General features: G+C 40.4%; 1 protein-coding gene and 2 long non-coding RNA genes across 4 annotated transcripts; all 3 read left to right on the top strand.

Annotated features, from left to right (window-relative positions):
- Window positions 1–34346: 34346 nt before the first annotated feature.
- LOC123733286 (uncharacterized) lies at window positions 34347–38251 on the top strand. Its single transcript, XR_006763721.2, has 3 exons — window positions 34347–35709; window positions 37177–37410; window positions 38135–38251. It is a non-coding gene; the product is annotated as an uncharacterized LOC123733286 (long non-coding RNA).
- A 1397-nt stretch (window positions 38252–39648) lies between these two features.
- LOC145876353 (NLR family CARD domain-containing protein 3-like) lies at window positions 39649–43056 on the top strand. Of its 2 annotated transcripts, none has more exons than XM_082972144.1 (2): window positions 39649–40465; window positions 40854–43056. In XM_082972144.1, the coding sequence occupies exons 1-2, from the start codon at window positions 40429–40431 to the stop codon at window positions 42626–42628; spliced, it is 1812 nt and encodes a 603-aa protein (XP_082828270.1). In that variant the 5' UTR covers window positions 39649–40428; the 3' UTR covers window positions 42629–43056. The 2 variants fall into 2 exon arrangements, with proteins under 2 accessions (XP_082828270.1, XP_082828271.1); XM_082972145.1 differs by having other exon boundaries at window positions 40860–43056.
- A 1259-nt stretch (window positions 43057–44315) lies between these two features.
- On the top strand, window positions 44316–47574 carry LOC145876358 (uncharacterized). Its single transcript, XR_014391510.1, has 3 exons — window positions 44316–44465; window positions 44704–44750; window positions 45142–47574. It is a non-coding gene; the product is annotated as an uncharacterized LOC145876358 (long non-coding RNA).
- The last annotated feature ends 13374 nt before the right edge of the window (window positions 47575–60948 follow it).

Below are 60948 nucleotides of genomic sequence, written 5' to 3' on the forward strand. Positions count from 1 at the left end.
CCAGATTCCCTTGCTGCTCTGGAGAAATAATGACATGGTTGTCATGGTGATTTAAACAGGGACCTGGTTACCTCCCAACTCTGATGTCATTTGTTACATTTCACCCTGTTGATAAAGGCGGCTACAAGGATGAACCCAGAAGACAACTCTAAATCAACACTCCCTGATATTATCCTAAAATCCTTTCACTCATATTATTGTGTCTCTTCGTTTAACAGGTAGTCTATGATATTAATATTGTAGCAAACAGCAGGGCAGAGCAGTGAACCCAGGTCGCTAGTGAACAAGGAAAACACCCTATGCATCACAGCGATAGGGTTAACCCAGTATCAGCATCAATAGGGTTAACCCAGTATCAATATCAATAGTGTTAACCCAGTATCAGCATCAATAGGGTTAACCCAGTATCAGTATCAATAGGGTTAACCCAGTATCAGTATCAATAGGGTTAACCCAGTATCAGTATCAATAGTGTTAACCCAGTATCAGTATAAATAGGTTAACCCAGTATCAGTATAGATAGTGTTAACCCAGTATCAGTATAAACAGGGTTAACCCAGTATCAGTATAAACAGGGTTAACCCAGTATCAGTATAAATAGTGTTAACCCAGTATCAGTATCAATAGGGTTAACCCAGTATCAGTATTAATAGGGTTAACCCAGTATCAGTATCAATAGTGTTAACCCAGTATCAGTATCAATAGTGTTAACCCAGTATCAGTATCAATATTGTTAACCCAGTATCAGTATTAATAGGGTTAACCCAGTATCAGTATAAACAGGGTTAACCCAGTATCAGTATAAATAGTGTTAACCCAGTATCAGTATAAATACTGTTAACCCAGTATCAGTATAAATACTGTTAACCCAGTATCAGTATAAACAGGGTTAACCCAGTATCAGTATAAATAGGGTTAACCCAGTATCAGTATCAATAGGGTTAACCCAGTATCAGTATCAATAGGGTTAACCCAGTATCAGTATCAATAGGGTTAACCCAGTATCAGTATAAACAGGGTTAACCCAGTATCAGTATCAATAGGGTTAACCCAGTATCAGTATCAATAGGGTTAACCCAGTATCAGTATCAATAGGGTTAACCCAGTATCAGTATCAATAGTGTTAACCCAGTATCAGTATAAACAGGGTTAACCCAGTATCAGTATAAATAGTGTTGACCCAGTATCAGTATAAATAGTATTAACCCAGTATCAGTATAAACAGGGTTAACCCAGTATCAGTATAAATAATGTTGACCCAGTATCAGTATAAATAGTGTTAACCCAGTATCAGTATCAATAGGGTTAACCCAGTATCAGTATAAATAGGGTTAACCCAGTATCAGTATAAACAGGGTTAACCCAGTATCAGTATTAATAGTGTTAACCCAGTGTCAGTATCAACAGGGTTAACCCAGTATCAGTATTAATAGTGTTAACCCAGTATCAGTATCAACAGGGTTAACCCAGTATCAGTATCAACAGGGTTAACCCAGTATCAGTATCAACAGGGTTAACCCAGTATCAGTATAAATAGTGTTAACCCAGTATCAGTATAAATAGTGTTGACCCAGTATCAGTATTAATAGTGTTAACCCAGTATCAGTATCAACAGGGTTAACCCAGTATCAGTATCAACAGGGTTAACCCAGTATCAGTATCAACAGGGTTAACCCAGCATCAGTATAAATAGTGTTAACCCAGTATCAGTATCAATAGGGTTAACCCAGTATCAGTATAAATACTGTTAACCCAGTATCAGTATCAACAGGGTTAACCCAGTATCAGTATCAATAGGGTTAACCCAGTATCAGTATAAATACTGTTAACCCAGTATCAGTATCAACAGGGTTAACCCAGTATCAGTATAAATACTGTTAACCCAGTATCAGTATCAATAGTGTTAACCCAGTATCAGTATCAATAGTGTTAATCCAGTATCAGTATAAATAGGGTTAACCCAGTATCAGTATCAACAGGGTTAACCCAGTATCAGTATTAATAGTGTTAATCCAGTATCAGTATAAATAGGGTTAACCCAGTATCAGTATAAACAGGGTTAACCCAGTATCAGTATAAACAGGGTTAACCCAGTATCAGTATCAATAGGGTTAACCCAGAATCAGTATTAATAGTGTTAATCCAGTATCAGTATAAACAGGGTTAACCCAGTATCAGTATTAATAGTGTTAATCCAGTATCAGTATAAATATGGTTAACCCAGTATCAGTATAAACAGGGTTAACCCAGTATCAGTATAAACAGGGTTAACCCAGTATCAGTATAAACAGGGTTAACCCAGTATCAGTATCAATAGGGTTAACCCAGTATCAGTATTAATAGTGTTAATCCAGTATCAGTATAAACAGGGTTAACCCAGTATCAGTATTAATAGTGTTAATCCAGTATCAGTATAAACAGGGTTAACCCAGTATCAGTATAAACAGGGTTAACCCAGTATCAGTATAAATACTGTTAACCCAGTATCAGTATAAACAGGGTTAACCCAGTATCAGTATAAATACTGTTAACCCAGTATCAGTATAAACAGGGTTAACCCAGTATCAGTATAAACAGGGTTAACCCAGTATCAGTATAAACAGGGTTAACCCAGTATCAGTATCAATAGGGTTAACCCAGTATCAGTATTAATAGTGTTAACCCAGTATCAGTATAAACAGTGTTAACCCAGTATCAGTATCAATAGGGTTAAACCAGTATCAGTATAAACAGTGTTAACCCAGTATCAGTATCAATAGGGTTAAACCAGTATCAGTATAAACAGGGTTAACCCAGTATCAGTATTAATAGTGTTAACCCAGTATCAGTATAAACAGGGTTAACCCAGTGTCAGTATAAATAGGGTTAAACCAGTATCAGTATAAATAGGGTTAACCCAGTATCAGTATAAACAGGGTTAACCCAGTATCAGTATAAACAGGGTTAACCCAGTATCAGTATAAATAGGGTTAAACCAGTATCAGTATAAACAGGGTTAACCCAGTATCAGTATCAATAGGGTTAACCCAGTATCAGTATCAATAGGGTTAACCCAGTATCAGTATCAATAGGGTTAACCCAGTATCAGTATAAATAGTGTTAACCCAGTATCAGTATAAACAGGGTTAACCCAGTATCAGTATAAACAGGGTTAACCCAGTATCAGTATTAATAGGGTTAACCCAGTATCAGTATAAACAGGGTTAACCCAGTATCAGTATCAATAGGGTTAACCCAGTATCAGTATCAATAGTGTTAACCCAGTATCAGTATAAATAGGGTTAACCCAGTATCAGTATTAATAGTGTTAACCCAGTATCAGTATCAATAGGGTTAACCCAGTGTCAGTATTAATAGGGTTAACCCAGTATCAGTGTTAATTAGTCCCGTGCTTCGACTACTCAGACCCCTCACACATCCGGTCCATTCTGATGTTCTCACAGACACCATACCACTTCTGACACCAATGTAGCAAACAGCTGGGCAGGGAAGCAAACCCAGGTTGCACGTGTAAAAGGCCAACAACCTACGCATCGCGACATTGGCACCAATTGGGTCACTTAGTTGGAATTGTGATGTGGCTCATATAGCGAGGATCACTACACTATAGTGGAACTATGATACAATTACATTATCATATGAAATGTAGAGGATCACTACACTATAGTGGAACTATGATACAATTACATTATCATATGAAATGTAGAGGATCACTACACTATAGTGGAACTATGATACAATTACATTATCATATGAAATGTAGAGGATCACTACACTATAGTGGAACTATGATACAATTACATTATCATATGAAATGTAGAGGATCACTACACTATAGAGGAACTATGATACAATTACATTATCATATGAAATGTAGAGGATCACTACACTATAGAGGAACTATGATACAATTACATTATCATATGAAATGTAGAGAATCACTACACTATAGTGGAACTATGATACAATTACATTATCATATGAAATGTAGAGGATCACTGCACTTTAGAGGAACTATGATACAATTACATTATCATATGAAATGTAGAGGATCACTACACTATAGAGGCACTATGATACAATTACATTATCATATGAAATGTAGAGGATCACTACATTATAGAGGAACTATGATACAATTACATTATCATATGAAATGTAGAGGATAACTACACTATAGTGGAACTATGATACAATTACATTATCATATGAAATGTAGAGGATCACTGCACTTTAGAGGAACTATGATACAATTACATTATCATATGAAATGTAGAGGATCACTACATTATAGAGGAACTATGATACAATTACATTATCATATGAAATGTAGAGGATAACTACACTATAGTGGAACTATGATACCATTACATTATCATATGACATGTTAAATGTAGAACTATAATATCTGAATATTGATATATTGAATTTGACTTGACCACGTCCAGTCAGCTCCATTTATATGATTAAACTGACACCAACCTGTCTCAGTAGTAGTAGACTGTTAGGAGTGTTTTACTGTCATTCACTATACTAACATTACACCAACCTGTCTCAGTAGTAGTAGACTGTTAGGAGTGTTTTACTGTCATTCACTATACTAACATTACACCATACATTTAAGTTATCTACACACTTGTCGTGTCTTTGGGGTACCATTAAACTGAAAACGTGTTTATCAATTAACTCCCTGTAATTATTATCACGCGATTAAACTGATTAATCGTTTAATTGTAATTAACTAGGAGATCGGGGCACCAAGGAGAATATTCAGATTACAAAGCTATAATTTTCCTAATATAACTTTCCTATATTATAATATTCTATTCTATTATAGTATAGGCCGATTATAGGCCGATTATCTTCTGGTTTCCTAATATAACTTTCCTATATTATAATATTCTATTCTATTATAGTATAGGCCGATTATCTTCTGGTTTAAATGGTGTATTTTACCTCGAGTCCAGTCTCATTCCAAATGTCGTAAATTGTTGTATCTGCACGAACCCAGTCTTTACTAAAATCATCCATACATCAATTGTCTTAAAATCATTTATTTATTACACTAAGTAATTGACAGAAAACATACAAACAGTAATTATCGTCACAAAGGATTGGTATAGTAATGTGCCCTAATGGCTAACAGGCATGGCTGGTCTGTTAGACAATGGGTCATAAACGGTCAGCTGAGAAGGTACACAGAGTTCATTAATATTAACAATTGACAATTGAAGGCTCGCTCATTCGGGAACAATTGCAATCAATATATATTTACGCTCATGTGTCGTAGGGATCCTTGTTCGAGCGTCGTTCTGATGGAGAGTTCTCTCTCTCTCTCTCTCTCTCTCTCTCTCTCTCTCTCTCTCTCTCTCTCTCTCTCTCTCTCTCTCTCTCTCTCTCTCTCTCTCTCTCTCTCTCGGTTAGAATGGATCTTTCAAAGCGACATTCATTAATGTCGTTATAGAATGGATGTTTCGTTGGTCTTCGCGTTCGATGATATAATTTACTTAGCTGCAGACTAATAATTAATATCAAAGACTTGTTCTTATTCTGTCGGTATCAATAGTCTAAAAGTTAACCACGTGGTATAGTTCACTTTCAGTAGAGGAATTGGATGGTAAAACCTATTGGCCATGGAGTGGAGGCCTGGTCTAGAAAAATGTAGCTCAGGGTATAGTTTTATAGTGACCCTTGAACAGGCTTGTCAAATGACGCCTGGTCCTGTCTGTGTCCCTTGGGGGCGTGCCGATGGCTGAGTGAAGCTTGGTACAGAAATCCAATTCTATCACATTAACCTGTTAGGGCTAGGGGGCAGCATTGACACGGCTGGATAAAAAACATACCCGATTTAATCTGGTTACCACTCCTACTCAGTAACTAGAATATGCATATACTTATTACATATGGATAGAAAACACCCTAAATTTTCTAAAACTGGAACTTCTTTGCCATCTCTATCATTTACTAAGGATCTCTGCTCTAACGTGACACTTCCCACGTCGTCCATAGGCTCTCATAGCCCGGGAAAAAAGAGAATGTCGTCATTCCAGCCCCAGGCTGAAACACATTATCGCCTTTCTCAAGTGGCCCATCAAGAGACACTAGCTTATGCGCGTGACCCCGACCGCCCCCGCCTTTGGGATTTTTTCCTCTGTTTGCCGAAAAGGAGATTCCCTGTCGGAATTTTATCGCTTTTCTACGAGAAAAATTATGTAAAAATTGATTTTAAACAGTGGTTGACATGCTTCGACGTACGGCAATGGAATACTTTGAATTTTATTGTCAGGAATTGCGCCAAGCGCGCGACACTTCTTTACTATTTCGGATAGTGTCTGGAACGCACGAACAAAACGCCGCTATTCGGATATAACGATGGATTATTTTGGACCAAACCAACATTTGTTATTGAAGTAGACGTCCTGGGTGTGCATTCTGACGAAGACAACAAAAGGTAATGACATTTTTATAATAGTAAATATGATTATGGTGAGTGCTAAACTTGCCGGGTGTCTAAATAGCGAGCCCGTGATGCCTGGGCTATCTACTGAGAATATTGCAAAATGTGCTTTCACCAAAAAGCTATTTTAAAATCGGACATATCGAGTGCATAGAGGAGGTCTGTATCTATAATTCTTAAAATAATTGTTATGCTTTTTGTGAACGTTTATCGTGAGTAATTTAGTAAAATGTTAGCGAATTCCCCGTAAGTTTGCGGGGGGTATGCTAGTTCTGAACGTCACATGCTAATGTAAAAAGCTGGTTTTTGATATAAATATGAACTTGATTGAACAAAACATGCATGTATTGTATAACATAATGTCCTAGGGTTGTCATCTGATGAAGATCATCAAAGGTGAGTGCTGCATTTAGCTGTCTTCTGGGTTTTGGTGACATTATATGCTGGCTTGAAAAATGGGTGTCTGATTATTTCTGGCTTGGTACTCTGCTGACATAATCTAATGTTTTGCTTTCGTTGTAAAGCCTTTTTGAAATCGGACAGTGTGGTTAGATTAACGAGAGTCTTATCTTTAAATGGCTGTAAAATAGTCATATGTTTGAGAAATTGAAGTAATATGATTTTGAAGATTTTGAAAATCGCGCCACAGGATGGCAGTGGCTGTTACGTAGGTGGGACGAATTCGTCCCGCCGGTCCCATAGAGGTTAACATCAGTACAATAGCATCTCAATGTATTACAAATAGCTTTATCCTTATTAATACATTTTATACAACCATTATGATGAAAGTCTCAAGCTGAGGCTATTATATAAACAGTTTTATGGTAATATGGCTATATTGTCTCTTCTGAGTATCACAAAATTGTACCAAGCGGACCAGTTCGTAGCTGGATTCTTCACCAATCTTCCATACCTTCTCCAGAACACAAATGTCACTTGGCTCCCCAATTCTGTGAGTTGGAAGAATTTCCTGTGTCTCTCTATGGGCCATGTGGCCAGAGACTCTCCTGGAATTTTACCACTCCTTCACACAGGGACTGGGTGGGGGAAGGTAGGTTGGGGGATGGTGCAAAAGGGGGGGGAGGGGGTCAACTGTCCTCCCTGTACTCAAAGAGGCCAACGTCATGACATACCCCCCTGGTGGTTTGGATCCTGTTTATCCTGCAAGTTACAAATCAACATAAAATCATGACCACGTGATGTCCCGTTGGTAGATCATTGTTGCAGTCCCCTCTGGTGGTTGAACTGTTATAGGCTCTCTGGAAGCGGAGCAGTCCACCACAAGGATGGGCAGTTGATGTCCGGTTGGTGATCGCCGTTGCGGTCTCCTCTAGTGGTGTACCTTGGTAGGTTCCCTGGAAGCTGCAAAATACCCCAGGAAGGGCCAGGGGATGTCCTGGTTGGTGATCGCCGTTGCGGTCCCCCCCTCTGGTGGTTTACCTTGGTAGGCTCTCTGACAGCGGGCATGCCGCCACAAGGATAGGCAGTGGGTGTCCGGATTTGGGGTTGCCGTTCTGGACCCGTCGTCCAGACTGGAAGATCTGGGCAGTAACTTAGGCAGATGTTAACAACGCACACAAACTCATGAAATATATATAATTACATTCATTCCCCAATGAGCGGCGTTGTGGCACTAAGTGATGGTTGTATGGGGACTTTGTTTATGGCTCTATCACTTCCTAAGTGTCAAAGGAACTGAACCGAAAAGGAATGAAAGCATAAACAAAACAAAAATATACAAAATATAGTTCTCACACAAAAAATCATCTAATTGAACTGTATTCTATATACGTCCAATGTTCTGGCAAAATGATTATCATGGCATTGTCTCTAATGCCATATCTAGAATTTTTCCTACTGGGTTTGTTGCTTAGGCGCTATCCTAAGTTTAACTATATGATAAATCTACAGCTGTAATGCACTAGTTTTGGGCAGTCTACAGGGATGACCTATGGACTTCTGGGAAGAAAACTGGTGAGTGCTGTAGAGTCAAAGGCCTAGAAGTAAATGTTCAACTTTACTAAGGCTGGTATATTGCTTGGGCCCTTAACCTCTTGGGGCTAGGTGGGACGCTAGCGTGCCACCCGTGGTGCACTCCATCAACAGCAGGTGCATTTCAAGAGCGGCAAATTTGAATCCAAATAAATGTCAAAATTCAAATTTTTCAAAAATACAACTATGTTACACCATTTGAAAGATAAACATCTCCTTAATCTAACCACGTTTTACGATTTCAAAAAGGTTTTACGGCGAAAGCATAAATTTAGAGTATGTTAGGACAGTACATTTACAAGAGTTGTGTGTAATGTTTTGTCAAGTCAAAGACAGGGTCACCAAAACCATAAAACCAGCTAAAATGATGCACTAACCTTTTACAATCTCCATCAGATGACACTCCTAGGACATTATGTTAGACAATGCATGCATTTTTAGTTCTATCAAGTTCATATTTATATACAAAAACAGCGTTTTACTATGGCATTGATGTTGAGGAAATCGTTTCCCTCCAATAACCGGCAGTCAAGTCAGCGTCACAAATTAAATAATTAAAATTAGAAAACATTGGTAAAATATTATATTGTCATTTAAAGAATTATAGATTTACATCTCTTGAACGCAATCAACTTGCCAGATTTAAAAATAACCTTACTGGGAAATCACACTTTGCAATAATCTGAGCACTGCGCCCAGAAAAATACGCGTTGCGATACAGACTAGACGTCATGTTGGGGAGATCTAAAATCGAAAATACTATGTAAATAATCCATTACCTTTGATTCTCTTCATCAGATGTCACTTCCAGGTATCACAGGTCCATAACGAATGTAGTTTTGTTCAAAAAAGCTCATCATTTATGTCCAAAAATCTCCGTCTCGTTAGCACATGATGTAAGCCAGCCGGACTTCTCGTCATGAACGAGGGGAAAAAATATATTTCCGTTCGTTCAAACATGTCAAACGTTGTATAGCATAAATCATTAGGGCCTTTTTTAACCAGAACATGAATAATATTCAAGGTGGACGAATGCATACTCTTTTATAACGTATTGGAACGAGGGTACCCAACATGAACTAGCGCGCCAGGTGTCTAATGGGACATCACCGTTCCATGGCTCTTGTTCGGTCAGATCTCCCTCCAGAAGACTCAAAACACTTTGTAAAGGCTGGTGACATCTAGTGGAAGCAATAGGAAGTGCCAAAATATTCCTAAACCCCTGTGTTTTTCAATGGGATAGGTTTAAAGTCAATACAACACATCAGGTATCCACTTCCTGTCAGAAAATGTCTCAGGGTTTTGCCTGCCAAATGAGTTCTGTTATACTCACAGACACCATTCAAACAGTTTTGGAAACTTTAGAGTGTTTTCTATCCATATATAATAAGTATATGCATATTCTAGTTACTGGGTAGGATTAGTAACCAGATTAAATCGGGTACATTTTTTTTATCCAGACGTGCAAATGCTGCCCCCTAGACCCAACAGGTTAAGTGATCCTAGCATAAATCCTAATTGGATGTTCCGTTGTGCATGTGCGCTTATGCTTACACAAGCGCGCATGTCAAGGGAAGAAAACCAAGTATCCGGGCAGATTACAACTTGTTCAGAATGAGTCTGACGTAGTCAGGTAATTTTCAGGTCAATGCCTGGAGGTCAGTCAGAATTGGTGTCAAGGGAGTCTGTAGTAGTTTTTCTACAAGTCACTGTTTCTTCCACTTTTGTAGTGGCGATAGGTTTGAAGTCTATTTCATAGCTATGTTATCCACGGAGGAGCTAACCTCACGACGGAAGTACTCTTTAAGTATTAGACCAGTCATACGTGGTGTGATCATTGTTCATGACTTCTAATAATTTTACTCCTGAATGGAGGGTCCTATTTATTAGTGACATGTGTGTTAACCATTGGAAGAGTGCACTGGAGATTCCCCTCCACGTGTTGCACTCTGAGTGACTCCTATGTCGCTGTTGTCAATGGTAATTTGATTGGTTAGGTCTCTAACCTTCTTACTGATTGACTGTTGCTAGTATTGGTACTGGCACTCGAGGGGACCAGTTATCCTACCGATTTATTCTGAAATATTATCTACCGGAACACATGATTGGAGCATTTTACTAGTTGTATTGTAGTTGAACCTACACATGGCAAAGAATGATTATTGTTGCCATTTGTTTTGGAGGTGGACAAGTCCACTGGACTTCCTTTACGACCAGTGTGGTACACCTCAGTACTATCTTAGATGTCTTCTAAGATAATCCCCGTCTAGGGGCCTGTCTGCTCCTCACTGTTCTCATAGGAGAGTTTACAACTAGATTTGATTTATGCTCTGGCGGCCTCGTACGGTGTTGTCCGTAGTCTTGACCCCCCCACCGGCCTCGATGAGGCTCATCATGGGTCTGGGCTACTATTCCCCCCCTTTGTGCCTCGGGACCCCCCCACCAGCGGGTGGTGTTGGTGTCCGATGCGCAAATGAAAAGATCGGACCCTATGTACGAGTTGTCAGCGGCCGCATTGTTATGAGAATGGCTGTAACCTTTCAACCAAATCTCCTGGTGATTGTGCTTCAAAACGCTCAGTGGCTGTCGAGGCATGTTAGTCCCCACCGCGTCCGCGTGTGGCAACCTCTTCAGTACCTGCAAACTGAGACGAGGATATCGGTCTGTGATATCGCAAAGTGTTTCACCAGTGGGAGTCATCGGGTCAGTTGCTGGAGTGATGCCATTAGTGTCATTGTAAGGGGTGACAGTCCCCAACAAAGCGGAAGGTGTATCATCGGAAGCAGAGTATACTCTGCGCATCAATGTTTTTCTTGCTGGGACGGCCGCAGTGCTTGCGGAAGTGTCCAAAGGGCAAGAGAAGTTCATCTCAACTATCGTATTGCACGACTGCAAGGAGGAGGGAAGTTGCTTATTCACAGAGACAGCTGGCTCGAAATCATGAAAAGAATGGTCAATCAGGTTGGCTGATGGAATGTGTCGAGATATCGTACTATCTCCGTGGATCGGATTTTGTACCAAGAGGTTTCTAAACGTCTTTTTCCCAAGGGGTGCTTTCGACAGATACCCCTCGTGAAGGACTGCGTTGCAGCTGGCGTTAGGGGAAGACAGTGTGGTCAGTGGAGAAGGCACTGTGGCCTGTGACCATACCTGGTTGGTTTTCCAATCCATCAATGGGAGTAACCGATCCATCAAGTCTGCTCCAAGTAGCAGGGTTACAGTTTTGAGGCTGGTAACATACACAGCGTGAACGAGCGATACGTCCTGGAAGTGTAGTTTCAGCATGACTCTCAATGTGAGAGGCGAGGTAGTCTGAGTGACCCCTCGAAGTTTAGTGTCGCATCGTTCCACTTTTAACCTGTTATGGCTAGGGGGCAGTATTTTCACATCCGGATAAAAAACATACCCGATTTAATCTGATTATTACTCCTGCCCAGAAACTAGAATATGCATATAATTATTAGCTTTGGATAGAAAACACTCCAAAGTTTCTAAAACTGTTTGAATGATGTCTGTGAGTATAACATAACTCATTTGGCAGGCCAAAACCTGAGAAGATTCCAAACAGGAAGCGCCCTCTCTGACCATTTCTTGGCCTTCTTGATCATCTCTAACCAAAACAGGGGATCTCTGCTGTAACGTGACATTTTCTAACGCTCCCATAGGCTCTCAGAAGGCGCCAGAACGTTGAATGATGACTTTGCAGGCCATGGCTGAAGAACAGTAGCGCATTTGGTAAGTGGTCGATCTGAGAACAATGAGACTGGGGGGCGCGTGCACGAGACGACTCCATGTTTACATTTTCTGTCTTTGAACGAAAACAACGACTCCCGGTCGGAATATTATCGATTTTTTTATGAGAAAAAACACATAAAAATTTATTTTAAACAGCGTTTGACATGCTTCGAAGTACAGTAATGGAATATTTTGAATTTATTTGTCACGAAACGCACCGGGCGCGTCACCCTTCGTTACCCTTCTGATAGTGTCTTGAACGCACAACAAAACGCCGCTATTGGGATATAACTATGGATTATTTGGAACCAAACCAACATTTGTTATTGAAGTAGAAATCCTGGGAGTGCATTCTGACGAAGAACAGCAAAGGTAATCACATTTTTCTTATAGTAAATCTGAGTTTGGTGAGTACCAAACTTGGTGGGTGTCAAAATAGCTAGCCCGTGATGGCGAGCTATCAACTCAGAATATTGCAAAATGTGCTTTCACCGAAAATATATTTTAAAATCGGACACCGCGATTGCATAAAGGAGTTCTGTATCTATAATTCTTAAAATAATTGTTATGTTTTTTGTGAACGTTTATCGTGAGTAATTTAGTAAATTCACCGGAAGTTTGCGGGGGGTATGCTAGTTCTGAACGTCACATGCTAATGTAAAAAGCTGTTTTTTGATATAAATATGAACTTCATTGAACAAAACATGCATGCATTGTATAACATAATGTCCTAGGAGTGTCATCTGATGAAGATCATCAAAGATTAGTGCTGCATTTAGCTGTGGTTTTGTTTTTTGTGACATTATATGCTAGCTTGAAAAATGGGTGTCTGATTATTTCTGTCTGGGTACTCTGCTGACATAATCTAATGTTTTGCTTTCGCTGTAAAACCTTTTTGAAATCGGACAGTGTGGTTAGATAAAGGAGAGTCTTGTCTTTAAAATGCTGTAAAATAGTCATATGTTTGAAAAATTGAAGTTTTCGGATTTTCGAGGACGCCCATCATTGGATATTGGAGCAGGTGTTCCGCTAGCGAAACGTCTAGATGTAAGAGTTAACTACAAGCTACAAACATGGCAGTAGAATCCTCCTTCGTGGCCTGACCCAACAACAGAAGGTCACAAGGTCCCGTTAGCGGGATCATTTTCGTTAGAAATCAGAGCGCCGTATTCAAAAACCACAAATCTAATAATTTATACTTCTCAAACATAGGACTATTTTACACCGTTTTATAGATACACCTCTCCTGAATCAAACCACGTTGTCCGATTTCAAAAAGGCTTTACAGCGAAAGCAAAACAATACATTATGTTAGGAGAGTACATCGAAAAAATAGCCAAAAAATAGCCACACCGCCATTTTCCGGACAACCACATGCATTACGAATATCCACGACACAGCGAAATGAGGCACTAACCTTTGACAATCTCCATCAGATGACACTCCTAGGACATCATGTTACACAATACATGCATTCTTTTGTTCGATAAAGTTCATATTTATATATAAAACCAGCATTTTACAGTGGCGCATGATGTAGAGAAAATATTTTCACAAGATTACTTCCGGTGAAGCAGCTATACAATTTAGTAAATTACCATTAGAAAACATTTCTAAAATATTATATTGTCATTCAAAGATTTATAGATTAACATCTTGTGAATGCAACCGCGTTGCCAGATTTAAAAATAACATTACTGGGAAATCACACTTCTCAATAAACGACGTGCTATACTCAGCAAAATATGCTAGGCGATACACGTTAGCGCGATGTTATAGTCATCTAAAATTATATATAGTATTTTAAATTTACCTTTGATAATCTTCATCAGAAGATTATCAACAAATGTACAACAAATGTACTTTTGTTCGAAAAAGTTAATAATTTATGTCCCAATAGCTCCTTATGTTTCGCGCGTTCTGTCCCTGGCTTTCACAAAAAGTTTTTTTTTTTTAATTTAGGTTCGTTCAAACATGTCAAACGTTGTAAAGAATAAATCTTTAGGGCCTTCTTCAATCAGAACTTCAATAATATTCCTACCGCACGATTGCGTTGTCTTACAAAACATTTCGGAATATAGAGTACACCCATGGCCAGACATGGCGTCATAGACTCAATGGACTTCCGACTATGACCAACTTTCAAAGCCTCTTGTTCGGTCAGTTTCAACCAGAGAACATTCAAACCACTTTGTAAAGACTGTTGACATCTAGTGGAAGCCATAGAAAGTGCTCAATGATTAATAAGTCCCTGTGTGTTTCAATGGCATAGCTTTCAAAGTCAGATTTCCACTTCCTGTTTGAGTTTCGCTCAGGGTTTTGACTGCCATATGAGTTCTGTTATACTTACAGACACCATTCAAACAGTTTTAGAAACTTTAGGGTGTTTTCTATCCAAAGATAATAATAATATGCATATCCTAGCTTCTGGGTTTGTGTAGGACGCCGTTTAAAAAGGGCACATATTTTCTTCGGAATTCTCAATACTGCCCCCTAGCCCGAAGTAGTTGTAAGAGGTTAAAAAGTGCATGGTGACAGTTTTGGAGGAATTGGCTACAGACCAGTCTATGGATAGAATAATTGGGTCTGTCAAACAGGTGCCCCTGTCTGCATCAACAGCCGGACGGCGTGTCCGTGCTCCGAAGGATGATGTGCATAGGATTGTTCTGGAGGGGCTCAGTCAGGCTGAACATTTTTCCCTGGATATTGATGAGAGAACTGACAACACCGATGTAGCACAGTTGTGTTTATATGTCCGTTATTTTCATGGAAATTACTTTAAAGAAGAGCTACTGGCACTGATTCCCCTGGAAGGACACACCACCGGGGACGTTCCCCTGGAAGGACACACCACCGGGGACGTTCCCCTGGAAGGACACACCACCGGGGACGTTCCCCTGGAAGGACACACCACCGGGGACGTTCCCCTGGAAGGACACACCACCGGGGACGTTCCCCTGGAAGGACACACCACCGGGGACGTTCCCCTGGAAGGACACACCACCGGGGACGTTCCCCTGGAAGGACACACCACCGGGGACGTTCCCCTGGAAGGACACACCACCGGGGACGTTCCCCTGGAAGGACACACCACCGGGGACATCCTATTCACAAAGCTGGAACAATTGTTTACACCGCATGGCTTGTCATTAGAAGAGGTCAACTCTGAGTTCTCCGACTCCTGCTATGGTGGACAGAGGTTTCTGATGGACTCCTGCTATGGTGGACAGAGGTTTCTGATGGACTCCTGCTATGGTGGACAGAGGTTTCTGATGGACTCCTGCTATGGTGGACAGAGGTTTCTGATGGACTCCTGCAATGGTGGACAGAGGTTTCTGATGGACTCCTGATATGGTGGGCAGAGGTTTCTGATGGGACTCCTGCTATGGTGGACAGAGGTTTCTGATGGACTCCTGCTATGGTGGACAGAGGTTTCTGATGGACTCCTGCTATGGTGGACAGACACAGGGGCCTGGTCAGCAGGTTGAAGGAAATCACCCCACAAATGAATGGCTTGCAATGTCTCATCCATCAGAGTGTGTTTTGTACCAGACTAAACATGGTTTACATTGTCTCATCCATCAGAGTGTGTTGTGTACCAGACTAAACATGGTTTACATTGTCTCATCCATCAGAGTGTACCAGACTAAACATGGTTTACATTGTCTCATCCATCAGAGTGTGTTGTGTACCAGACTAAACATGGTTTACATTGTCTCATCCATCAGCGTGTGTTGTGTACCAGACTAAACATGGTTTACATTGTCTCATCCATCAGAGTGTACCAGACTAAACATGGTTTACATTGTCTCATCCATCAGAGTGTACCAGACTAAACATGGTTTACATTGTCTCATCCATCAGAGTGTGTTGTGTACCAGACTAAACATGGTTTACATTGTCTCATCCATCAGAGTGTGTTGTGTACCAGACTAAACATGGTTTACATTGTCTCATCCATCAGAGTGTGTTGTGTACCAGACTAAACATGGTTTACATTGTCTCATCCATCAGAGTGTACCAGACTAAACATGGTTTACATTGTCTCATCCATCAGAGTGTGTTGTGTACCAGACTAAACATGGTTTACATTGTCTCATCCATCAGAGTGTACCAGACTAACATGGTTTACATTGTCTCATCCATCAGAGTGTGTTGTGTACCAGACTAAACATGGTTTACATTGTCTCATCCATCAGAGTGTGTTGTGTACCAGACTAAACATGGTTTACATTGTCTCATCCATCAGAGTGTGTTGTGTACCAGACTAAACATGGTTTACATTGTCTCATCCATCAGAGTGTGTTGTGTACCAGACTAAACATGGTTTACATTGTCTCATCCATCAGAGTGTGTTGTGTACCAGACTAAACATGGTTTACATTGTCTCATCCATCAGAGTGTGTTGTGTACCAGACTAAACATGGTTTACATTGTCTCATCCATCAGAGTGTGTTGTGTACCAGACTAAACATGGTTTACATTGTCTCATCCATCAGAGTGTACCAGACTAAAAATGGTTTACATTGTCTCATCCATCAGAGTGTGTTGTGTACCAGACTAAACATGGTTTACATTGTCTCATCCATCAGAGTGTGCTGTGTACCAGACTAAACATGGTTTACATTGTCTCATCCATCAGAGTGTACCAGACTAAACATGGTTTACATTGTCTCATCCATCAGAGTGTACCAGACTAAACATGGTTTACATTGTCTCATCCATCAGAGTGTGTTGTGTACCAGACTAAACATGGTTTACATTGTCTCATCCATCAGAGTGTGTTGTGTACCAGACTAAACATGGTTTACATTGTCTCATCCATCAGAGTGTACCAGACTAAACATGGTTTACATTGTCTCATCCATCAGAGTGTACCAGACTAAACATGGTTTACATTGTCTCATCCATCAGAGTGTACCAGACTAAACATGGTTTACATTGTCTCATCCATCAGAGTGTACCAGACTAAACATGGTTTACTTTGTCTCATCCATCAGAGTGTGTTGTGTACCAGACTAAACATGGTTTACATTGTCTCATCCATCAGTGTACCAGACTAAACATGGTTTACATTGTCTCATCCATCAGAGTGTGTTGTGTACCAGACTAAACATGGTTTACATTGTCTCATCCATCAGAGTGTGTTGTGTACCAGACTAAACACTGAGCTAATAGATGTGATGGATAAAGTCATGCGCATAATTAACTTTGTCAGGGAGACATCAAGCAACACAACACCGTCTTTTCAGCAAGCTGGTGACAGAACCAGAGGAGTCCATCCAGGATGATCTCCTGCTTCACAACAACGTGCGCTGGCTGAGTAAAGGAAAAGCTCTAGAGCCATTCTGTGAGCTTCATGACCAGGTTGTGGATTTTGTCAGAAAAAGCCAAATGAGGGCAGCAGCTGATCACCTTTGTATTTTGGAAATTGAGGAATTCCTCTCAGATGTTGCTTTTTTGGCGACATTCTGTAATTTAAATTAAATCTGCAGTGACAAGGAAGAGGGAAACCGTGGTGGACATGGTGATACATCTGGAGGCCTTTACTAGGAAGCTTGAGTTGTTGGATTTGGACTTGTCATCTGGAAGGCTACTGCTCTTCAGCAACACTGAAGAAACGACAGGCAGAGGGACCAGACAACTTCTCCTCCAGATTTGAAGACTACAGCATGCCCAAGGATATCATTTAGTTTTAATGTGATATTCTCACAGTCCTCCCTGGTGGATAATTCTCCTCCCTTGCTAAGAAAACAGTACCCCTCGCTGGATAAGGCTGTAATTCAAAATGAGCTGATTGAAATCCATTGAGCCATCTGTTTGTTCTGTCAAAAAAGGATCAGGCTATCAGCATCAGGCTATCAGGATCAGGCTATCAGGATCAGGCTATCAGGATCAGGCTATCAGGATCAGGCTATCAGGATCAGGTTATCCCGATACAGACATTCAGATACAGACATCGCCTTTTTTCATTCAATTATTGTTTTATGTAGGATGCTGCCTTTTTGGCCATGATGCAGTTGTAAGTCGGCCTAATAAATAAATACAAATCCCTCTTCTATCAGGCCATTTTGTTTTCTTGTGAAAGATGCTGTTCAGCCACACAGCCTAGCTCAGCCAGTTAAGTTATTTATATGGGCCTTTGCCCCCACACAGCCTAGCTCAGCCAGTTAAGTTATTTATATGTGCCTTTGCCCCCACACAGCCTAGCTCAGCCAGTTATTTATATGTGCCTTCGCCCCCACACAGCCTAGCTCAGACAGTTAAGTTATTTATATGGGCCTTCGCCCCCACACAGCCTAGCTCAGCCAGTTAAGTTATTTATATGGGCCTTCGCCCCCACACAGCCTAGCTCAGCCAGTTAAGTTATTTATATGGGCCTTCGCCCCCACACAGCCTAGCTCAGCCAGTTAAGTTATTTATATGGGCCTTCGCCCCCACACAGCCTAGCTCAGACAGTTAAGTTATTTATATGGGCCTTCGCCCCCACACAGCCTAGCTCAGACAGTTAAGTTATTTATATGGGCCTTCGCCCCCACATAGCCTAGCTCAGCCAGTTAAGTTATTTATATGTGCCTTCGCCCCCACACAGCCTAGCTCAGCCAGTTAAGTTATTTATATGGGCCTTCGCCCCCACACAGCCTAGCTCAGCCAGTTAAGTTATTTATATGGGCCTTCGCCCCCACACAGCCTAGCTCAGACAGTTAAGTTATTTATATGGGCCTTCGCCCCCACACAGCCTAGCTCAGCCAGTTAAGTTATTTATATGGGCCTTCGCCCCCACACAGCCTAGCTCAGACAGTTAAGTTATTTATATGGGCCTTCGCCCCCACACAGCCTAGCTCAGCCAGTTAAGTTATTTATATGGGCCTTCGCCCCCACACAGCCTAGCTCAGACAGTTAAGTTATTTATATGGGCCTTCGCCCCCACACAGCCTAGCTCAGACAGTTAAGTTATTTATATGGGCCTTCGCCCCCACACAGCCTAGCTCAGACAGTTAAGTTATTTATATGGGCCTTCGCCCCCACACAGCCTAGCTCAGCCAGTTAAGTTATTTATATGGGCCTTCGCCCCCACACAGCCTAGCTCAGCCAGTTAAGTTATTTATATGTGCCTTCGCCCCCACACAGCCTAGCTCAGACAGTTAAGTTATTTATATGGGCCTTCGCCCCCACACAGCCTAGCTCAAACAGTTAAGTTATTTTATATAGGCCTTCGCCCCCACACAGCCTAGCTCAGACAGTTAAAATAGACTCCAATTAAGCCCTCTTGTTGTTTTTAAAGTCAAATTAAAATGAAGATTATTGTTGAAATTAATTACTCGACTGGTGTAGGTTCTCTCCATCTGTTGTTGTGCAACACTTGCATCACAAGTTAGCTATATTTTCAGCACCAGGTGCTGTTCACCTCCTATTGATTGTGCTGCTATATTTTCAGCACCAGGTGCTGTTCACCTCCTATTGATTGTGCTGCTATATTTTCAGCACCAGGTGCTGTTCACCTCCTATTGATTGAGCTGCAGTTGCCGCTTTAGGTTTCAGCACCATAAAATGGTCCTCTACCTGCTTTATTAGTCTCCTACATTCTCTCCTCTTGAATGAAGTTAAAATGTAACTTGTGCATTATTTAGGGAGGTAACATTGTAGATACACTACACCACCATTATTTAGGGAGGTCACATTGTAGATACTCTACACCACCATTATTTAGGGAGGTCACATTGTAGATACACTACACCACCATTATTTAGGGAGGTCACATTGTAGATACACTACACCACCATTATTTAGGGAGGTCACATTGTAGATACTCTACACCACCATTATTTAGGGAGGTCACATTGTAGATACACTACACCACCATTATTTAGGGAGGTCACATTGTAGATACACTACACCACCATTATTTAGGGAGGTCACATTGTAGATACTCTACACCACCATTATTTAGGGAGGTCACATTGTAGATACTCTACACCACCATTATTTAGGGAGGTCACATTGTAAATACTCTACACCACCATTATTTAGGGAGGTCACATTGTAGATTCTCTACACCACCATCTAGAATACAGTAGGACCTCTTTCCATTTGTCCTTTTGAAACACACAGAAAACTATAGTATTTAGCCTAAAGCAGCATATGATTTTACAGTAGACTATAGATGTAGGCTACTGTATAGTCACATGGCTCAGTGTTAAAATGTTAGAGCAGCACATTGATCTGAACAAATCCTCTTAGTGAATGTCCCTTAATGAGAAAGAATTATCAGAATGAATGAGAATACTGCATTTTGAAATACTATTGAGTCTGTAGACAAATTGAAATAGTGATTCGGACGTCAGTGGATCTGCGTGAGGGATGCATCAGATGAATTAAGGCATTTTGGAGGGGTTGAATGTTGCACCATTGATAAAGCAGATCAACTGACCTAGGGTTAGAGTTAGGAAGAAAACTACAAAAAGACGCCATATTTGTAGTTCACAACTCTTAAGCCTGACTAACCGATGTCTTTATATAGCCTTGCTACTCTTATTTTCAAATGTATTTTTACTGTTGTTTTATTTCTTTACTTACACACACACACACACACACACACACACACACACACACACACACACACACACACACACACACACACACACACACACACACACACACACACACACACACACACACACATACCTTTTTTTCGCACTATTGGTTAGAGCCTGTAAGTAAGCATTTCACTCTAAGGTCTGTTGCATTCGGCGCACGTGACAAATAAACTTTGATTTGATTTGAGACCTATTTATTACAATAAAGTCCACCACTGTAAGAGTCCTCAGTTGTAGTGAGAACATTGTGTCATATGTTTAAGGGGGGTTTCATGACTGTGATTCCAAAATGTTCCAGTGCTGAGGAACTGTGTGTCATTTTTTTCCCAGTACGGGAAAATAAAAATGTATGAAATGTATGCATTCACTACTGTAAGTCGCTCTGGATAAGAGCGTCTGCTAAATGACTAAAATGTAAATGTAAAACTGTAATGGTTTGAATACACCTGGGCTTTCTGTGAAGAACTACAACTCCCTGTTTCACGTTGCATCGCGTCCAGCGACGGCAACCGGAAATGGCGCCGGAATTGTAGTTCTAACCCCTTTGTGGTTTAGTAGAAAGAGGAGGAAGGGAAGCGCTACAAGGTACACAATAGTAAATGTTGGTAGACAGAAGGTGCTCTTTGGTAAAAGGGGTGAGTAGGTCATCAAAAAGAAAGGAGGACCAAGACACTCTTCATATAATTGATTAAAATGCCTTTATTAGTATGGCATGTTCAATAGAAACAATGTTTTTGTTTAGAATAATTATTTATTAAATGTGCTACTTTGACCCCACCATGGCCTCCAGTCTCCCCTCTCCTGCAAAGTGAATTTATCTGAAATGACAAGGCTTGATCTCTGAATGTGTTTCTCTGTAGGCTACATACTGAAACCTTAAAGCTACAATCCTTAGTTCCTAAACCCATTATTGGACCATTAAATGTTGCAGGAGGGTCACGACTTCCGCCGAAGTTCGGGCAGCGTTCGACGTCACCGATCCACTTTTCATTTTCCATTTGCTTTGTCTTTTTCTTACACACCTGGTTTCAATTCCCCAATAAAATCAAATCAAATCAAATTTATTTATAAAGCCCTTCGTACATCAGCTGATATCTCAAAGTGCTGTACAGAAACCCAGCCTAAAACCCCAAACAGCAAGCAATGCAGGTGTAGAAGCACGGTGGCTAGGAAAAACTCCCTAGAAAGGCCAGAACCTAGGAAGAAACCTGGAGAGGAACCAGGCTATGAGGGGTGGCTAGGAAAAACTCCCTAGAAAGGCCAAAACCTAGGAAGAAACCTAGAGAGGAACCAGGCTATGAGGGGTGGTCAGTCCTCTTCTGGCTGTGCCGGGTGGAGATTATAACAGAACATGGCAAAGATGTTCAAATGTTCATAGATGACCAGCAGGGTCAGATAATAATAATCACAGTGGTTGTCGAGGGTGCAGCAACAGGTCAGCACCTCAGGAGTAAATGTCAGTTGGCTTTTCATAGCAGATCATTGAGAGTATCTCTAGTATCTCAATGACTTGTTCATTATTTAACCCTCTGTTCCCCCATGTTGGTTTGTGAGTGATTGTTTGTTTGTAATACGGTCCGTTATTGTGGGCTCGTTTATTGCATTGTGTTTGTGATGATTTTGAGTAAATTACGTTTTATTACTCACATCTGCTGTCCTGCTCCTGACTCCTCTACACCAGCTACACACAGGCCATATTACAAGGAGCCAGGCAGCATCAGCTGCAGAAGTTATTAATTTATTTAAAGATGACAATGGTGATCTAGATATTCACATGACAATATTTACACAATAATCTACATTGATGATGGTGATCTAGATATTCACATGACAATATTTACACAATAATCTACATTGATGATGGTGATCTAGATATTCAAATGACAATATTTACACAATAATCTAAATTGACTTGCCTAGTTAAATAAAGGTTAAATAAAATATATTTACAAACTCCACAACTAACAGGTCAATAAAAAGACAATACTTTAGAGGAAGCAAACCTGTCTATTCCATTAGACTCTTGGGGTATATCAGGCTCAAGTCAGGTTCTCCTCACCATGACATCAATAGTAAATGACCTGCAACAATGGCCTGTATCACATCTAACAATTAAACAGAAATGTGCTTCTTTCAACCCCAAAAGAGCAATAAAACATACCATTATAAACAAAGGTTCAGGAATACAATGACATCAATTAAAAAGCAATGGACATGTTAAAAACAACACACCATCAGCCTCATTCATCTATTCCTCCATCAATATCACCATCGTTGTTGTAGTCATCACCCTCAGCCTCATTAATCTATTCCTCCATCAATATCACCATCGTTGTTGTAGTCATCACCCTCAGCCTCATTCATCTATTCCTCCATCAATATCACCATCGTTGTTGTAGTCATCACCCTCAGCCTCATTCATCTGTTCCTCCATCAATATCACCATCGTTGTTGTAGTCATCACCCTCAGCCTCATTCATCTGTTCCTCCATCAATATCACTTTCTACTTTTAAACTCGGACAAAACAGAGATGCTTGTTCTAGGTCCCAAGAAACAAAGAGATCTTCTGTTGAATCTGACAATTAATCTGGATGGTTGTACAGTCGTCTCAAATAAAACTGTGAAGGACCTCGGCGTTACTCTGGACCCTGATCTCTCTTTTGAAGAACATATCAAGACTGTTTCAAGGACAGCTTTTTTCCATCTACGTAACATTGCAAAAATCAGAAATTTTCTGTCCAAAAATGACGCAGAAAAATTAATCCATGCTTTTGTTACTTCTAGGCTGGACTACTGCAATGCTCTACTTTCCGGCTACCCGGATAAAGCACTAAATAAACTTCAGTTAGTGCTAAATACGGCTGCTAGAATCCTGACTAGAACCAAAAAGTTTGATCATATTACTCCAGTGCTAGCCTCCCTACACTGGCTTCCTGTTAAGGCAAGGGCTGATTTCAAGGTTTTACTGCTAACCTACAAAGCATTACATGGGCTTGCTCCTACCTATCTTTCCGATTTGGTCCTGCCGTACATACCTACACGTACGCTACGGTCACAAGACGCAGGCCTCCTAATTGTCCCTAGAATTTCGAAGCAAACGGCTGGAGGTAGGGCTTTCTCCTATAGAGCTCCATTTTTATGGAATGGTCTGCCTACCCATGTGAGAGACGCAGACTCAGTCTCAACCTTTAAGTCTTTACTGAATACTTATCTCTTCAGTAGGTCCTATGATTAAGTATAGTCTGGCCCAGGAGTGTGAAGGTGAACGGAAAGGCTGGAGCAACGAACCGCCCTTGCTGTCTCTGCCTTGCCGGTTCCCCTCTTTCCACTGGGATTCTCTGCCTCTAACCCTTTTACAGGGGCTGAGTCACTGGCCTACTGGCCTAAAATTCCTAAAACATAACAACAGTGACAGATGTGACAACATTTCTAATCAATACTGAAATTCTATGCTTAGATTATTGATACAATGGTTTACCTGGAAGAGACTGTGCAATTTCTTCCATTTCCCTTTTTGCCTCTGTTGCAACTTCTGTTGCTGGGAAAAACCCTCTATGGCAGAGAGTCCACTACATCAAAACAACAGGAAATGTTAGGAACATCACTAGAGTCAACCAGCATCAAGTAAATGAATAACAATTCCAAGTGTACTAACGTAGCCTCTGGCGTTTTCCCATGGTGGAGAAGTGCATCAGTCAGGAGGTCAATAAGATGGGACGGCCTCATTTCTTTGGTGACCTTCCCAAAGCGCCTCAGATACGACCACAGCCTCTCCATCTGCTCCCCATCTGCCAGTCCAGCACCTTCCACATATCGGGTGTTGAATTTCATCTAGAAATATAAAATCATGTCATACCATGGTAAAAGGGTTATTTGGTTAAACCTTATAAAATATGAATAAATACCTACTGATAATATTAATGATCCTGTTCAAGTACCTGACATGGCAAGTCATGTCCATCAGCATGGAAAACTGGAACAACCAATCTGTTCCCATGATTCAATTCAGGAAAGTTTCTCTAAAAGGATATAGACAAAATGTTCATGTTAAAACTATTGTTGGAGAAACTGCTTTTCAAATGTTAAAGTAAATGAGATCTTGAATAAAAAAGGTTCATTACTTGCACATGTAGCTGCATCTGGAATCAATGTTCTCCATGAAGATGAGGTTGATGTTCTGGCCTCTCATCCTCTCCTTCATCTCTCAGCAGGTTCACTGCATCTGGCATCAATGTCCTCCATGAAGATGAGGTTGATGTTCTGGCCTCTCATCCCCTCCTTCATCTCTCAGCAGGTTCACTGCATCTGGCATCAATGTTCTCCATGAAGATGAGGTTGATGTTCTGGCCTCTCATCCCCTCCTTCATGTCTCAGCAGGTTCACTGCATCTGGCATCAATGTCCTCCATGAAGATGAGGTTGATGTTCTGGCCTCTCATCCTCTCCTTCATCTCTCAGCAGGTTCACTGCATTTGACAAACTACAGAAGAAGTACATCATTATGTGCACTAAATAACTAACTACAATTTACTAAATTAACTAAATTAATCAACACTGAAATAAAATACTGAAAAAGAAACTGAAAAAAACTCCTTATTACTGCATCCCACCTTTCACCCTTTTTCATGTTCAGGAAGTGAAGCGGGTGGTCATGCTGGCAGGAAACCCCAACACGCCTGTCTCCTACAATTTCCTTGTTTGGGGTTTGGACCTGATGGCATTGCCTGCTTGAAATCCATGGCAACCCTAAAATATCTATAATAATATAAAGTACAATACAAGTATTATGTACTGAAATGCTTCCTTGCAGGTTAACCTCTTGACAATGCAACAACAATAGAACAAGTCAGTAGCTAAGTTAATAAAAAGAGTACTACAATAGTAATAAACCCTTCATTCATCAGTATCCTGAACATAGCTGGGTGTTTCTGGGATAGAGGGTTGATATTAAAGTCAGTACTGCAATATTAATAAACCCTTCATTCATCAGTATCCTGAACATAGCTGGGTGTTTCTGGGATAGAGGGTTGATATAAAAGTCAGTACTACAATAGTAATAAACCCTTCATTCATCAGTATACTGAACATAGCTGGGTGTTTCTGGGGTAGAGGGTTGATATAAAAGTCTATATATTCAGCAATAAAAGTCTATATATTCAGCAATACAGTAAGATTCTGAGACACAATCACTTGCTATTGGTCAGCCGCAGGGAACCGCCCACGTCTCTGAGACACAATCACTTCCTATTGGTCAGCTGCAGGGAACCGCCCACGTCTCTGAGACACAATCACTTCCTATTGGTCAGCCGCAGGGAACCGCCCACGTCTCAGGAGATATGTATTTTAGGCAGTAAGTAAAACTGCCTAGGCCTTGGAGAATCTGTCCCAAAAAGACAGACCATCTGTTTATCTGTAATGTACTTATCCTCATACAGTTTATCTCCTGGATTAATCTTTGTGTTTTCCGGTTGTGTTGAGTGGGACAATGGAACATAGTGTTTAACATGATCCTATTGTCTATTGGCTTCAAGAAGATATTCACTTCATCCATTACAACAATCTGAGCCCCTTATCTGCTGGTTTAATCACTATATTTCTAGAGCTTGATTTTTAACCATTTGTAAGGTTAAGCTGATAAAAAAGGTCTGGTTCTGAATTGTGAAAAGGAAGCCACATCCCTACGTATCAGAGTCTGTATAGTTTCTGACTCCAACTGAGGTTCCCAATGTGAGGGGTTTGGAAATAGTATCTGAGGAAAATCTGTTTCATATTCACAATGATCTGATAACTTCAATCTTCTATGATAGACGTGTAGATCCCCTCCGGAGCTCCTCCCAGTCTACCTGTTTAGGAGTTGGTATGAAAGTCAGTCCACCTGTTTAGGAGTTGGTATGAAAGCCAGTCCACCTGTTTAGGAGTTGGTATGAAAGTCAGTCCACCTGTTTAGGAGTTGGTATGAAAGTCAGTCCACCTGTTTAGGAGTTGGTATGAAAGTCAGTCCACCTGTTTAGGAGTTGGTATGAAAGTCAGTCCACCTGTTTAGGAGTTGGTATGAAAGTCAGTCCACCTGTTTAGGAGTTGGTATGAAAGTCAGTCCACCTGTTTAGGAGTTGGTATGAAAGTCAGTCCTCTTTCTAGAACCTCACTCTCGGCTTGGTTGAGCCCAATTGGACATTGCTGGTCAAGACCTTAAATGGGTTGTGAAGTAGTATGGACATATTGATGGAACAAGGTCACTAAACTGGTGGATAGACAGGGTAGATCCAAGAGCCTCTGCTGTCATCTAGAGGGGGTTTCTCTGTACTGCTTGACACATGGAGACTCAGTGGAGGCCCAGTGCAAGTGCTCAAAGTAGACTAGTGATTAGAGTGGTGGGTCAGTAACTGGTATGGTCTGATAGACTAGTGGTTAGAGTGGTGGGTCAGTACCTGGTATGGTCAGGTAGACTAGTGGTTAGAGTGGTGGGTCAGTAACTGGTATGGTCAGGTAGACTAGTGGTTAGAGTGGTGGGTCAGTAACTGGTGTGGTCAGATAGACTAGTGGTTAGAGTGGTGGGTCAGTAACTGGTATGGTCAGATAGACTAGTGGTTAGTGGTGGGTCAGTAACTGGTATGGTCAGGTAGACTAGTGGTTAGAGTGGTGGGTTAGTAACTGGTATGGTCAGATAGAGTAGTGGTTGGAGTGGTGGGTCAGTAACTGGTATGGTAAGATAGACTAGTGGTTAGAGTGGTGGGTCAGTAACTGGTATGGTCAGATAGACTAGTGGTTAGAGTGGTGGGTCAGTAACTGGTATGGTCAGATAGACTAGTGGTTAGAGTGGTGGGTCAGTAACTGGTATGGTATAGTCAGATAGACTAGTGGTTAGAGTGGTGGGTCAGTAACTGGTATGGTCAGGTAGACTAGTGGTTAGAGTGGTGGGTCAGTAACTGGTATGGTCAGATAGACTAGTGGTTAGAGTGGTGGGTCAGTAACTGGTATGGTCAGATAGACTAGTGGTTAGAGTGGTGGGTCAGTAACTGGTATGGTCAGATAGACTAGTGGTTAGAGTGGTGGGTCAGTAACTGGTATGGTCAGATAGACTAGTGGTTAGAGTGGTGGGTCAGTAACTGGTATGGTCAGGTAGACTAGTGGTTAGAGTGGTGGGTTAGTAACTGGTATGGTCAGATAGACTAGTGGTTAGAGTGGTGGGTCAGTAACTGGTATGGTCTGATAGACTAGTGGTTAGAGTGATGGGTCAGTAACTGGTATGGTCTGATAGACTAGTGGTTGGAGTGGTGGGTCAGTAACTGGTATGGTCAGATAGACTAGTGGTTAGAGTGGTGGGTCAGTAACTGGTATGGTCTGATAGACTAGTGGTTAGAGTGGTGGGTCAGTAACTGGTATGGTCAGATAGACTAGTGGTTAGAGTGGTGGGTCAGTAACTGGTATGGTTAGATAGACTAGTGGTTAGAGTGGTGGGTTAGTAACTGGTATGGTCAGATAGACTAGTGGTTAGAGTGGTGGGTCAGTAACTGGTATGGTCAGATAGACTAGTGGTTAGAGTGGTGGGTCAGTAACTGGTATGGTCAGATAGACTAGTGGTTAGAGTGGTGGGTCAGTAACTGGTATGGTCAGATAGACTAGTGGTTAGAGTGGTGGGTCAGTAACTGGTATGGTCAGATAGACTAGTGGTTAGAGTGGTGGGTCAGTAACTGGTATGGTCAGATAGACTAGTGGTTAGAGTGGTGGGTCAGTAACTGGTATGGTCAGATAGACTAGTGGTTAGAGTGGTGGGTCAGTAACTGGTATGGTCAGATAGACTAGTGGTTAGAGTGGTGGGTCAGTAACTGGTATGGTCAGATAGACTAGTGGTTAGAGTGGTGGGTCAGTAACTGGTATGGTCAGATAGACTAGTGGTTAGAGTGGTGGGTCAGTAACTGGTATGGCCAGATAGACTAGTGGTTAGAGTGGTGGGTCAGTAACTGGTATGGTCAGATAGACTAGTGGTTAGAGTGGTGGGTCAGTAACTGGTATAGTCAGATAGACTAGTGGTTAGAGTGGTGGGTCAGTAACTGGTATGGTCAGATAGACTAGTGGTTAGAGTGGTGGGTCAGTAACTGGTATGGTCAGATAGACTAGTGGTTAGAGTGGTGGGTCAGTAACTGGTATGGTCAGATAGACTAGTGGTTAGATTGTGGGTCAGTAACTGGTATAGTCAGATAGACTAGTGGTTAGAGTGGTGGGTCAGTAACTGGTATGGTCAGATAGACTAGTGGTTAGAGTGGTGGGTCAGTAACTGGTATGGTCAGATAGACTAGTGGTTAGATTGTGGGTCAGTAACTGGTATGGTCTGATAGACTAGTGGTTAGATTGTGGGTCAGTAACTGGTATGGTCTGATAGACTAGTGGTTAGAGTGGTGGGTCAGTAACTGGTATGGTCAGATAGACTAGTGGTTAGAGTGGTGGGTCAGTAACTGGTATGGTCAGATTGACTAGTGTTTAGAGTGGTGGGTCAGTAACTGGTATGGTTAGATAGACTAGTGGTTAGAGTGGTGGGTCAGTAACTGGTATGGTCAGGTAGACTAGTGGTTAGAGTGGTGGGTCAGTAACTGGTATGGTCAGATAGACTAGTGGTTAGAGTGGTGGGTCAGTAACTGGTATGGTCAGATAGACTAGTGGTTAGAGTGGTGGGTCAGTAACTGGTATGGTCAGATAGACTAGTGGTTAGAGTGGTGGGTCAGTAACTGATATGTTGCTGGTTTGAATACCTGAGCCGTCAAGGTAAAAATATGTTGGTGCCCTTAAGCAAGGCACTTACACCTAATTTGCTCCAGGGGCGCCGTATGGCTGACCCTGTAAAACAACACATTTCTCTGCATCTATCTGGTGTCTGTGACAATAAAACATTTTAAAAGCTAGCTAACATAGAAAATGACAGCATTGATTTTTTTTAATTACAACAGTTAATTTAACAATGCTGGTTATAAATCTTGTTGACATTCATCCAGGGACACCTTGACTTGCATTACACTCTCACTGCAGAAAAATATTCTCATTAAATCACATGACTTCTAGTTAGAGAAAAGGATTCCTGTTAACACGGCCTGCTACAAGCAGGAAACAAGTTATGGACGAACCAGAAATGTAACATATATGTTTGATAGTAACCCTGGATGATGAATGTGTGAACTATCTTGTCATCTTTTTGGGTAACCACATTGGAACATTCTAGTCTTTAAGGACATGAACTGGCAGAACAGGTTTCAGCAAAGTATGGAGTCATTGTTTTCAGGAAGGTGTAACCATGGTGATAGGAGAGACAGGAGGCAGACTAAGAGCAAAGTTAGCCACCTGAACTACTGCCCTACAAAGACAAACAGCATCTACACAAACAGCCACCTGAACCACTGTCTTACAAAGACAAGGAGCAGTCTACACAAACAGCCACCTGAACTACTGTCCTACAAATACAAACAGCGTGTTATGTAGTTGTGTTGTCATGTTGTGAATGTTGTATTGTAGTAACCAACTGTATTTAATGGTGTTATGTAGTTGTGTTGTCATGTTGTGAATGTTGTATTATAGTAACCAACTGTATTTAATGGTGTTATGTAGTTGTGTTGTCATGTTGTGAATGTTGTATTGTAGTAACCAACTGTATTTAATGGTGTTATGTAGTTGTGTTGTCATGTTGTGAATGTTGTATTGTAGTAACCAACTGTATGTAATGGTGTTATTAAGTTGTGAATGTTGTATTGTAGTAACCAACTGTATTTAATGGTGTTTTGTAGTTGTGTTGTTATGTTGTGAATGTTGTAATTATAGTAGGCCTAACCCCCACCAACAGAGACAGCAACAGACGACACAGAGAAAGTGATGGAGAGAGGCAGAGGATGGGAGTGTACAGTAGACTGGGATTCTAATTACTGCACTGCGCGTGTGTGTGTGTGTGTGTGTGTGTGTGTGTGTGTGTGTGTGTGTGTGTGTGTGTGTGTGTGTGTGTGTGTGTGTGTGTGTGTGTGTGTGTGTGTGTGTGTGAGAGAGAGGGTGTTTAAGTACTGTAGGATTCATTAATTAGTCTGGCTCATTGGACAGGTCAGAGTCTCAACACAATTGAAAACTTACCATCAATAAAACACCAAATGATGTAATTTCTTGTGGAAGAATGGTGTCACATCCCTCCAATAGACTTCTAGACAGTTGTAGAATGTTTGCCAAGGCTCATTGTAAGAGCTGTAAAGAGAGAGGGACTCGGAGAGAGAACAGGTAGAACCTGATATGTAAATGAGCAGAGCAAACGAAAGCAACTTTCGACGACCGAATGATCATTCAGACTCTGTTTCTATTGAGAGATAAAAGGTAAGACGACGATTGTCATGTGTATTAATATAGTTGATGATATTGTTGTGTATATTAATATAGTTGATATTGTTATGTGTATTAATATAGTTGATGATATTGTTGTGTGTATTAATATAGTTGATGATATTGTTATGTGTATTCATATAGTTGATGATATTGTTGTGTATATTAATATAGTTGATGGTATTGTTGTGTGTATTAATATAGTTGATGATATTGTTGTGTGTATTCATATAGTTGATATTGTTATGTGTATTAATATAGTTGATGATATTGTTGTGTGTATTAATATAGTTGATGATATTGTTATGTGTATTAATATAGTTGATGATATTGTTGTGTGTATTCATATAGTTGATGATATTGTTGTGTGTATTAATATAGTTGATGATATTGTTGTGTGTATTAATATAGTTGATGATATTGTTATGTGTATTAATATAGTTGATGATATTGTTGTGTGTATTCATATAGTTGATGATATTGTTGTGTGTATTCATATAGTTGATGGTATTGTTATGTGTATTAATATAGTTGATGATATTGTTGTGTGTATTAATATAGTTGATGGTATTGTTATGTGTATTAATATAGTTGATGATATTGTTGTGTGTATTCATATAGTTAATTATATTTTTGGTGGACAGTGTTATAATAGTCCTACTCTCCTTAAAATGTTTTTGATATAAATTAGATGCGTGGGGTGAATTCGTTCTGTGCCCATCTGTGTGCCCCAGGGTGATCGCTCCTACACTATCTACAATCTAAAAGGGTTCTTTGGCCCCATAGTAGAACCCTTTGTAGAAGCCTTTTTTTGGTACTAGGTAGAACCCTTCTGGGTTCCGTGAAGAACCCTTTCCACAGAGGGTTCTACATGGAAGCCAGAAGGGTTCTACCTGGAACCCAAAAGCGTTCTCCTATGGGGACGGCCGGAGGACCCGTTTGGAACCCTTTATTCTAAGAGTGTACTGTATCATAGGTCTATAGACTTGTCTTCTCAAAACAGGCTTAAAACACAACAAGTAACAAACAAACATGTTCTCTTTATAATCTACAGTTAACTCCTTTCACTCAGGAAGGTATGTTGTGTGAAAGAGAGACTAATAAATATTGTTCGAGAGACTAACAACAACTTACACTTCCTCAAAACAGTTTGTGTGTATTCATTAGTGCCCACCGTAGCAAAACGTTTCGGCAACAGAAACCGTTTAGGTCACATTGTACAGCGTTTAGAGTAAACGGTTTATGTTTTATTTAACATCTTAAAACTGTTGGCTGTGGAGTAAACTAATGAATACAACCCAGGTTGTCGCCTACGACTCGGCATGTTGATACCTGCCTCTTGCTGAAACCTGAACGTAGCCTGAGGGGTATACTATGATACAGGCTTGATATACTGGTTTTCTAAAGTTAGCCAGCTTCAGTTAGCTTCACATTCCAGCTCAGGCCTCACCCATCAGAATATACACAACAGAACAGAAAAAAATCACAATGAAGTTTCAAGGTGAGAATCCTGCCAGGGATTATTGTAAAGTGTGTAGATAAATTAAATGTAATGTTAGTATAGTGAATGACAGTAAAACACTCATAACAGTCTACTACTACTGAGACAGGTTGGTGTAATGTTAGTATAGTGAATGACAGTAAAACACTCCTAACAGTCTACTACTACTGAGACAGGTTGGTGTAATGTTAGTATAGTGAATGACAGTAAAACACTCCTAACAGTCTACTACTACAGAGACAGGTTGGTGTAATGTTAGTATAGTGAATGACAGTAAAACACTCCTAATAGTCTACTACTACTGAGACAGGTTGGTGTAATGTTAGTATAGTGAATGACAGTAAAACACTCCTAACAGTCTACTACTACAGAGACAGGTTGTTGTCAGTTTAATCAGACAAAATGGAGCAGACTGGACGTGGTCAAGTCAAATTCAATATATCAATATTCAGATATTATACTTCTACATTTAACATTTCATATGATAATGTAATTGTATCATAGTTCTACTATAGTGTAGTGATCCTCTACATTTCATATGATAATGTAATTGTATCATAGTTCCACTATAGTGTAGTGACCCTCTACATTTCATATGATAATGTAATTGTATCATAGTTCCACTATAGTGCAGTGATCCTCGCGATATGAGCCACTTCACAATTCCAACCAAGTGACCCAATTGGTGCCAATGGCGCGATGCGTAGGTTGTTGACCTTTTACAGGTGCGACCTGGGTTCACTTCCCTGCCCAGCTGTTTGCTACATTGGTGTCAGAAGTGGTATGGTGTCTGTGAGGTCATCAGAATGGACCGGATGTGTTAGGGGTCTGAGTAGTCGAAGCACGGGACTAATTAGCATATTGATACTGGGTTAACACTATTTATTCTGATACTGGGTTAACACTATTAATACTGATACTGGGTTAACACTATTAATACTGATACTGGGTTAACCCTATTGATACTGATACTGGGTTAACACTATTTATACTGATACTGGGTTAACACTATTGATACTGATACTGGGTTAACACTATTGATTCTGATACTGGGTTAACCCTATTGATACTGATACTGGGTTAACCCTATTGATACTGATACTGGGTTAACACTATTGATACTGATACTGGGTTAACCCTATTGATACTGATACTGGGTTAACCCTATTGATACTGATACTGGGTTAACCCTATTAATACTGACACTGGGTTAACCCTATTGATACTGATACTGGGTTAACACTATTGATACTGATACTGGGTTAACCCTATTAATACTGATACTGGGTTAACCCTATTGATACTGATACTGGGTTAACACTATTGATACTGATACTGGGTTAACCCTATTGATACTGATACTGGGTTAACCCTATTAATACTGATACTGGGTTAACCCTATTGATACTGATACTGGGTTAACCCTATTAATACTGATACTGGGTTAACCCTATTGATACTGATACTGGGTTAACACTATTGATACTGATACTGGGTTAACCCTACTGATACTGATACTGGGTTAACCCTACTGATACTGATACTGGGTTAACACTATTGATACTGATACTGGGTTAACCCTACTGATACTGATACTGGGTTAACCCTATTGATACTGATACTGGGTTAACACTATTAATTCTGATCCTGGGTTATCCCTACTTGGGGCGGCAGGAAGCTGCGCTCCAACGCTCTAGTGGTTAGTTAGAGCGTTGGATTAGTAACCGAAAGGCTGCAAGATCAAATCCCTGAGCTGACAAGGTAAAAATCGGTTGTTTACCCCTGAACAAGGCAGTTAACCCACTGTTCCTAAGCCATCATTGAAAATAAGAATTTGTTCTTAACTGACTTGCCTAGTAAAATAAATAAATAAATACTGGGTTAACCCTATTTGTGCGATGCATAGGGTGTTTTCCTTGTTCACCAGCGACCTGGGTTCACTGCCCTGCACCACTGTTTGCTACAATATTAATATCATAGACTATCTGTTAAACGAAGAGACACCACAATATGAGTGAAAGGATTTTAGGATAATATCAGTGAGTGTTGATTTAGAGTTGTCTTCTGGGTTCATCCTTGTAGCCGCCTTTATCAACAGGGTGAAATGTAACAAATGACATCAGAGTTGGGAGATAACCAGGTCCCTGTTTAAATCACCATGACGACCATTTCATTATTTCTCCAGAGCAGCAAGGGAATCTAGAGACTCAACCTTTGTAGAATCACAATCACCTTTATTCACAATGTACATTTGCACGTACATATGTAGGATCTTAATTTGAGCCAGTTTACTACAGCAGGAAAATATTCCTGCAGCAACAGAAAATGTGAATTATTATGTGAATTATAATTAATGGACATTTTTGTAGGGTTTACTACATTTTTCGTAAGGAAAACTCAAGTCTGAAATATCTAAGTGGAAATTACAAACTTCAGAAGCCTTTTTAAACCTCAAATACACTACAAGTTTTACATTTCCTGCATTGCTTGAAAGTTCTTCTGCAGTGGGGGGTGATCAAATTAAGATCCTACATCTGTACACATAATTGTACATGGGGATATGTATGGGGTATATAACATCCAATCACAGAGGTTTACATCAGCTGACAGTTGCAATGTTATTGCTAATAACTCAAACTGCCCTTTTCAGATAAAGACATAAACTCTGTACAGATGTAGGATCTTAATTTGATCACCCTGTTGCAGAAAAACTAAACTTGTAGTGTATTTGAGTGTAATTAAACTTTAGAAAAGGTTTCTGAAGATGATAAATTCCACTTTTCCATTTTAAAACTGTTCATTAATTATAATCCACACAATAATTCAAATGTCCTGTTTCTGCAGGATTATTTTTCTGGTGTAGCAAACTGGCTCAAATTAAGATCCAACATCTGCAGCAATATACCCCTCTCTAATGTATATGACTATATCAGGATTCACTTTTGTCCATTTGACATCTTGTATTTACTGTTGTTTAGGCTGGTTGAATGAGTTGGCTGTGAAAGCTACTTCATCTGCAAGAAAACAGGCGGCTGCACCAGTGACTGTCAGAAGTTTTGTGATTTCCTCATATGAACGTGAAAGTAAGTGTGTAGTCTACGCAGTTACAAAAATGGCTGTTGAAACTGTGGCACATATTTCTCGGTAACATTGAATAAATGTGTTGGTATGTAGGAAAGACGGTCAGACTCTCGTACTGTTGGTCTAGACTACCTACAAACTATTATAAGGCTATGATCACTTATCATGCCGACAAACCTGATGGTCTCTGTGAACTGATCTGAACAGGTTTAGGCTGGTCATCTATGATATGTAGGTTATATACAGTACATTCTCTGTCCTGCTACTGGTAGGACTATAACATTATGTTGATCTGAATAGGTTTAGACTGGTCATCTATGATATGCAGGTTATATACAGTACATTCTCTGTCCTGCTACTGGTAGGACTATAACATTATGTTGATCTGAACAGGTTTAGGCTGGTCATCTATGATATGTAGGTTATATACAGTACATTCTCTGTCCTGCTACTGGTAGGACTATAACATTATGTTGATCTGAACAGGTTTAGGCTGGTCATCTATGATATGTAGGTTATATACAGTACATTCTCTGTCCTGCTACTGGTAGGACTATAACATTATGTTGATCTGAACAGGTTTAGACTGGTCATCTATGATATGTAGGCTATAGCCGAGGTATAGACCTTGATCTGCATGTCACTAACAAACTGCTATTATACATTATAACCTAGTCTACTTTACATAATATAACATCTCTCACTTGATGCAAAAAAAACTTCTGAATGGATCAACAATTTCCTCCTCGGATCAATCATGTCCGTTTTAGCCCTTCTGTCTACATTCTCAGATACGTTTAGAAAAGAACAGATTGAAAGACAATAAATAGTCAACTGTTAGTGAATACAAATACGTGTGAGACATGGCCTTGTGTTGCTGCACTGTCTATAACTACCTTAACAAACAGTGACTTATTATTATTATTATTATTATTATTATTATTATTGTTGCTGTTCTGTCTATAACTACCTTAACAAACAGTGACTTATTATTATTATTATTATTATTATTATTATTGTTATTGTTGTTGTTCTGTCTAGAACTACCTTAACAAACAGTAAATTATTATTATTATTATTATTATTATTATTATTGTTGTTATTGTTCTGTCTAGAACTACCTTAACAAACAGTGACTTATTATTATTATTATTATTATTATTATTATTATTATTATTGTTGCTGTTCTGTCTATAACTACCTTAACAAACAGTGACTTATTATTATTATTGACAGTTACCATGGAGATGAAATGTCACAACTACATGTTCATGTGATGCATTAAATCACCTGACTGTTTCTATGTGTCTGTTAGTAAATGTTTTATTTCTCTAAGAAATAATGAATACATGAGAACAATTGACAGTCAAGAACTGGTTGTCACTGTGTTAACCACAACCAACATGCTGGATCTCTGTTTAGTTGTCACTGTGTTAACCACAACCAACATGCTGGATCTCTGTTTACAGGGGTCAGTGCTCTAAAATGAGTCTCTCTGGGGAGAGAAAGGAGGGGGGCCCTGCCTCTAAAATGAGTCTCTCTGGGGAGAGGAAGGAGGGGGGCCCTGCCTCTAAAATGAGTCTCTCTGGGGACAGAGAGGAGGGGGGCCCTGCCTCTAAAATGCATCTCTCTGTGGAGAGAGAGGAGAGGGGCCCTGCCTCCAAAATGCATCTCTCTGGGGGACATGACACCAAAGCTAAGAGGTGAGATAACAATTTTATGAATAATTCATTAAGTTTATTTCCTAAATAAATATCTATCTTAATAAGGTGAATGCACTTACTGTAAATCTCTCTGGATAAGAGCATCTGCTAAATCAGGCGTTCTCAATCCGGGGTCTGCAGAGGTACTGCAGGGGTTCTGCAGGAAGCACGGGGAGTGGTGGTGTATCCAGGGAGAAAACTAAACTAACATTCTGAAATGTCATTGTGGTCTTATGTTCCCATCTATTGGAATTATTTAGCAACTGCAGTAGTACTGAAAAAATGTGTTATTCCTTACTAAAGTAGTAATTACTGAGAATTGAAAAATATACCATGTTCTTGTTAATTTTATCACTTACAACCATAAAAAAACAATTTATAGCATAACAAACAATTAAACTTACATAAACCAAAAACACTATATATGTAGTTATTCAGTTAATTGCCAAATTGAGCCGGTCGGTCACATTTGAGAGTGAGGGAGATATACAGCATTTTGCAACAACAAAACATGATTTTTCGCTCTCTGAAATGAAACCATCAAGTGATAGATTTTAAACAAATCCTTGTCTGTGAGAGATGTAATAATTAATACATCATTTCTTTAAACAATAAAAGCTCATTTCTGTAAAGTGATATGTAGCGTTTTGGAACTCTTCTTATGTTTCCCCATCTGAGATCAGAGTAGATGAGAGATGTAATGTTTGTCTCTGTTGTGTTGAAGCCCAATCAAGCAGGAGAGACCAGCCTCCCCTGTTCCCAGCTGTGTGTCCATGAAGAGTGACTGGTCTATGGACTATCCTATAGAGTTTAGAGAGGGAGACTTTTCTACTGAACAAAGGTAAGAAGAACTCATGGGTCATGGTCAGTGAGTTAAACAACACTGTCTCTAGTCATTTCTCCTCTCTGATTTTCACATTATTATTTGTTGTTTTCATAATCCATAGGCTAATCCTTTAGTCCATTTTCATAGTCCTAAAACAATATTAAACAAACACAAAGTTCCCTCCCTGTGTGTGTGTGTGTGTGTGTGTGTGTGTGTGTGTGTGTGTGTGTGTGTGTGTGTGTGTGTGTGTGTGTGTGTGTGTGTGTGTGTGTGTGTGTTTACTCCCTGGATGAGGAGATGTAATCTCATGTTTTGTCCACAGAAACCAACAGGAGAGATCAGAGTCAGAGATTCTCAGTGGTCAGTCTTCCCAGAGTCATCAAACAGACCTGGACTCTATATTCAGTGTATGTGGTCCTGTTATGTACATTTGTTTTTGTTTTCCTCAAGTAAAGTTTCTTTCAATTATTCATTAATGTGTTAATGAGAAAGCATTTATTCTCTTGCTTAACCTCTCTGGGCCAGTGGGACGCTTGCGTCCCACCTACTCAACAGCCAGTGGAATCCCGTGGCGCGTTATTCAAATACCTTAGAAATGCTATTACTTCAATTTCTCAAACATATGACTATTTTACACCATTTTAAAGACAAGACTCTCATTAATCTAACCACACTGTCCGATTTCAAAAAGGCTTTACAACGAAAGCAAAACATTAGATTATGTCAGCAGAGTACCCAGCCAGAAATAATCAGACACCCATTTTTCAAGCTAGCATATAATGTCACATAAACCCAAACCACAGCTAAATGCAGCACTAAGCTTTGATGATCTTCATCAGATGACAATCTTAGGACATTATGTTATACAATACATGCATGTTTTGTTCAATCAAGTTCATATTTATATCAAAAACCAGCTTTTTACATTAGCATGTGACTAGCATGTGACTAGCATTCCCACCGAACACTTCCGGTGAATTTACTAAATTACTCACGATAAACGTTCACAAAAAACCTAACAATCATTTTAAGAATTATAGATACAGAACTCCTTTATGCACTCGATATATCCGATTTTAAAATAGCTTTTCGTTGAAAGCACATTTTGCAATATTCTAAGTAGATAGCCCAGCCATCACAGGCTAGCTATTTTGACACCAACCAAGTGTGGTACTCACCAAACTCCGATTTACTATTACAAAAATGTTATTACCTTTGGTGTTCTTCGTCAGAATGCACTCCCAGGACTTCTACTTCAATAAGAAATGTTGGTTTGGTTGAAAATAATCCATAGTTATATCCAAATAGCGGCGTTTTGTTTGTGCGTTCAAGACACTATCCGAAGGGTAAATAAGGGTCACGCGCCCGACGCGTTTCGTGACAAAAAAATTCTAAATATTCCATTACCGTACTTCGAAGCATGTCAACCGCTGTTTAAAATCCATTTTTATGCAATTTTTCTCGTAAAAAAGCAATAATATTCCGACCTGGAGTGGTGGTTTTCGTTCAAAGAGAGAGAAAGTAAACATGGAGTCGACTCGGGCACGCGCACCCCGTCCCATTGTCCTCAGATCGACCACTATCAAAATGCGCTACTGTTTTTCAGCCAGGGCCTGCAAAGCCACCATTCATCTTTCTGGCGCCTTCTGAGATCCTATGGGAGCGTTAGAAAATGTAATGTTATGCCAGAGATCCCCTGTTTTGGTTAGAGATGATCAAGAAGGCCATGAAATGGTCAGAGAGAGAGCTTCCTGTTTGGAATCTTCTCAGGTTTTGGCCTGCCAAATGAGTTATTTTATACTCACAGACACGATTCAAACAGTTTTAGAAACTTTAGGGTGTTTTCTATCCAAATCAAACAATTATATGCATATTCTAGTTACTGGGCAGGAGTAGTAACCAGATTAAATCGGGTACGTTTTTTATCCGGCCGTGCAAATACTGCCCCCTATCCCCAACAGGCTAACTTATTTACTTGATTTATTTTAGTTGCTTGAAGAGAAAATGATGACATTTGTGAAGAACGAGCTGAAGATGTTCAAGAGGATTCTTAGAGGATTCTTAGTCCAGAACTCCCAGAAGGCTTTGAGAGTCAGAAGCAGGATGAGGAAGTGGTGGATGCTGAAGATGAGAAGCAGGAGAGCAGTGCCAGAGAGGGGGCTCTGAAGATCACACTGCACGTCCTGAGGAAAATGAACCAGAAGGAGCTCGCTGACACACTGGAGAAAAGTAAGATCTGTCTGCCTCATGTTGAATGATGTTTTATAACATTTAAAAGCTGTAGCTAAAGTACAGCTAAAGTAGCTGTGTAACTCAATGATATTGTAGCAGCCTTAACACAACACCTAGTGACCTCATCAAGTAGCAGAAGGGATGTGTTGTGTTGATTAATTTAGAGAGAAAGACAGAGACAGAGAGACAACATTAATAATACCATCAATAACACCAATAATATTATAATCAGTCACACCAGTCTGTAATTCATTATGAAAACATTTACACATTTATACAGACAGTTAAGAGAATAAATGATTATAATTTAAAATGTTATAACAGTCCTACAATACTGTAGGCATTAAAACAGATGTAATATAAATATCCTCTGTGTTATTTCTAGATTCAGATGAGCTTGCTGTGATTTGCCAACGTGAACTCAAATCTAATCTAAAGAAGAAGTTTCAATGTGTATTTGAGGGGATCGCTAAACAAGGAAACCCAACACTTCTCAATAAGATCTACACAGAGCTCTACATCACAGAGGGAGGAACAGGAGAGGTCAATAATGAACATGAGCTGAGACAGATTGAGACAACAACCAGGAAACAAGCAAGACCAGAGACTGCAATCAAATGTAACGACATCTTCAAACCCTTAACTGGACAAGACAAACGTATCAGAACTGTGCTGACAAAGGGAGTCGCTGGCATTGGAAAAACAGTCTCTGTGCAGAAGTTCATTCTGGACTGGGCTGAAGGAAAAGCAAATCAGGATGTTCAATTTGTGTTTTCATTCCCTTTTCGGGAGCTGAATTTGATGAAAGGGGACAAAAACACTTTGATTGAACTTCTCTATCACTTCTCAATGGAAACCAAACAATCAAGAATCTCCAACTACGACAAGTACAAAGTTCTGTTCATCTTTGATGGTCTGGATGAGTGCCGACTGCCCCTAGACTTCCAGAAGAACAAGATCTGTTGTGACATCACAGAGTCAACCTCAGTGGATGTTCTGCTGACAAATCTCATCAAGGGAAATCTGCTTCCCTCTGCTCTCATCTGGATAACTACCCGACCTGCAGCAGCCAATAAGATCCCTTCAGGGTGTGTTGACCAGGTGACAGAGGTACGAGGGTTCAATGACCCACAGAAGGAGGAGTACTTCAGAAAGAGATTCAGTGATGAGGACCTGGCCAGCAGAATCATCTCACACATAAAGACATCAAGGAGCCTCCACATCATGTGCCACATTCCAGTCTTCTGTTGGATTTCTGCAACGGTCCTTGAACACATGCTGAAACATAAGAGAGAAGAGATGCCCAAGACTCTGACTGAGATGTACACACACCTTGTGGTGTTTCATACCAAACAGAAGAATGAAAAGTATATTGGGAAAGAAGAGACAGATCCACACTTGAATAACGAGAGCATTCTGTCACTGGGAAAACTGGCTTTTCAACAGCTAGTGAAGGGCAATCTGATTTTCTATGAAGAAGACCTGAAAGAGGCTGGCATTGATGTCAATGAAGCCTCGGTGTACTCAGGATTGTGCACAAAGCTCTTTAAAGAGGAATGTGTTCTGCACCAGATGAAGGTGTACTGCTTCGTGCATCTGAGCATTCAGGAGTTTCTGGCTGCTGTATATGTGTTCCTCTCATTCATCAACAACAATGAGAATGTAATGAACAAACTGCAAACAAAAGACGAGCCTGAAGTTACTTTCTACAAGAGTGCTGTGGATAAAGCCTTACAAAGTGAGCCAGGAAACCTGGACCTGTTCCTCCGCTTCCTTCTGGGCCTCTCACTGGAGTCCAATCAGAAGCACTTACAAGGTCTACTGACAAAGTCAAGAAGCAGCTCACAGAGCCATGAAGAGACAGTCAAGTACATCAAGGAGAAGATCAGGAAGAATCCCTCTCCAGAGAGAAGCATCAATCTGTTCCACTGTCTGAATGAACTGAATGACCATTCTCTAGTGGAGGAGATCCAAAGCTACCTGAGCTCAGGAAGTCTCTCAAAACCCAACCTGTCACCTGCACAGTGGTCAGCTCTGGTCTTTGTGTTGCTGACTTCAGAAAAGGAGCTGGATGTGTTTGACCTGAAGAAATACTCCAGATCAGAGGAAGGTCTTCTGAGGCTGCTGCCAGTGGTCAAAGCCTCCAGAGCTGTTCTGTGAGTAAATAAAATGCCATATAAGAACTAATCATCAGGAAGAAATATTATATGTATTACAATATGTATATAATATTATATTGCATAACATATTGAATCAGATATTCAATCTAGTATAACAATATGACCATACAATTCCAGGAGACGGAAGGTAAATCTATATGTTGTTTGAGAATATGAACCAAATGCATCTACCGTTGTCCTTCTACTCTACTGGTGTTAAATAAACAGTGTGTTTGTGAAGTCATGATGATCTCTTTGCAGGCTGTCAGGCTGTCTAGTCACAGAGGAAGGCTGTGCTTCTCTGGTCTCAGCTCTGAAGTCAAACCCCTCACACCTGAGAGAGCTGGACCTGAGTAACAATGACCTGAAGGATTCAGGAGTGGAGCTGCTCTCTGCTGGACTGGGGAATCCCCACTGTAAACTGGAGACTCTGAGGTCAGTATTCCTGTAGTTGGTCAACAAGTGATAACTGTTCACCAGATCCACATGTGTTCACCAGGCACACAGTATAGTCCACACCATATGTGTTTGGACAGTGAATGTTTCTGAACACCTCTACATTCATGTGGATGCTACTATTAATATGAATAATCAGGAATGAATTGTGAATAATGAGGAATGAGCCTTTGTTATTAGTAATGGTGAGAGGTTAGCATGTTTTGTTGTAGCCTCTGTTATTGGTAATGGTGAGAGGTTAGCATGTTTTGTTGTAGCCTCTGTTATTGGTAATGGTGAGAGGTTAGCATGTTTTGTTGTAGCCTCTGTTATTGGTAATGGTGAGAGGTTAGCATGTTTTGTTGTAGCCTCTGTTATTGGTAATGGTGAGAGGTTAGCATGTTTTGTTGTAGCCTCTGTTATTGGTAATGGTGAGAGGTTAGCATGTTTTGTTGTAGCCTCTGTTATTGGTAATGGTGAGAGGTTAGCATGTTTTGTTGTAGCCTCTGTTATTGGCAATGGTGAGAGGTTAGCATGTTTTGTTGTAGCCTCTAACTTTCTCACTCATTATTATTCATGATTCATTCATGATTTGTATCAATCATGTTATCATCAGGATTCATGTAGTAGTGTTTAGAAACATGTTATCTACTCACTTAGACAGAAGATTAATCCAGTCATCATCCACCATTTTATTATTGGGCACTTTATTTATTATTATTAACACAACCAAAACAAACTGCAAATGCAACCAACTAGTTTACAACCAATCTTTTAACTACTTTAATACACTATGAGTGAATTGGTCAGAATACTTATGACTTCTTCAAATGGGTGGACTAGACACATAAAGTGCTTTAATTTCTAAATGGTGAAACAGATATGTATGAAAATATCCTCATATAAAAGGTGACCCACATTTAAAATGTTATCTTCACTGTCAAAATAGATATGGTGTGGACTGTATACTCAATACAATCTAAATCTGATACCTCACTGTCTGTCTTTTGACTGATACTGCTTTTAAACTGGTCTGGTCAGTCTACTCAAATATTTGTACTATACATGTTTCTATCTGCAGGCAATACTTTGATCATTTGTAATTTATAATATGATACATTAATTTAAGAATAGATATGGAAGGTTTCATATGTTGAAAAAATATACTGCTACTATTTTCACCACCAAAGAATAGCAGTGTGGTTTTAATATGATTTGACTCTTTGCAGGCTGTCAGGCTGTCTAGTCACAGAGGAAGGCTGTGCTTCTCTGGCCTCAGCTCTGAGGTCAAACCCCTCACACCTGAGAGAGCTGGACCTGAGCTACAATCACCCAGGAGACTCAGGAGTCAGTCTGCTCTCTGCTGGACTGGAGGATCCACACTGCAAACTGGAGAAACTCAAGTATGTAGAGGGTTTATGTCAATGTTCATATCAGACATGTTGGACTTTTCAGGCTAGTTAAGACAAACATTCTTACCACCACTTGGACAAAGGTGTGTGTGTGTGTGTGTGTGTGTGTGTGTGTGTGTGTGTGTGTGTGTGTGTGTGTGTGTGTGTGTGTGTGTGTGTGTGTGTGTGTGTGTGTGTGAGTTCAGGTGTATCCCTCAATGACTGTCTGTTTTTCTGCTTACCGCTACAGTGTGGAACATGGTGGAGAGAACAGAATGAAACCTGGACTTAGAAAATGTGAGTGTTGACTGCTGTGAAGAATATGACTAAGAATAAGTCTTAATTCAAGTTAAGTCAAAGACCACCATCATTACTGACTTTGTCATATTAAATATCAGCTGTAGTTCTACAGAAGCACAAATCAGGGACACCAACGTTTACAAAGAGTTGATATGACAGTGTGTGTGTGTGTGTGTGTGTGTGTGTGTGTGTGTGTAATTATTGTGAATAACTGTGTTTTATATTACCATACAGTATAACATATGATCACTCAACAAGTCTCAAGTTACCTTAACTTCTCCTTTTGATACCTAGAAACATCTACATTAAATGAATTAGTGAAAAGTGAGTTAACATTCTAATGTGAATGATGATGATTTCTAATATTGTGTCTGGTTTCATCCATCAGATGTCTGTGATCTCACACTGGACCTAAACACAGTAAACAGACGCCTCTCTCTGTCTGCGGAGAACAGAAAGGTGACATGTATGAGAGAGAAGCAGCTGTATCCTGATCACCCAGAGAGATTTGAGGACTGTAGACAGGTGCTGTGTAGAGAGGGTCTGACTGGGCGCTGTTACTGGGAGGTAGAGTGGAGTGGGAGAGGGGCTGTTATAGGAGTGACATATAAAGGAATCAGCAGGAGAGGAAGGGTTGAGGACTGTGTGATTGGATGGAATGACAAGTCCTGGAGTCTGTTCTGCTCTGACAACAATTACTCTGCCTGTCACAATAATAATCCCACTACCATAGACGTCCCCTCCTCCAGCTTCCACAGAGTAGGAGTGTATCTGGACTGGCCAGCCGGCACTCTGTCCTTCTATAGAGCCTCCTCTGACACACTGACCCACCTGATCACATTCACCTCCACATTCACTGAGCCCCTCTATCCAGGGTTTAGGGTTTGGTATGATGACTCCTCAGTGTCCCTGTAAATAATAATCTGACACACACACACACACCCACACAATGGACACACACACACACACACACACACACACACACACACACACACACACACACACACACACACACACACACACACACACACACACACACACACACACACACACACACACACACACACACACACACTTGCCTTTGGAGCATTTACGCCAATCAGGAGTTCGACGTCGGCATCAATCTCCTTCAACTGAACCTCTTTCAGGTATGGCTTTTGAGTTCTTTCTGAGTGGGAATGCTCTCTTTTGTCACTGGGATCTTAGATGTAATGCAAGAAATGTGACGCCCTCCACATTGCCAATCTCTAATCTCAAAGCTCCTGCCCCATTGTGTGTAGCAGAATTTCCATCTCATTGCCTTGAGCTGCCTCATGAGTCTCTCTGTACAAAATGTTGCTGAGCTACCAGATTCGAGAAACGCATAGGTTAACACAGACTTGCTTCCATTTGCCATCTTTACTTGAACTGGCACAATTGCAAGGGCACACACACTGACACACCAACACACACACACACACACACACACACACACACACACACACACACACACACACACTGGACTCACAAACATCCTGGACTCACACACACACACACACACTGACACACCAACACACTGGACTCATACACACACGCACTGACACACACACTGGACACACACACACTGGACTCACACGCACTGACACACACACACACTGGACACACACAAACTGGACACACACAAACTGGACACACACATGCTGGACACACACACACACGACTGGACACATTCAGACATACGCATCTTCCTATAATTGGACCTTGACCCAGGACCTTCAAATTGGGAACAAACAGACATTCCAGCAATAACTTCCACCACAAACACAGAGGTGAAAATATTACCGGAATATTCTGCAAAATGTTGATGAAGACGTCACTCAATCCACCCAAAACAACATGCAGTCTTTCCACAAGACTCCCATGAAGTTATAGTGTGACGTTATGAGTCGACGTTAAAGTAACATTCTCACAACATACTGCACTTGTTTTATCCTGTTTTAGATGTATCCTCTGTTTAAACATTTAAACTCTTACAATAACACTGTTAAAATACCAATGTGATCATTTCTTGTCTTTTATGTTGGAAAAACAAATTGTACAATTATATGTAGACATACGCTCCATAGTTGTACAAGTATACATGGATATATTGTACTTTTCATAATAAAACATACTTGAAACAAGAAAAAGCATGTTAATAGTGGAAAACAATTTTGTTATTGATTTTTACATTGCTTCTCCCTGTCTCATGTTGACGTTTGTCATGAATCTTGACCTGGAGGCAGAACTGTGCGATTTCCTCTAGATATGTCAGCTGCAATGTCAGAATTGGCTGTGGAAAATGTTGTTTTATGGTCTTAATTTAAGGGAGGGATTAGCAGTGTGGTTAGGGTTGAGGTTAGGATTAAAATCGGATTGTATTACTTTGTGCCTGTGCCAGCTAGTAACCACTTTGCTGAACTGCCTCCAGGGCAAGATTCATGACAATAAATGCCAACCTGCCTCCAGGGCAAGATTCATGACAATAAATGCCAACCTGCCTCCAGGGCAAGATTCATGACAATAAATGCCAACCTGCCTCCAGGGCAAGATTCATGACAATAAATGCCAACCTACCTCCAGGGCAAGTCTTACCTGTGGCTCCGTTTGTAGAGCATGGTGTGTGCAACGCCAGGGTTGTGGGTTCGATTCCCACGGGGGGCCAGAACAATTTTTTTTTTTTTAAATGTATGAAATGTATACATTCACGACTGTAAGTCGCTCTGGATAAGAGCGTCTGCTAAATGACTAAAATGTAAATGTAAAATGTAATTCATGACAATAAATGCCAACCTGCCTCCCAGTCGTCCCCTCCTTATCTTTACAAGGCTGCAGAACATGAAAGCTAGTGATGTGGGGGTTCTCTCATAACCCTCAGTCCCCAGGTGGGTAGATGGCAGGTTGAATAAAGAGAAGCTAGTGATGTGGGGGTTCTCTCATAACCCTCAGTCCCCAGGTGGGTAGATGGCAGGTTGAATAAAGAGAAGCTAGTGATGTGGGGGGGTTCTCTCATAACCCTCAGTCCCCAGGTGGGTAGATGGCAGGTTGAATAAAGAGAAGCTAGTGATGTGGGGGTTCTCTCATAACCCTCAGTCCCCAGGTGGGTAGATGGCAGGTTGAATAAAGAGAAGCTAGTGATGTGGGGGTTCTCTCATAACCCTCAGTCCCCAGGTGGGTAGATGGCAGGTTGAATAAAGAGAAGCTAGTGATGTGGGGGTTCTCTCATAACCCTCGGTCCCCAGGTGGGTAGATGGCAGGTTGAATAAAGAGAAGCTAGTGATGTGGGGGTTCTCTCATAACCCTCGGTCCCCAGGTGGGTAGATGGCAGGTTGAATAAAGAGAAGCTATGATGTGGGGGTTCTCTCATAACCCTCAGTCCCCAGGTGGGTAGATGGCAGGTTGTATAAAGAGAAGCTAGTGATGTGGGGGTTCTCTCATAACCCTCAGTCCCCAGGTGGGTAGATGGCAGGTTGAATAAAGAGAAGCTAGTGATGAGGGGGTTCTCTCATAACCCTCAGTCCCCAGGTGGGTAGATGGCAGGTTGAATAAAGAGAAGCTAGTGATGTGGGGGTTCTCTCATAACCCTCAGTCCCCAGGTGGGTAGATGGCAGGTTGAATAAAGAGAAGCTAGTGATGTGGGGGGGTTCTCTCATAACCCTCAGTCCCCAGGTGGGTAGATGGCAGGTTGAATAAAGAGAAGCTAGTGATGTGGGGGTTCTCTCATAACCCTCAGTCCCCAGGTGGGTAGATGGCAGGTTGTATATAGAGAAGCTAGTGATGTGGGGGGGTTCTCTCATAACCCTCAGTCCCCAGGTGGGTAGATGGCAGGTTGAATAAAGAGAAGCTAGTGATGTGGGGGGGTTCTCTCATAACCCTCAGTCCCCAGGTGGGTAGATGGCAGGTTGAATAAAGAGAAGCTAGTGATGTGGGGGTTCTCTCATAACCCTCAGTCCCCAGGTGGGTAGATGGCAGGTTGAATAAAGATAAGCTATGATGTGGGAGTTCTCTCATAACCCCCCTCTCCATGTAATCTGATTCATTATGATCTAGGATCAGGTCCCTCCTCTCCATGTAATCTGATTCATTATGATATAGGATCAGGTCCCCCCTCTCCATGTAATCTGATTCATTATGATCTAGGATCAGGTCCCTCCTCTCCATGTAATCTGATTCATTATGATCTAGGATCAGGTCCCCTCCTCTCCATGTAATCTGATTCATTATGATCTAGGATCAGGTCCCCCTCTCCATGTAATCTGATTCATTATGATCTAGGATCAGGTCCCTCCTCTCCATGTAATCTGATTCATTATGATCTAGGATCAGGTCCCCCTCTCCATGTAATCTGATTCATTATGATCTAGGATCAGGTCCCCCCTCTCCATGTAATCTGATTCATTATGATATAGGATCAGGTCCCCCCTCTCCGTGTAATCTGATTCATTATAATCTAGGATCAGGTTCCCCCTCTCCATGTAATCTGATTCATTATGATCTAGGATCAGGTCCCCCCTCTCCATGTAATCTGATTCATTATGATCTAGGATCAGGTCCTCCTTTCCATGTAATCTGATTCATTATGATCTAGGATCAGGTCCCCCCTCTCCATGTAATCTGATTCATTATGATCTAGGATCAGGTCCCCCCTCTCCATGTAATCTGATTCATTATGATCTAGGATCAGGTTCCCCCTCTCCATGTAATCTGATTCATTATGATCTAGGATCAGGTCCCCCACTCCATGTAATCTAATACATTATGATCTAAAATACTTAACTGATCCTAGATCAGCTGTCCTACTCTTTATGAATACTGTCACAGAATCAATTAGTATCATTCATTGAACTGCTTTGCCATGAACAGATCTGTGAGGTCTTAACTTAAAGGTTCTATATTGACCTTATGGTCATTTTAATGGGGTTGAACATCCATCCCATCAGATTGTGTAAAGGATTTTATGAGTTCAGAAAAACAGTGACTTGGAAGCATCTCTCTGACCTCACCCTGCTGAAACACACTCAAGTAAAGACCACATAGCTACAGTTATATGCTTTTCTGTTTTTATACACTTTTACAGACAATGTATGGACAGGTATCCATATGAATCAGTACAATATACAAACTAGTAAGCCACCTCCCAATAAGGGGTCAGCAATATCAAGCATGCAGCACTAAACAGACAGACATCTCAGGCAACAAAATCTCACACTCAATACCTGCAAATATTTACAAAAAGTATTGTAGCAGATTTTATTTTGACTTCATGAGAAAAGACCCACATTTTTGGGTGAAATTAACAGAAGCCTTTGCAACAACAATCTAAAATAAGTTTTGCTAGCGTTATGAATATACAGTGTCTTTATTAATATATATGTTTTAATTGTAGTTGTATGCCTATATGTACAGTTTTTTTTAACACTTGTTAACAACCACACACTTTTAATGGGGGTGGCAGGTAGCCTAGTTGTTAGAGTATTGGGCTAGTAACTGAAATGTTGCTGCATCGAATCTCCAAGCTGACAAGGTAAAATTCGGTTGTTCTGCCCCTGAACAAGGCAGGTTACCCACTGTTCCCCGGTAGGCCATCACAGGGGCGGAAATGCCGGGGGGGACGGGGGGGGACACAACCCCCCCATCCTGGGAAAAATATGATTTGTCCCCCCCAATATATCACTGAAACATAACTATGTAATTTAAATAATATTAATAATATGCAATGAAAGCAATTGTGCTGATTATAGACACTTAATAGCTTGTTTTTAAGTTTCAAAAGATTGCGACCCCCCCCACCCTTTGCCTCACAATGGTTTGATCCACTGCCAGTTCCTTAGCTTGCGAGGTAACGTAGAGGTCGTATCTACTGTCTGAAAGGCACTCAATACACGTAACTGACGTGAGGTTAATCCAGTCAATCGCGCACACACACTAGCTGAATATGCAGAGCTAGCGCGCAAATATTAACTATTAAGCTAGCTAGTACCTATTCCATGTATGTGGCGTCGTCAAAGATGGAATCTTTGCTATCGTCAATTTATTCCAAGATCAGCATGCATGTAAGTTAGTGCTTCAAAGTCCCTGTGATAAGGTTAGCGATAAACTGAACAGAACTTCACTCTCTTCTACCATTGTTTTAAATATATTTAATGGTCTCGTTGCAAAAGCTAAATTGTCGCAAGGGAACTTTTATTAATATATTTTATTTCACCTTTATTTAACCTGGGTAGCAAAGATTATAGCAAACACCACTGAATTGGTGCTCGCTAGCTTTGCAAATTCAGCTATTGTTAGAAGCCAGCCAATATGAAACAAACGATTAAAATTACAAAAGGTTGCAGCATATGTTGTGTAAATGGTGAACTCATACAGCTGTCAACTCTTGTCACTGCAATCCGTTTCACATTTGCTAGCTACCTTTTAGATCGAAGCCCATATAGAATGATAGAAGATAAGATGATAGAAGCCCATCTCCTACTGTAAATAACCTACATACTGTGTGTGTGTAGCCAACCAGGTAGAAAAATGGCAGAAAAATGGCAGAAAAAAGACGGACATCAGAGTATTTTTCAGTACACCAAAACGCAAAGTAAGAACCCTCGTAGCCTAATATCTCAAAGACTAGTTGATAAAATGTTCATAAGAAAGAAATGAAATTCTAATGGAAATGTTTCACAATGATGTCATTAGGCAGAGCAGGCAACAGATGGCACACAGACAGCAGAGTTGGGGACAGATATGCAGGGACAGACTGGCAGAGACAGGGAGTCTCAGGTAAGTTTGTTGAGTCTTTGTTTGGCAACATTATGAAAGGTTCTCAATTTTTTTTACTTGTAAAATAGGAACATAATTGGAAAATGCCATGGATACCCCCACTCTCAACTTAAACTGGTGACTGAACTAAGATGTGTTAAAGGCAATGGTATTGCTGTTGTGATTAGTTGTGTAGTTTTGGGTACCGGTAGTTAGGAGTACGGCAAACACCTTATTTCTTTGGTTCCTCAATATACATTTACCATATTAAACGTAGGCTATGTGTTACAGCACTACTTTTGGTGTCCCCTCAGGAATTGCTCTTGAGAAAATGTAATGTAATTGTCCCCTCCAAAGTTGATATCAGATTTTCGCCCCTGGGCCATCATTGTAAATAAGAATTTGTTGCCTCTTGGGGCTAGGTGGGACGCTAGCGTGCCACCCGTGGTGCACTCCATCAACAGCAGGTGCATTTCAAGAGCGGCAAATTTGAATCCAAATAAATGTCAAAATTCAAATTTTTCAAAAATACAACTATGTTACACCATTTGAAAGATAAACATCTCCTTAATCTAACCACGTTTTACGATTTCAAAAAGGTTTTACGGCGAAAGCATAAATTTAGAGTATGTTAGGACAGTACATTTACAAGAGTTGTGTGTAATGTTTTGTCAAGTCAAAGACAGGGTCACCAAAACCATAAAACCAGCTAAAATGATGCACTAACCTTTTACAATCTCCATCAGATGACACTCCTAGGACATTATGTTAGACAATGCATGCATTTTTAGTTCTATCAAGTTCATATTTATATCCAAAAACAGCGTTTTACTATGGCATTGATGTTGAGGAAATCGTTTCCCTCCAATAACCGGCAGTCAAGTCAGCGTCACAAATTAAATAATTAAAATTAGAAAACATTGGTAAAATATTATATTGTCATTTAAAGAATTATAGATTTACATCTTTTGAACGCAATCAACTTGCCAGATTTAAAAATAACCTTACTGGGAAATCACACTTTGCAATAATCTGAGCACTGCGCCCAGAAAAATACGCGTTGCGATACAGACTAGACGTCATGTTGGGGAGATCTAAAATCGAAAATACTATGTAAATAATCCATTACCTTTGATTCTCTTCATCAGATGTCACTTCCAGGTATCACAGGTCCATAACGAATGTAGTTTTGTTCAAAAAAGCTCATCATTTATGTCCAAAAATCTCCGTCTCGTTTGCACATGATGTAAGCCAGCCGGACTTCTCGTCATGAACGAGGGGAAAAAATATATTTCCGTTCGTTCAAACATGTCAAACGTTGTATAGCATAAATCATTAGGGCCTTTTTTAACCAGAACATGAATAATATTCAAGGTGGACGAATGCATACTCTTTTATAACGTATTGGAACGAGGGTACCCAACATCAACTCGCGCGCCAGGTGTCTAATGGGACATCATCGTTCCATGGCTCTTGTTCGGTCAGATCTCCCTCCAGAAGACTCAAAACACTTTGTAAAGGCTGGTGACATCTAGTGGAAGCAATAGGAAGTGCCAAAATATTCCTCAGCCCCTGTGTTTTTCAATGGGATAGGTTTAAAGGTAATACAACACATCAGGTATCCACTTCCTGTCAGAAAATGTCTCAGGGTTTTGCCTGCCAAATTAGTTCTGTTATACTCACAGACACCATTCAAACAGTTTTAGAAACTTTAGAGTGTTTTCTATCCATATATAATAAGTATATGCATATTCTAGTTACTGGGTAGGATTAGTAACCAGATTAAATCGGGTACATTTTTTTTATCCAGACGTGCAAATGCTGCCCCCTAGACCCAACAGGTTAAAATCAATTTTTATGCTACATTTACAGAGTGATCCTCTATCTCAGTTTAATACATTTACAGAGTGATCTTCTATCACAGTTTAATACATTTACAAAGTGATCCTCTATCACAGTTTAATACATTTACAAAGTGATCCTCTATCACAGTTTAATACATTTACAGAGTGATCATCTATCGCAGTTTAATACATTTACAAAGTGATCCTCTATCACAGTTTAATACATTTACAGAGTGATCCTCTATAACAGTTTAATACATTTACAGAGTGAACCTCTATCACAGTTTAATACATTTACAGGTCTTTCTTGGGGTCAGGTATTAATGTAGTCAGAGCTTGAGTCAAACTGGGAGGGAGAGCATTATTTACAATGCTTTCAGAAAAGACCTCCAACAGAAAAGATACCAACTGTTGAGAAACAGTTGTGTTAAACTCAGCAGATACACCATCAGTCCCAGGAGACCTCCAACAGAAACAGTGCTGTTAAACTCAGCAGATACACCATCAGTCCCAGGAGACCTCCAACAGAAACAGTTGTGTTAAACTCAGCAGATACACCATCAGTCCCAGGAGACCTCCAACAGAAACAGTTCGTGTTAAACTCAGCAGATACACCATCAGTCCCAGGAGACCTCCAAACAGAAAGCAGTTCTGTTAAACTCAGCAGATACACCATCAGTCCCAGGAGACCTCCAACAGAAACGAGTTCTGTTAAACTCAGCAGATACACCATCAGTCCCAGGAGACCTCCAACAGAAACAGTTCTGTTAAACTCAGCAGATACACCATCAGTCCCAGGAGACCTCCAACAGAAACAGTTGTGTTAAACTCAGCAGATACACCATCAGTCCCAGGAGACCTCCAACAGAAACAGTTGTGTTAAACTCAGCAGATACACCATCAGTCCCAGGAGACCTCCAACAGAAACAGTGCTGTTAAACTCAGCAGATACACCATCAGTCCCAGGAGACCTCCAACAGAAACAGTTGTGTTAAACTCAGCAGATACACCATCAGTCCCAGGAGACCTCCAACAGAAACAGTTATGTTAAACTCAGCAGATACACCATCAGTCCCAGGAGACCTCCAACAGAAACAGTTTTGTTAAACTCAGCAGATACACCATCAGTCCCAGGAGACATATTATTTTAAGTTGTTCAATAGAATAAATGATGTGTTCAACTATAGTAGGGTCGTCACACTGTTCCCTGTCAGCCTCACCAACTGATTTCACATCCCCCAGACAATCAAAACAAAGAGTTGAGGACACCTCACAATACTGTAGAAGTTGAACTAAAGATGGAGATTAATGTGGGGTCATCAGTGATGAGACCAGTCATATTTCATTGCTAAATTGTATTATTTTTAGAGTGCTATTTTTTAAACCTGAATTTTGTCCACCCTCCTCTAGCCATTTCTACCTACATGTGACAAAGGTTCCGTCTGCTTTCAGTCTATAAATATCATCCAACTGGTGTTGTAGATCAAACAGAACAGATTTATCCTCCTCTGAAACAGTTTCAACAGGCTTTTGAACAAGACAGGTGATCTTTGTAATAACACTTTCTTCTTCAGCTCTCCTGGTCTTGGCAACAATACTCCCATGTTTACTTGCATATTTTCCAACCTCATATTTAAAAAGCTCCCAGTTATTACTGTATGAATTGTTATTTATAGCGTTGTTCCAGAAGTGTGTAATTACATTGTTTATCTCCATCTGGACCAACTCATGTTTTAATAGAGCTATTAATCTTCCAATAGGATGCTCTGCCAGGGCCATTATCAGAGATAAACAGTGTAATGTCAATATAAACAGCTCTATGGTCAGTAAGGGACATTATCAGAGATAAACAGTGTAATGTCAATATAAACAGCTCTATGGTCAGTAAGGGCCATTATCAGAGATAAACAGTGTAATGTCAATATAAACAGCTCTATGATCAGTAAGGGCCATTATCAGAGATAAACAGTGTAATGTCAATATAAACAGCTCTATGGTCAGTAAGGGGAGTGACCAGGATGTTAACAGAAATAGCCTGTTTATCAAAACATTTAGACACCAACCAAAGATCTGTGGTGATTGTCTGGACCGGGTCTAGTTACTCCAAGTGGAAGACTAGTCATTAGGAAAATTTACTCTCCAAACATGAATAATATCAAACCTTTACATAAACTGTCAATTAAATGATTCAGAGAAATAAATAAATCCCCACCTACTATAAGTAAAGCATTAAGGAACTTGGTTAGCCAATGGAGAATAGGCTTTTCCAAAGATTCAAGTCACTGATCCTTTTCAAGTTTGGAATTGAACCAATAAATGTTGGTAATAATGATGATGTTGTTACAGTTGATGACAAGACACCATTGAAATGATTCATTAGAGTGGTAACTCCAGCAGAGAGTTCAGAACCATGAGAGAGACAGAAACCATTGAACTGATTCATTAGAGTGGTAACTCCAGCAGAGAGTTCAGAACCATGAGAGAGACAGAAACCATTGAACTGATTCATTAGAGTGGTAACTCCAGCAGAGAGTTCAGAACCATGAGAGAGACATAAATCATTTCCCCACTGACATCTGTAGAAGTTGACGTAAATCTGTTTTAAGCTGTTTGGCAATATAATAATAAGGCTTTGCGCTTTACATGATTTCTTAACCTGATGGGGGTAGGGGGCAGTATTTTCACGGACGGATAAAAAACGTACCCGATTTAATCTGATTAGTACTCCTGCCCAGAAACTAGAATATGCATATAATTATTAGCTTTGGATAGAAAACACTCAAAAGTTTCTAAAACTGTTTGAATGGTGTCTGTGAGTATAACAGAACTCATTTGGCAGGCCAAAACCTGAGAAGATTCTGTACAGGAAGTACCCTGTCTGACCATTTCTTGGCCTTGTTGATTATCTCTATCAATTACAGGGGATCTCTGCTCTTACGTGACACTTTCTACGGCTCACATGGACTCTCAGAGGCGGCAAAATGCTGAATCGTGGCTTTGCAGGCTCTGGTTGAAACAAAGTAGCGCGTTTGGGTAGTGGCTGGTTACAGTACTGTGAGACTCAGGCTCGTGCCCGCGTCGACCGAAAGCTTTGTTTTCTTTCCTCTGTTTAGCTAAACGGAGATTCCCGGTCGGAATATTATCGCTTTTTTACGAGAAAAATGGCATAAAAATAGATTTTAAACAGCGGTTGACATGCTTCGAAGTACGGTAATGGAATATTTAGAAATCTTTTGTCACGAATTGCGCCATGCTCGTGACCCTGATTTACCATTTCGGATAGTGTCTGGAACGCACAAACAAAACGCCGCTATTCGGATATAACGATGGATTATTTTGGACCAAACCAACATTTGTTATTGAAGTAGCAGTCCTGGGAGTGCATTCTGATGAAGACAACAAAGGTAATGAAACTTTTGTAATAGTAAATCGGAGTTTGATCAGGGCTAAACTTGGTCGGTGTCTAAATGGCTAGCCGTGATGGCTGGGCTATCTACTGAGAATATTGCAAAATGTGCTTTCACCGAAAAGCTATTTTAAAATCGGACATATCGAGTGCATAGAGGAGTTCTGTATCTATAATTCTTAAAATAATTGTTATGTTTTTTGTGAACGTTTATCGTGAGTAATTTAGTAAATTCACCAGATGTTTGCGAGGGGGTATGCTAGTTCTGAACGTCACATGCTAATGTAAAAAAGCTGGTTTTTGATATAAATATGAACTTGATTGAACAAAACATGCATGCATTGTATAACATAATGTCCTAGGGTTGTCATCTGATGAAGATCATCAAAGGTTAGTGCTGCATTTAGCTGTGGTTTTGTTTTTTGTGACATTATATGCTAGCTTGAAAAATGGGTGTCTGATTATTTCTGGCTGGGTACTCTGCTGACATAATCTAATGTTTTGCTTTCGTTGTAAAGCCTTTTTGAAATTGGACAGTGTGGTTAGATTAACGAGAGTCTTGTCTTTAAAATGCTGTAAAATAGTCATATGTTTGAAAAATTGAAGTTTTCGGATTTTAGAGGAATTTGTATTTCGCGCCACGCCCATCATTGGATATTGGAGCAGGTGTTCCGCTAGCGGAACGTCTAGATGTAAGAGGATATCAGAGCGCCAAATTTGAAAACAACAAAATGTCATAATTCAAATTTCTCAAACATACAACAATTTTACACCATTTTATAGATAAACATCTCCTTAATCCAACCACGTTGTCCGATTTCAAAAAGGCTTTACGGCGAAAGCATAAAGTTAGATTATGTTAGGACAGTACATAGACAAAACATTACACACAGCCATTTTCAATGCAAGAACAGGCGTCACCAAAAGCAGAAAACCAGCTAAAATTATGCACTAACCTTTGAAAATCTCCATCAGATGACACTCCTAGGACATTATGTTAGACAATACATGCATTGTTTGTTCTATCAAGTTCATATTTATATCCAAAAACAGCATTTTACAATGGCGTGTGATGTTCAGAAAATATTTTGCCTCCAAAAATGCCGGTGAATCAGCACAACAAATTACAAAATTACTTATTATAAACGTTGATAAAATACTAAACTGTTATTCAAAGATTTATAGATTATAATCTCCTGAATGCAATCGCATTGACAGATTTCAAAATAACTTTACTGGGAGAGCACACTTTGCAATAATCTGAGTACTGTGCTCAGAAAAAAACAGCAGGCAATTATAGACACCGGCCATCTTGGAGTCATCTAAACGCATAAATAGCATTAGAAATATTCACTTACCTTTAACATGCCTGGTTCAGATACTCTTCACCGGGACCGTGGTTGAGTTAGAGCAGGGACGGAGCTAAACCCTGCAGTTGAATTAGGATGTTACATCTGTCTGTCTGTCTGTCTGTCTGTCTGTCTGTCTGTCTGTTCAGTAACACCTCCTAACCTGTCTATCTGTCTGTCTGTACAGTAACACCTCGTCTGTCTGTCTGTCTGTCTGTCTGTCTGTCTGTCTGTCTGTTCAGTAACACCTCCTAACCTGTCTGTCTGTGTCTGTCTGTACAGTAACACCCCTAACCTGTCTGTCTGTCTGTCTGTCTGTTCAGTAACACCTCCTAACCCTAACCTCTCTGTCTGTCTGGTCAGTAACACCTCCTAACCCTAACCTGTCTGTCTGTCTGTCTGTCTGTTCAGTAACACCTCCTAACCCTAACCCTAACCCTAACCTGTCTGTCTGTCTGTCTGTCTGTTCAGTAACACCTCCTAACCCTAACCTGTCTGTCTGTCTGTCTGTCTGTCTGTATAGTAACACCTCCTAACCTGTCTGTCTGTCTGTCTTTTCAGTAACACCTCCTAACCCTAACCTGTCTGTCTGTCTGTACATTAACACCTCCTAACTCTAACCTGTCTGTCTGTCTGTCTGTCTGTCTGTTCAGTAACACCTCCTAACTCTAACCTGTCTGTCTGTCTGTCTGTCTAGTAACACATCCTAACTCTAACCTGTCTGTCTGTCTAGTAACACCTCCTAACTCTAACCTGTCTGTCTGTCTGTTCAGTAACACCTCCTAACCCTAACATGTCTGTCTGTCTGTCTGTCTGTCTGTCTGTCTGTCTCTCTGTCTGTCTGTCTCTCTGTCTGTCTGTCTGTTCAGTAACACCTCCTAACCCTAACCTGTCTGTCTGTCTGTCTAGTGACACCTCCTAACCTGTCTCTCTGTCTGTCTGTCTGTCTGTCTATTGACACCTCCTAACCTGTCTGTCTGTCTGTTCAGTAACACCTCCTAACTCTAACCTGTCTGTCTGTCTGTCTGTCTGTCTCTCTGTACAGTAACACCTCCTAACTCTAACCTGTCTGTCTGTCTGTCTGTTCAGAATCACCTCCTAACCCTAACCTGTCTGCCTGTCACACGGGGTGTGATCGTTCTACAGTGGTCCCTGAAGCGCCGTGTGATTAGAACACTAAATTGTGCACTACAATTAACTGTGGACCTTGGTCAAACATAGTGCACTATATAGCCTAACACTCTTTTAGAACACTCATTTACAACGCTCATTTAGAACCCTCATTTAGAACACTCATTTAGAACGCTCATTTAAAACACTCATTTACAACGCTCATTTACAACACTCTTTTAGAACCCTCATTTACAACGCTCATTTACAACACTCTTTTAGAACCCTCATTTACAACGCTCATTTAGAACGCTCTTTAGAACGCTCTTTACAACGCTCAATTAGAACACTCATTTACAACGCTCATTTAGAACGCTCTTTTAGAACCCTCCTTTAGAACCCTCATTTAGAACCCTCCTTTAGAACCCTCATTTAGAACGCTAATTTAGAACGCTCATTTAGAACGCTCTTTAGAACGCTCATTTAGAACACTCATTTAGAACACTCATTTAGAACGCTCGTTTAGAACGCTGATTTACAACGCTCGTTTAGAACCCTCTTTTAGAACGCTAATTTAGAACACTCATTTAGAACGCTTTTAGAACCCTCATTTAGAACGCTCTTTTAGAACACTCTATAGAACACTCGTTTAGAACCCTCTTTTAGAACACTAAATTCGAACCCTCATTTAGAACACTCATTTAGAAGCCTATTTTAGAACACTCATTTAGAACGGACAGTTTACAATGACGCAACAATCAGTATTTGAGCTGGACACACTTTTTTCAGAAACTATTTACACAAAAACACACACACAGTCCATACAAAGTTTATCTCCAGAATGTGAGCAGTTTATTTTTGGATGCAAATGGTTCAGATATTCACAGAAATATATATATATCACAACACAATCATCCTAACCGGAAAAAATGTAGGCTACATTTGTCGTAGCGCTAACTGAAGAAAGATTGACCCAACACAAGCAGTCATATTTTCTAACTCTCGGCTGACGTAAACTACAATATGAATTAGCTAATTGCAATTACTATGTATAATTAATCACATCACGGGGTGAGCTCACCATTGATCGAAATAATTAGGTAAAACACTTTCTAGAAATCGACAGTAATCCGACGATTAGTTTCAGCGCGCAGCCATGCATTTTTTCCCCTCACAGAAACCGAAGATAATAAAAGACAAGATGATTTCGGTCTGTTTATAGTGTTGAAGGGGTGTGTCATCTACCGTCGTTCACATCCCACCATTCATTTCCGGAAGTCCTCAAAAAATGAGTGAACTCTTACTCACCTCATTTTGTTATAACATCTTTGGTCAAACGGATGATTACGTGAAACCCAGAATGCATTGTATGTCAACAAACATGGCTCCATACACATAGCTGGAATTAGCTTAGCTCATCATAATCAGTATAACCTTCAAATAAGTATTTTACACACATAATATGTGCCCATTACAATCTATGCAAGAATCGGAATGCATGATTTGTCACCCAGAATTGAAAACATGTGAATAAAACAGTAAATACACAAATAATTACCTCACAAAACATTTTCTGATGGTGATTTATTGATACAAGTGACGCATGCCGGCAGTCAATCACGTCCCCTCTCACTCTGAGCCATTCAGTGTTGTTGTTTATGTATGTAGCTAGTGAGCTAAGCTGTAGCATTAGCAATGTCTTTCAAAAGGAGACAACTCAC

The sequence above is a fragment of the Salmo salar genome, unplaced genomic scaffold (assembly GCF_965601325.2).
Source record: "Salmo salar unplaced genomic scaffold, fSalSal1 ptg000578l, whole genome shotgun sequence".
Lineage (NCBI taxonomy): Eukaryota > Metazoa > Chordata > Actinopteri > Salmoniformes > Salmonidae > Salmo > Salmo salar.

Bases quoted from the DNA above. Each gene is read 5' to 3' on its own strand.
- LOC145876353 (XM_082972144.1), top strand. From the start codon at position 40,429: ATGAACCAGAAGGAGCTCGCTGACACACTGGAGAAAA. The intron at 40,466-40,853 runs GTAAGATCTGTC...TGTTATTTCTAG, and splicing joins CGCTGACACACTGGAGAAAA to ATTCAGATGAGCTTGCTGTG.